This window comes from Salvia hispanica, chromosome 6 (genome assembly GCF_023119035.1).
Source record: "Salvia hispanica cultivar TCC Black 2014 chromosome 6, UniMelb_Shisp_WGS_1.0, whole genome shotgun sequence".
Lineage (NCBI taxonomy): Eukaryota > Viridiplantae > Streptophyta > Magnoliopsida > Lamiales > Lamiaceae > Salvia > Salvia hispanica.
The window spans coordinates 31,530,928-31,592,226 of record NC_062970.1 but is presented as its reverse complement, the minus strand read 5'-3'; the positions used below and the strand labels follow the sequence as shown (position 1 = coordinate 31,592,226).

At 37.0% G+C, this 61,299-nt stretch overlaps 8 protein-coding genes, 1 long non-coding RNA gene and 2 pseudogenes across 11 annotated transcripts in view; 2 read left to right on the top strand and 9 right to left on the bottom strand.

Annotated features, from left to right (window-relative positions):
• Positions 1–674: 674 nt before the first annotated feature.
• On the bottom strand, positions 675–5,407 carry LOC125191844. 3 transcript variants are annotated; one of them, XR_007171263.1, is made up of 6 exons: positions 5,050–5,407; positions 2,140–2,260; positions 1,632–1,809; positions 1,199–1,277; positions 979–1,107; positions 675–738 (listed from the first exon to the last, which is right to left on the bottom strand). It is a non-coding gene; the product is annotated as an uncharacterized LOC125191844 (long non-coding RNA). The 3 variants fall into 3 exon arrangements; XR_007171261.1 differs by lacking the exon at positions 675–738 and having other exon boundaries at positions 844–1,107; XR_007171262.1 differs by lacking the exons at positions 675–738; positions 1,632–1,809; positions 2,140–2,260 and having other exon boundaries at positions 844–1,107.
• A 2,177-nt stretch (positions 5,408–7,584) lies between these two features.
• LOC125191990 lies at positions 7,585–8,811 on the bottom strand (annotated as a pseudogene).
• A 1,900-nt stretch (positions 8,812–10,711) lies between these two features.
• On the bottom strand, positions 10,712–12,437 carry LOC125197410 (11S globulin seed storage protein Ana o 2.0101-like). Its single transcript, XM_048096148.1, has 3 exons — positions 12,063–12,437; positions 11,725–11,993; positions 10,712–11,649 (listed from the first exon to the last, which is right to left on the bottom strand). Exons 1-3 carry the CDS (start codon positions 12,397–12,399, stop codon positions 10,852–10,854), a joined length of 1,404 nt encoding a protein of 467 aa, XP_047952105.1. The 5' UTR covers positions 12,400–12,437; the 3' UTR covers positions 10,712–10,851.
• A 2,388-nt stretch (positions 12,438–14,825) lies between these two features.
• On the bottom strand, positions 14,826–16,622 carry LOC125196411 (cocosin 1-like). Its single transcript, XM_048094914.1, has 3 exons — positions 15,991–16,622; positions 15,482–15,919; positions 14,826–15,412 (listed from the first exon to the last, which is right to left on the bottom strand). The coding sequence occupies exons 1-3, from the start codon at positions 16,588–16,590 to the stop codon at positions 14,966–14,968; spliced, it is 1,485 nt and encodes a 494-aa protein (XP_047950871.1). The 5' UTR covers positions 16,591–16,622; the 3' UTR covers positions 14,826–14,965.
• Positions 16,623–18,757: 2,135 nt separating this feature from the next.
• LOC125197127 (glutathione transferase GST 23-like) lies at positions 18,758–19,663 on the bottom strand. The gene is made up of 2 exons (XM_048095833.1): positions 19,328–19,663; positions 18,758–19,239 (listed from the first exon to the last, which is right to left on the bottom strand). Exons 1-2 carry the CDS (start codon positions 19,646–19,648, stop codon positions 18,886–18,888), a joined length of 675 nt encoding a protein of 224 aa, XP_047951790.1. The 5' UTR covers positions 19,649–19,663; the 3' UTR covers positions 18,758–18,885.
• Positions 19,664–20,355: 692 nt separating this feature from the next.
• On the bottom strand, positions 20,356–21,348 carry LOC125193169 (glutathione transferase GST 23-like). The gene is made up of 2 exons (XM_048090921.1): positions 20,994–21,348; positions 20,356–20,867 (listed from the first exon to the last, which is right to left on the bottom strand). The coding sequence occupies exons 1-2, from the start codon at positions 21,312–21,314 to the stop codon at positions 20,514–20,516; spliced, it is 675 nt and encodes a 224-aa protein (XP_047946878.1). The 5' UTR covers positions 21,315–21,348; the 3' UTR covers positions 20,356–20,513.
• An 11,258-nt stretch (positions 21,349–32,606) lies between these two features.
• On the bottom strand, positions 32,607–34,349 carry LOC125191913. Its single transcript, XM_048089346.1, has 4 exons — positions 34,053–34,349; positions 33,883–33,970; positions 33,390–33,812; positions 32,607–33,316 (listed from the first exon to the last, which is right to left on the bottom strand). Exons 3-4 carry the CDS (start codon positions 33,753–33,755, stop codon positions 32,699–32,701), a joined length of 984 nt encoding a protein of 327 aa, XP_047945303.1. The 5' UTR covers positions 33,756–33,812; positions 33,883–33,970; positions 34,053–34,349; the 3' UTR covers positions 32,607–32,698.
• A 1,770-nt stretch (positions 34,350–36,119) lies between these two features.
• On the top strand, positions 36,120–37,011 carry LOC125193172 (annotated as a pseudogene).
• Positions 37,012–49,099: 12,088 nt separating this feature from the next.
• LOC125197520 (malate dehydrogenase-like) lies at positions 49,100–51,993 on the top strand. The gene is made up of 7 exons (XM_048096274.1): positions 49,100–49,245; positions 50,075–50,233; positions 50,369–50,544; positions 50,814–51,091; positions 51,170–51,305; positions 51,393–51,504; positions 51,675–51,993. The coding sequence occupies exons 1-7, from the start codon at positions 49,203–49,205 to the stop codon at positions 51,767–51,769; spliced, it is 999 nt and encodes a 332-aa protein (XP_047952231.1). The 5' UTR covers positions 49,100–49,202; the 3' UTR covers positions 51,770–51,993.
• A 2,404-nt stretch (positions 51,994–54,397) lies between these two features.
• On the bottom strand, positions 54,398–56,841 carry LOC125197521 (transcription factor MYB14-like). The gene is made up of 3 exons (XM_048096275.1): positions 56,528–56,841; positions 56,280–56,409; positions 54,398–55,166 (listed from the first exon to the last, which is right to left on the bottom strand). Exons 1-3 carry the CDS (start codon positions 56,658–56,660, stop codon positions 54,674–54,676), a joined length of 756 nt encoding a protein of 251 aa, XP_047952232.1. The 5' UTR covers positions 56,661–56,841; the 3' UTR covers positions 54,398–54,673.
• A 1,426-nt stretch (positions 56,842–58,267) lies between these two features.
• The window catches only part of LOC125194103 (chromatin modification-related protein eaf6-like), a 3,928-nt gene continuing 896 nt past the window's right edge, over positions 58,268–61,299 (bottom strand). Inside the window, exons 3-7 of the mRNA XM_048092144.1 lie at positions 61,277–61,299; positions 60,040–60,109; positions 59,167–59,194; positions 58,935–58,995; positions 58,268–58,772 (exon numbers count right to left, since the gene is read on the bottom strand). The exon at positions 61,277–61,299 is cut by the window's right edge and continues 78 nt beyond it. Coding sequence (XP_047948101.1) covers positions 58,670–58,772; positions 58,935–58,995; positions 59,167–59,194; positions 60,040–60,109; positions 61,277–61,299 — 285 coding nt within the window. The 3' untranslated portion in view covers positions 58,268–58,669. The remainder of the gene's footprint in view (positions 58,773–58,934; positions 58,996–59,166; positions 59,195–60,039; positions 60,110–61,276) is intronic.

Below are 61,299 nucleotides of genomic sequence, written 5' to 3'. Positions count from 1 at the left end.
TACTGATATAAAGTGAGATTTGTGGTAAAAATAACAAGATTGCCATTGATAGCTGTTTTGGTGGGAAAAAATTGCAGTATGTGAGGGAGTAGTTTAGGTAAATCCAGTTGGCTCAATTTAGAGCTATTAGAGGGGGAGAGGCCGAGAAGAGAGAGATAGAGGAGGCAGCTAATTAATACCTGATTTTTTTGTATGTATCAAGACATAATTTATAGAAGGAGCCTATATTTGTTAGGTTTGCAGTCTTTACTAAAGAAATTTATTCTATTACAACATGTATATCTATTTTATTCTTTCAAAGCTGCTGATCCATTAATCAATTTCCAATGCCCTTTATCCCTAAAAAAAATTATTGACGTATTAGTAATTATATTTAATATTACTTTCAACACTAAACACAAAGAATCTACAAGCAAATCTAGAAAAAAGTGTGACAGCCTATAAAATAAAGCTTTTTTGAATTAAGTAAAATATTCATTCAGTATGTATGACATATTATATCTACCAAAAATAATGAATATCCCCTAATTCAGTTATCAGCCCACGTAAATTTTCATTTGGCAATGCAAACATTTGATAGGCTGTCACACTTTTTTCTAAATAAAACAAGCATAAGATACAGATTTTTGCAGAACAAATAAGAAATCCGCTTTGTATAGTAATTTGGAGAAAAAGATACAACCCACTATATATTAGTAGTATCATCTTACCTTGGAAACATTATACTACAATTTATATCTGCAAAAAAAATTGTTGATATGTTAGTAATCAAGAGAGAGAGAGAGATTCATATTTCCAGCAGTTTCCAAGAGAGAGAGAAATTGTGTTAAATTCATATTTGCTATTGTTTCCAATGCAATTATCTAAAAGGTCTCTTATGTTATATTTTTATGGGGAAGATGCATCTTTCTAACCAGCATGCTAAAGATGGGAGTCCTATAAATACCCCCCTATCTTAACACTCTCACTATCACTTACTTCCTCTCTGAATCGAAATCATCAAACTCATTGGTAACCTTCTTGCAATTGCTTTTCCATATCTTATTCCATCCCTCTGTACCCCTTTGATCAATTTTCTTCATCTCATTCCTTCTACTTCTCTGCAATCTGCAACATTGTTTTAGTTGTTGTTTAATCTTTGAATCTGTTTATGTTGAAAGAGATATTAAAAGAACTCAACAATGCCTCAGTGTTGCACCTTGATTGATAATTTGCATCCTTCGATTACTTCTTCTGTGATAGAGTGCGTTGCATCCGTGTCTTTGATGTTGCAGTGCCTGGGAATAAGGAGGAAATCATTAGCTTAGATTGTAGATTGTATGCTTCATGATCGAGAGGTATAATTTAGTACTATAAGACAGATTCACAATCTATCTATCTATCTATCTGTTTCTATAAATCTGGAAATCTGCCACGTTTTAATGCACTTACTTTATCTAACATTTCAGAGTGTGAGAATACAAACAATATTTCCAAGGAATTTGATTGAGAAGCTTCGTCCTATTCTTTTCAACTAATTAACTCTGAAATCCAAATTGATAAATATCACCTATTTATTATGTAATCTGATATAGAAAGGGCATTAAGATAGTTACCGCCCAGGATTTGTGTAATATCTTTGGATGTGTTACCTTTTAATGTGCATCGTTTTCTGCACTTCTTATATCTTCAAGTGTAGACTTGAAGAGTCTCTCATGGATGAATCACTCATCTGCACTATTGCAATCTCTATGTTAATCTTTTCGTCTCTCTTTACCTTTTGTATTTTCTTCCTCTTATTTTGGAAATTTTGTTCACTCATTTTGTCACCTGTAAGGAATCAATAATCTTATTAGTGTGGATCAAACATGGAAACTTCTGTAATAACTCACTGAACTGTTTAAGTTCTCTATTTTGATTAGAATTTGACACAGATATGATTTTACAATCTTTGAAGCCTGCTATGTTTAATTTTTAAACATGCTCTGAAAAAACAATTGATTTATGTCTACTGTGAAGTTGTTAAACGTTTTTGAGTCAGGGGTTGTAAGTATGAATGCTTTTGAATTTTTTCTCAAATCTGTGTATGTTTTCACCAATTTGTGAAAGTTTGATGTAGAAAAATCATTGATCTATGGTTGGGAAAAGAAATTTAGTTACCTTTCGCAGTTTACGTCCGTCTGTTAGTTTACAAACCCATATAACATTCCACCGCTTTCATCGGTGCCGTTTCCTTTCATTTTTTTGCCTCATATCTGCTATTGTACAGATGAGAACAGATCTGCTATCGTGTAGAAAACAATGAGTGTTCTATTAGAACCGATCTGAAATCTAAATCAATTACAAATCGTTTAAAATTGTTGAATCAAGAAGCGGATTTTACCTTTATCTTACTAATCTAAAGTGTCAGTTTGGTGAAAAGACAATTTTATCCTTTTTGGAGGAAAATGAGAAGCTGACTTTGTAATTAAGTTTTTCTAATTTTTTACAAATGTTGGCATTATACATGTTGCAAAAAATGCTCAATTAAAGCAGAGGCTTCTCAAATGTTGGTGTAAGAGTAAATAGCTAAATTTATGGCTTATAATGGTTTTACGTATATAATAATGAACTTGATGTTGGTAAGATAAAACTAATACCTTAACTTATTTTGGTCTTTAATGAATGTTTTTTCTGCAAGTGTTAATCAAAGTTATAAATTATTAAAAGTCTCTATATTGTTCTGTTTAATATTTAATGAATGATTTTTTGAGTCTTTGTTTTTGTTTTGAGGTTTGCTTTTTTTAGTTTCTTAGTCCAGGCATATTAGTATTGAGGCACATGAAATCAACAAGAGTTTAAGCTTTAGCACTAATTCTAATCTGAACATCTCTTAATCCACTAAATGAACACAAAGTATACTAAACCAACAAAATCTTATCATACAATCATGTTTTAAGAAAAATTATTTGCAAGATGTATTCTATTTAGATGAAACCATACTCTCATACTATAGTCAGACAAGAATATGTAAATTGATTGACCTACACTTTTAGAACACTATGGTTTTAATTCCACAACCAGCTAAGCAATTTTCTTCTCATTTTGTAGATATATATTTTCAATTTAAGCAAATGAAGAAACTAAGAGATCTTCTACTATAAAGGAAGAGTTATTTTCTTTATGAAAGCTTAAATAATCAATGAGGTAAGCCATCTATACCTTACATTATCCATTTTGTCTGGAATATGTATTTAATCTTTAGCAAATGTACCTAAATGTACATGTGGAATACATGACGGTTACCACCTGATAAGGCTAATTTCATGCATCGGTTATATGTGAAAAAACGTTATAATTTGCTGGGTCTAACACGTTTCCTAAGCCAGGTGTGTGAAGAAAAATCGCTAGATCGAGGAAATGCTGAAGGAGATGGTCTAGCGAAGGAAAGGAACGAAGTGAGCAGGATTTAAAAGAAAAGAAGGCGTGACAAAGGAGTCAATAGCTGAGGGCAACAAAGTCTTATCTCTCGCTGGGCCCCACTCCAACGCCTATATATAGAAGAGCATGCAACGCACATCATCACTTTTTTTCACTCTCTTCTTAGCTCACACACATTACACACACTTGGGAATGGGAGATCTGGGGTAGTCGGGTACGAAGGGTTACTTTTCTTTAGAAGTTTCGCAGTTGCAACACCGTCCGAGTGTGGACGAAGATACAATTTCTCTTAATTTCAGTTGTTTACTCGTTTTGCTGTCGAACTTCACTTTTGGGAGTCGACTTGGTTGTTGATGATACTTATTATCTTTTCGCTTTGTTGATTTGCGTTTAGTTGTTAATTTTCAAGTTGATTTACGTAGATCTCTCTGCTGGAAGTTTATTTTTACAAGTATTATTTCAATCTCTGTTTTAATTTGATATTGTGGTGTTTGATATGGGAATTTGGTGATAGATCTGTGGTTTATTGACTGTTTGGAGGTTGTTGTTCGAATCTGAAGTGATGAAATGTTTCCGTTGGATGGAGTTCGTGTTGGACGCTTGGATCCGGAGTGGATTTAGCGTCTGAGGTTGGATTCGAGGCGAGAATAGGAAGTTGTTAGATGGATTTGAGTTTTCTTCTTGTTTTCTGTTTTGCTTCGTCTAGCGTCTGCAGATCTGTTCAGTTCTTCGTTCATTATGCATTGATTTGACTTAGAATTAGTTTGCTCTGTTTTGATTTCGTTCATGTTGATTTTCTTATGAGTTTTACGCAATTTGGTTGTAGAAGATGATGTCGCTGTTAGTTAGTACGAGAGTTAGTTATTTTGCCAGCTTTTCGTTCGTACTCTGCTTTTTCAGTCATGGTCCCCACAGTCAGTTTGTTTCCTAGGTCTAGGTAATTAAAGTAGTTTTCTTAAATCAAGTGTTGAGCAGTTAATTTCCTTTGCAACGTTCTCTTATAATTTCGCCTAGGTCTAGCTGTTAGCTTAGGAGTTTTAAAGATTCCCAAGTCAAGTTTAATTTATTTATTTTTTTCCTCAACCCAAAAAAAATGCGTGGCAGCAGCCAACACCAAAAACACACCCAAATCCTTGAACATGAGTATTACGCATCCTTCTCTGTGGGATCGATCCCTACTTCCCTATACTAGGTTTAGTAAAGTGGTTGAGGGTTTTTGAAAGAGGTGTTTTGTGTGTCCGACGACCAGGATTTCCTGCGACCAACGAGTTCCTAGACCGCGTGATCTAGTGGATTTGCTGGACCTAGGGAACCTGTTATTTCCTTTTGAACACACTGTAAACACACAACAAGGAGAACCTTTCACCACCTTTACCCAAATTAAATTTCTAATAAACATTGAAATTTAAAGGCTTGTCTTTCAAAAATTTGATATTTGGTCCTTTGCTTTCAGTCATTTCTGGATTCGAATCTGCTATTAAGTTTTCACTTTTGAGTTATGTGTATTCATAATTTCGCAGTTCCAATCTATAATTTACACATGCAGATCATAACAATCTAAATTTTTGAAGTTTATGTTGAAGTAGATAAATTCAGAAACTTTGAACAATTTAGCCATTCTAATCTTTGTAGTTTCAAATCGATTTTTACCTTGGAAGAAGTATTCTTCGAATTTTCTTTGGCTGTCGTTCGTGAGCTTGATCCGGCTCCAGATTTGTTTTTGATTTGCTTGGTTTAATGGTTTTTTTGGTTGATCAAGAAGTGTTGTAGCAAGTTCCTCCTTTTGAACTCCGATCTGCCCTGTTTGGTCACCATCGTTTTTGTCGCAGCAGACGCCGGCGGAGGAAGGTCCTTCGGTTAAATCCTTCAATCGGCTGTTGATAAAAGAGGAAACTTGATATAATTTCTTGATCATGTGCTACCTGTAGAATTTGGCTTCAAGAACGTGCGATGGGTGTGATTGGAGAAGAGGTGGAAGTGTGTCGAGGGTTTGTGTGTTGGTGGAGAAGACGATCTTCTCTTCCTTATTTTTTTAATTTTATATTTCCTCTTCTATAATTTTAGATAGAATATTATATTGTATTTATTTAGTGATCTATGATATTATATTGGTGTGGTTGCATAAATTGTTTTCCAAATCATGAATAAATAAATATTAGTATTATTTGTTTCTCATTTCTACTAATTCAAAAAATCACAAATGGAGTTTTATTTAACAATATTTGATGTTATTTGAAATATATATTGCTCTATATTGTTTATGTAGGTTTATATTTGAAAAAACCTTTTTTTGGTCAGAGTCAATTATATATTGTTCCTTAAAGAGTTACAAGTTGTGAATGATTGAATAGTTTAGTTTTCCTTTATTATTTGAAAATCTTATGTCATGTGCATGGTATTAGTAATATATGATTTATTTATTTTATTTTATTTGACTCCACTTAGTTGATAGTTTTAAGTTGTAGGTACTGTTTATTGAATATTAAATGTTTCATTTAGAATGAGTTGAGAGGAGTACATTTTTCTTTTTGTTATTGTTTATAATGTTATTAATAGTTTAAAATGTTATGAATATTTATTCTAATTAGTAGGGGTGATTTCACTACAAATGTTGTTTACAAACAAGTTTTTCAAAACTTACGGATATTTATGTTTTATTGATAACAATTGTTGAGTTATTTTTTTTCCATTTATCTTATTGTTTTCTTTTTGATATCTACTCACACATGTTTTATTTATTTGTTTATTACTAAAATCTAACTAACTCATACTCTTTTATCATTAGTCACACGTCTCTTCTTTGTCATTTATTTTATAGTATATTTTACTCCTCTTATATCAAAATTAAAATTATGTAAATCTTTATATTGTTTTGAATTCTTATTTTCTATAATTTCATTAGAAATTTGTATTCATTATTTGAAAATATTATGTCCCGTGCATAGCACGGGTGTTAACACTAGTATTTTAAAACAGAGAAAAAATATATACTACAATGCAAAAATTAAAATGAAATAGAAATAGAAATAGAAATAGAAAAGAATAAAGTCAAGATAGGAGTCTTTCACCAAGACAAAGTTTTGAATCTTATACAAAGTACTACTCCCTCCGTCCCAAGATCGTCCCAAGATAAGTGACTTGTATTCTTTTTTAGGGTGTCCCACTATAAATGACCTATTTCCATTTTTAGCAAAAAGTCATCTCTCTTACTTTATTCCCACCTACTTTATTCTCTCTTCTCTCTTCTACTTTTCCCTCTCTCATACTTTACTCTCTCCACTTTAACTTATTTAAATACCATTCCTTAAATCCCGTGCTTGAAAAGAAGTAGGTCACTTATCTTGGGACGGAGGGAGTACCGGTTAAATGGACTAGCTAGTGAAGGACCAAAGTTTTTATAGAGGCGGTTCCATTATTTAAGAAAGGGGGACCTACTGATTTTTACATGCTCATACCTATTACCCCAGGTTGGGCCGACAGTATGTTTGTTTTTTTCAATTAGACCTAATGATCAAATTTTATACATGTACATAAAAAATGAATGTGTTTTTTTGGAGAGAATAAACATGAGTATTGAGTAGTAAAACAGTATTGAATTGTTTAAATATCTTCATTCTTAAAAGTTGCATATGCTATGGAGTACATCGTTTTGTATGAACTGACTTCAAATACAAAAGAGATTATGTTTCCGTCTTCGCATACAATTTACGCAATTATGATCCTTGATCTATTGTAGTGTTTCGATTTGATGCTATTGTCAGTTATTCAAAAATAAGATTAAAATACAAGTCCAATTGGAGTTGGCTTAGTGATGGAATTTATATTAGTTCCAATCCAACCAACTGTTCTATAGAGGTTTACCCAACTCAGATTAGTAAAGAATATTACTCCTACTAAAATACAATACATATTTGGAGGGGTCAAAATTTGTTTGGTGGCGTAACAAGGCTCATTTTCTCACAGAGAAAAGTACCACCTGCGCATCAAAATTTAGTTCATCTAATAAAAAAGTAGTACTCCTACTAGATATTTCAAATTAATCTAGCATTATAAGTTCAGAATACAAGAAAAAGTTCTCCAAAATCATAATACTATTATTGAAGAAATGGCTTATTAGGGAAGAATCCAAGGTACAGGATTTGATTATATTTTTCTACATAAAGAAATAACAATCTTAATCTTAATATCTACTAACGAGGAAAGTTCACATTTCACTTGACTCCAAATCTTCAGCCACTCCAGAATCTACTTTGTCCAAAACTCAGTAGTTCCACAAACAATCTAAATCTATTTGCCCTGTTGAAATGATAGAAAAATCTTCACCAACATCGTACAGACCAACTCCAACTTCATACATAGAGACCGTGTTAGACATTTCACTATTATCATGTGAGAAATCAGCTGCAGCGTTTTGTTTCTTGAAATAGCTCTTTGTTCCACACAAACGGGGTAGAGTTGTCTGTTCTGGCTTTAAAACAGAATCCAGGCAATGGAAATTTTCGGTATATGGACTGGGTTGAGATGAAAAAATTGAAGTCGGATAAAGGGAATTTGTGTTTGAAGAAGAGGTATATTCTTCAACATATATATCTTGATTATTTTGTAGTAGATTGGAGAAGCAGGTCACATGAGCAGCGGCATTCATATGTCTCGTATTATCACCGGATGAAAAATCCACCAATGGAGGTAAATCAAGACGAGATTCAATGCTACTTAACATTTCTGATATGTGGACTTTCTTTCTTCCTAGAGTTTTGTTGAATACTTTGCAAACTACCCATTCATTCTGCAAGATTGAAGAAACAAATTGATCACTTGAACAAAGGAAACAGAGCAGAACAGGGGAAAACAGAGAAGAACAGGGGAGATTGTGAACCTTAGAGAACATATTGTAGTTCTTTCCTTGTAATCTGTATTCATGCATAACCCAATTGCTTTTAACTCCTCTAGGGGCTCTCCCTACATAGAAAACCAAAGTCTTTTTCATCCCGACCAAGACTTTTGCTCGGTAAATCTCCTTATCCCTCCCGGTGGCCTTCCAGTATCCAGCACTCGTAGCTCGATTAATCCTCAACCCAGTTGGGTACTTCCTGTCTTTCAAACAAAAAAAATGCCACTCTTTCTCCCCAATCTTCGCCTTCCCTGCCAATCCGAAACATATTTTGGGATTAGAATATGGATTAAACACTTATAGAATCAAGAAAATCTTATTATATATCCCTTACATGGCAAATCCCAAGGCTCAACCTTGTTTAAGTCAACCTCGCCAATAGCTTTTGTGGTGAAATTGAGGTCGAGTACCTTTGGGGATAAGTAATGAGACACGAGCTCTTCATCGGTCGGATGGAATCAGAAACCTGGGGGCAGTTTTAGTGGTTGATCACACAAATCATAATTATATAATCCTTCCATTCTTGAAACTACACAAACCGTTCAAGATAATTATGCAAACTTATCTCGTAACACAAGAGTGTATATGATCAAAAAGGGATGCTTGCATAAGATGGACAACTCTTTCGATAATTGTTTTATAGATGCATAAATAAGCTTAACTTTAATGAAGCTTTGACTAGAGAGTGTTAGAGTGTGGATGGTCTATTTTAAAAAATTTATAAAATGAGTGAAAATGTGAAGAAACATTGTTCCTATAGTAGCCATACAATGAGTGTGAACGTACTAACAAAGGTTCCTAATTGTAATTTACAGCTGCACCAAAGTTGACAACTTCATTGCTATTAGTAGTGGGTAACCTAGTAGTAAATGATAATGTAAAGACCATAAATCATAAATTTGACTTTCTCCGAGTTATTATCCGAGACTTGATATTTGGCATATCAGAAATTTAGGCTTTCATGTTCTTATTAAATGTCAACTTTGAACGTGGAATTGACTTTTGCTTAAAGTTATATATTGTCAACGAATTAGTGGGCAATGCAGTCATTTTCCATAATTAATCAGAAAAGATTATATGCCTCATTTATTTCTTGGTGGCTGTTAAGCACCTTAATTACTGATAACTACTTGTTCACCGTCTTCATTAAATCCTGGTTTAGAGTATCTCTATGTACACATTTTGAATAAAGATAAATTAACAAAAATTGTACTTCAAATTTAAATAAGATAATACTATCAAATTAGTTTGAATTAGTAGCTTCATTAATTATATATATCAATGACTAATTTAACCCTATTTGCATTTATAAGAGAAAAATTGTGCCATTACAGTATTTCCTTAATCATTTTGTTTTAGAAAATATGTAACTGATTTTATTCTTGAATATATTCACGGTTGTTCAAAAATTCAAAATACAATTTAGATAGAATAATCATTCATAGTATTTGAATGGAATAAATTTTTTTTAATTCATTTTTATTTAAACTATCACAATGGTATGAAGATAAATAAATTATTCTTTTTAATAATAAAGTAAAAATTGTGCAAAATAATCTTTTATTTGGAATTACTCTCGTATTATGCCATATATACCGATATTTTAAATTTTTCTAATTTTTAATTTTTCAAGCATTATAGTACATATTGGTAGATATTTCAAAGAGAAAAATTGTTCGTTTGTGAAAAAAAAACCCCAAACCCTAAAACCCTAAATTTCTTTAATATAGTATTTATTTTTAATAATATTTTTTTTATCTTTTATAAATACTATTTTGTTATTATATGATTATTCTTTGTTTTATATAGTGTAATATATATTGATAAGATTTCAAAACTGAAAATTTTATATAATTAAGAAACTACTCTCATTGAATGATATTACGTGGATGTATGACATTTCTAAAATATATTATTAATAATATAATAGGGGGTGGATGTATGACATTTCTAAAATATATTATTAATAATATAATAGGGGTTAGATGATGTGAGATTATTTGACTCGATACATATAATACAATCTTCTAATGTATAGCTCACAAATTGACAAAAAAATTGAAATTATATGATAAATCACTATAATTTCAATTTTTCACTGAAATAGTTTAATAATTTCATAACTATGAATTCAATTTTTCACTGAAATAGTTTAATAATTTCATAACTATTTTCATAGTGCCTAAATAAACTCCATAATAGGGACAAACATTTTATAGTCCAGCTTCGACTTCCATAACACATTAATGTCCATCAATTGACTTAACAAATATTTATTCTGAGTGAGAATATAAATAATTTTATATATTTTTCCATTTTATCCATTATAAACATAATCTAACATGTGGTCGTATAAATCTCTACTTATCTTCAGTTATCTGTTGTTGTAAGTATATGAATTTAATTTAAAATGGAGCTGAGTGAGGCAAAGTGATTTATCATTTATTAGAATCAAACATAATGATCCAGAACACTACTCCCACACATGGACAACATACATGTGCCCCATATCCACAAGGAGAGATGTTTCTTTTATTGTCTCAAAATTCCACAGGTCACATTTATGCATATCTCTGCGACGGGCTGAAGAGAGTGGACTCTTCCCTTCCGAACTTCAAGCTCTTAGCTTCGTCTCGGGAGATGCCGAAGGCGTTCATGAGAACTTCATTGGGCATGGCTCGGATGGCGGAGAGGCGGCCTGCGAGTTGGGCGTTCATGGCGTTGTCGTTGGTCTTGAAGGTGATCCACTCGAATCCGTTCTGGCTGGCCTTCTTCACCACAACGAAGTTCTGCGGGACTACCAGAAGCTGCCCCTCCTTCACCTCTCCGTCGAAAACCGACCTCCCTTGGGTTCCCACCACTTGGATCCTCGCACTTCCCTTAGTCACGTACAGGGCGGAGTGGGCGTTTGTGCACCATTGTGGCGCCACTATGGCATTCTTGTAGAGGATTCCTCTTTGAGCGCTGAGCTGCAAGTAGTTGAGGATGGGGAGAGACTGGCTGTTGACGTTGCTGATGCGGCCGCCGCGGGGGTTGTAGAGGTCGGCGCTGGTGGGGTGGTCGAGGTTCTTCTTGATTTTGTATGAGCAGAAAGTTTCCTCCAACCCATTGTAGGGCCTTCCTCGCCTCTGCGAATGCTCCTCTTCGCTCTCGTACTCGGGCAGAACCATCCTCAGCTTCTCTGCTCGGACAATGATGCCTCTTTCGTCTTCCTTGCCTTGCAGCCTCCTCATCAGCTCCGGCTCGGTGTTGAAAGCGTCCGCCAGAAGCTGCTCGTCGAACCCGTACAACATGTTTCTGTATTCTTTCCCTTGTTTCTGGCTCTCAATGGATTGTGGGTTTCCAGCAAGCACAAATTTCTGTACCAATTACATACCCCATCAATTTCAGTGATTTTTCAAAATTTTCCAATGTGTCTTAAATTTTATACTAACTCTGAATTTGAAGTCAAGCTGGTTGTTGTCATTGCCAATATCCAACATGGACACGTAAGTCAAGGGTGCGTCTCCGTCGTTGTAAACGAAGGTGGTGATGCCCTCGGGCAAGGCAATGACATCTCCGCGGCGGAACCTCCTGAGTTTCTGGTGGCGGTCGCCCCTCCGAACATCCTCTCCTTCCCGAGCGGAGTATCTCGAGCTTGCTCCAGCCTCCGACTCATAAGTCTCAGCACATCCCGGAATCACAGTCCCCAAAATACCGCTACCTAAACAATTTAAAACATTATTCGTAATTCAAAATCGAAAAATGTGGAAAGAAATGAGTGATTATCTACCTTGGACGATGAAGGTGAGACGAGGGGCGTTGGTGTAGAAGGGCAGGACGAGACCCTTGGGCTGCACCTGGTGGCGCACGAATTCGATGCCGGCACACTCGAATTCGGCGCTGGAAGTGTCCCAGTACTCGCTGAAGCCGGCCTCGGACTGGAATTTGAGGGTGGGTTCGCGGGCGGAGAGCTGCTGGATTTGGCATTGGGTCTTGGCGCGGAAGCGGTGCTGCTGCTGGCTCTGCATGCTCTGCCAGAACTGCTGCTGCATCATTTGAGCTGAGCAGCAGCCATGGAGGAGGAACAGGAAGCTTAGGCAGAGAGAGAGCGAGAGAGCTTTACCCATGGCTGTGATGTGATGTGATGAGAGATTGGAAGAGGTTGTTGGTTGTTGGTGTGAAGTGGCGATGGGAATTTATACAAGTAGGGAGTGAGGTGGGAGTTGACACGTTAGAGAGATGGTGATACACTTGGCTGATGCAAGTGTGCATGTCTGTTTTGTTTGTTATGCATGGCTGGTGACGTTGTCCACTTTTGGGTAATGTGGCATTCATATGTGGAGATGCTGATACAGATGCCTCTTCGATGTATCTGCATGTATAATGATTTTACTCTATCGGTCTGCCAATTAAAACTCGGCTCAGTGCATGATTTAAGAAATTATTTTATTTTGTAAATAAAATTAAGAAAATTGAATTAATAGAATATAGATCTATTTTTATATATTAATTTATTAATAGAATATGACTGTAAGAATTTAGTTGAATAATGGTATTACTTACTTAGAATGGAAAAAAAAAAAAGGCAAATGAAGCTTTAAACTGAGGACACCCAAAATGATATGTAAGAATTTAGTTGAATAATGGTATTACTTACTTAGAACGGAAAAAAAAGGCAAATGAAGCTTTAAACTGAGGACACCCAAAATGATATATAAAAATTGGAAATGGAGTAACTTTTTATACTCCCTCCGTCTATAAAAAATGACCACATTGTGAATGACACGGGTTTTAATGAGGAATTGGAAAAGTAAGAGAGGATGGAAAAAAATAGTAAGAAAGAAATAGTGTTAGTGGAATGTAAGGTTCATATTATTAGTAGTGTTTAATTGTGTTAGGTAGCATATACAAAGTCCTTTTTCAAACTTGGTTTGTTTTTCGTGGATAATAAAAAATGACAAATATGGTCTATTTTTCATGGACGGAGAGAATACAATGTATTCTTCTTTCAATTTCAATGCAACCCTAAAATTTAGAGCCAAGCAGAGTACATAGTACTTACTCATATTTTGTTGAAGTATAATACTCCCTCCGTCCCATAAAAATTGAGACAAAACTTTCGGGCACGGAGATTAAGAATTTATATTAAATAAATAAGAGAGATAAAAAAAGTAGGAAAGATAAGAGAGAGTAAAGTAAATGATGGAATAAAGTAAGAGTGATTAGATGTTTTTTCTTTTGTTAAAAAAGGAAATGACTCAACTTTGTTGGGACGGACTAAAAAGGAATACTACTCAACTTTTATGGGACGGAGGGAGTATATTGAAATTTTCATAATATTATTTCTTTTTCTAAGAATTATTAAACTGGTATAATATCATTAATTTACATCGGATTGTCAATTTCTCACTAATTCGACAATTTAAATAAAAAACATAATCAGACAATTGAACTTAATATTACATAAATTAAAATATATACTAGCTGTGGTGGTTAAATGTGGTGGCGATAGTAATATAAACCTAAGGTGATGGCGTAGTAAATTAGTAATAGACTAGTAATATAAGTAGTGTACATTAATAGGCTCATCGTAATATACTCTCTATTAAAATTGATTTTGTAATTTCTTTTGATGATGTCCCTTTTAAATTGATACTGTATTTTATTTTTAGCATATAAACAATAAATTTACTTTATTCCTATATTTTATTTAATTTCACATTATTTTCTTTCACTTAATTATCAAATATAAATTCATATCCAAAAGAAACATATCTCTATTAATGTGTAAATTCATATCCAAAATAAACATATCTCTATTAATGTGATGGAGAGATTAACAATAATATAAATAATGGTATTAATATGTTATTTCATTGGAAGATTTCGTGGTGGATTACTCTTTCTCTAAGTTATTCCCTCTTTTATTTTGTCATTTCTCAACTTTAACTACTCCCTCCGTCCCACGATAAGAGTCATACTTTTGTTTCTGCACTCGTTTTACAAAAATGTGATAGAGAGATTAACAATAATGACATTCGACCCAGTATTCCATTTCGGGTCATCCCACATAATTTGTCCCACTTTTACCATTTTTAGTAGTGGACCCCATATTCCACTAACTCATTCATACTCACATTTTATTATAAAACTAATACTTTAAAAGGAGGACCCACATCCTACCAATTTTTTCAACTCACTTTCCATTAAATTTTCAACTCACTTTCCATTAAATTTCTTAAAATCTGTGCCGGGTCAAAGTATCCCAAATTATCTGGAACGGAGGGAGTATGATTTTCATAAAATAAGTGCCCAAAAATAATGGGGACGGCAAAAGCGGGACAGAGGTTGTATACGCATATTTTATGGATATGTTATTTTTCATTGTAATATTTGAATTTTGATTTAAGATTCGTGGTGAATTATACGGGAGAAAAAATACTACTCCTACTCCATTAGGATTTTGGATCTTATTCCCTACAGTAATAAGGATTTCATCGACGTGTGTAGCAGAAAAATCCAAAAAGCGAAAGACCACAAAAAACAAGAAATCTACTCCATTAAAAGGATCTCTTAAATTTTATTCAGTGAAACAAAACGATACACATTCCATCCCTCTCGCAGTATTGAGGTGAAGCCCTCATTATTTAAAAAGGCTACGGTAACTTTGGTGGAATATCTAATTATGTTCGTTTACATCATAGACTTGATCACATCCAACGCGTAGTCAATCGGCCATGGGCGGCTTGGGTATCTCGATGAACGCCTGCTAGAAGTGGAGCTCATGATCCTCGATTCATCTCTCTTATACTTCAAATTCTTGGCTTCCTCCCTCGTGATGTCGTACGCGTTCATCAGCACCTCCTCCGGCATCGCTCTGAGCGCCGAGAGGCGCCCTGCCAGCGGGCTCACGATGGCGTTGTCGTTGGTCTTGAAGGAGATCCACTCGAGTCCCTCCTCGTCGCTCGCCTTCTTGATCACCACGAAGTTTTGTGGCACTATGATCATCTGCCCCTCACGCACCTCGCCGTCGAACACCGACCGCCCGTTGTGCCCCACCACTTGGAATCGGCCGCTCCCCCGCGTGATGTAGATTGCCGAGTGGGCGTTCACATTCCAGTGTGGCGCAATTATGGCGTTCTGCATTAATGTTTACTAATCAATTTGATACAAATATTAATGAAATGTGTTTAATTTAAATTTATGTACCCTGTGAAGGACGCCTTTCTCGGCGCTAAGGCGGAGCGAGTTGAGGATGGGGAGTTTGTGGCTGTTGACGGTGCTGATGCGGCCGCCGCGGGGGTTGTATATGTCGGCCCGGGAGGGCTCATCCAGGTTGAGCCTGAGCTTGGCGCTGCACAAGGTTTCCTCGAATCCATTGGAGATGCGTCGGCTCTCCCTCTCCTCTTCTTGGCCGGGGAACACAATGTTGAACTTGTCAGCTCGCACGATTTGGCCTCTGAAGTCATCCTCGCTCTTCAGTTTCCTGGCTGTCTCTCTGTCCACGTTGAAAATCTCTGCAAGAAGCTCCTCGTCGAATGGGTAGAAAACGTTGTTTCTTTCGGTTTCGCTCTCTCCCCTTGGCCGGCTGCGGTAGCTCTGTGAGCTCTGTGCTTCGCCTCGTGGCTTTCCGGCTAAGAAGAAGTTCTGCATATTCAATTAATTTAAATGAGAAGCCAAACAAGAAATTAAAATTGGTTTTTTAAACATAAACATACCCTGAATGTGTGATCGAGCTGGTTGATCTCACTGCCGGTGTCGAGCAATGCAACAGTCTCGAGCCTCTCTTCTCCGTTGTTGTAGAACCAGAGAGTGATCCCGGCCGGCAAGGCCAGGACATCACCTTGCCTGAACTGGCGGACCTTCTGGTGACGGTCCACGAAGCTTCTGCTGCTCTGATAGTGTTCGCCTTGTGGCATCTCGGTCTCGAAGGTCTCGGCGCACCCGGGGATCACGGCTCCGAGCAGCCCCTTTCCTCGGACGACGTAGAGGAGCTGAGGTGCATTGTTGTAGTGGGGCAGCAAGAGGCCTCTGGGCTGGATGAAATTCCTGACGGCGGCGACTCCGGCGCACTCGAACTGCTGGTTGTTGCGGTCCCAGAACTCGGTCCGGCCGGCCTCGGAGTCGAAGCGGAGGGTGGGCTCTTGGGCGGTGAGTCTCTCAACCCGGCAGTCGGTGCGGGCGCGGAGGCGGTGCTGCTGCGGGTTCTGAAACACCGGGTCTTGCTGTTGCTGTTGGTCGGCGATCAGAGCGGAGGAGGCATTGAGGAGAGCAGCGCAGAGGAAGGTTAGGAGAAGAAGAGAGGAAGTGGAAGCCATTGTTGTAGTGATGGGTGGATGAGATGTGAAGCGGAGAATAGATGAGGGAAATTTATAAAGGGGAGAAAGGGTTTATGGTTGGACACGTAAAGGATGGATGAATGACATTTGGCTAGTGGAGTGGTGCATGGAGTTTTGTTTGAATGTTGCATGCATGAGGAATATGCCCAACGCCTTACACCTAATGGATATTTGGGTGGCTATGTGGCGATTCTGCTGCCATTCACAAATTAAGACTGCGATTGATCATAATTAATGCTTAATTCAACTGAAATCCAAAGAACTCAATAAGAGTAGTATTGTTAGTTTTGTCATTTTACTTTTTTGACATGACTCAATTACTAAACTAAGGACTAGCTACGTGGTGATCACTAGTCAAGACCCAAAGTATGTAACTGTGGTGGCCACGATTTATATATGCACAATAAAAGGGGTCAATTAAGCTCACCGTTTTGCTTTCATTGGTTAATTTGGGTTAAAGGTCAGCTATAGTCGGTTTGTGGACTAATCAAGTTTGAGTTAATTGCATTATTGTTTCTATTAGATATAAATTTTCAATTATAACCCGTACCCGTAAGCATCAATGAGCTGATAAGTTTCAGCTACACCAATATACTAGTATTTTCATTCACTATTCAAAGATTTATTTATTTATTTTTTCTATTTTTAGTATGTGGCCCCACAATATTTACCCATTTTCACTTAATTTCCTTTACAAAATCAAACAATATTTTAAAATCCAGGCTAAGTCAAACTGACTAAATTTAGAGGGAGTAACTACTAAAAACTACACTAACGTACCTCTAAAAACTCTGAATCCATTTAATCCAATACAATCATAATTCTTGGTAAACTAATGATCATGCAAGTATCCCTCATCCCTGGAAAAACGCTAGTCCTACTAATTAGTACTACCTCTGTCCCTGAAAATTTGATACAGTTTACTATTTCGGTCCGTCCCTAAAAATTTGATACACTTCACTTTTATCATTTTTGGTAGTGGACCACATATTCCACTAACTCATTCCTACTCACATTTTATTATAAAACTAATACTTTAAAAGTAGGACCCACATCCCACCAACTTTTTCAACTCACTTTCCATTACATTTCTTAAAACCCGTGCCGGGTCAAAGTGTAGCAAATTTTGGAGGACGGAGGTAGTAATTTATGTTGGTATAAAGCATTTATGTGCAAGAAAACAATCTCCCACTAACTCATTCCTACTCACATTTTATTATAAAACTAATACTTTAAAAGTAGGACCCACATCCCACCAACTTTTTCAACTCACTTTCCATTACATTTCTTAAAACCCGTGTCGGGTCAAAGTGTAGCAAATTTTGGAGGACGGAGGTAGTAATTTATGTTGGTATAAAGCATTTATGTGCAAGAAAACAATCTCCTTAGAGCATCTCCAATGGCGGCTAGCCCACCGGCTAGTCAAATCGCAGCGCTAGCCGGTCGGCTAGCCGAACAACTGCGACCGGCGAGCGCTGAATCGGTTAGCCATTCGGCGAGCGCACGCCGATTTGAAGGCGTTGGCCGCCATTGCAAATGCCTGACGATCGGCGAGCGATCGGCCAGCGCAATTTATTATTATTATTATTATTATTATTATTATTATTATTATTATTATTTTTTAATTTTTGAAACATTATATATTCGCGATTTTCACGTCGTTTTCATTTGCACCATTTGTTTTAACGAGTTTTCTCTCTATCTAAATTTCTGTACAAGAGCAACATCAAGAGATGGACAACAACAACCAGTTTACTCCAGCGACGAGAGGGTCTCAGACTCCTACGGTACCCGTGGGGTCTGGATGGGGGCAGATGGGCGGGCAGTACAATATGGCGGGGGCTTGTGTGTGGAAGCCCGATTTTTTTTATTATGTAATTTTTTTTATTTAATGTAATTTTTTTTTAATTAATGTACCTTTTTTTTATTTAAATGAAATTAATGAATTTTCCCGTATATGTCTCATAAATTTATTTCCGTAATTTGTCATAAATTTAATTCCGTAAATTGAATTATTTTTATTGCGGCTAGCCTGTGGCTAGCCTATTTGCTTAAAATGATGATGTGGCAGATGAAATTTTATTGCTGGTGACATGGTAGGGCTAGTCTGTGGCTGGCCTAAAGCCATTGGAGATGCTTAGATAAATATTATTCAAAACCGGCAGAATATATATTATTGAAGGAACTACATATATACGTAAACATAAATAACTACCTTATGCAATACAAATTGACTAATGCATCGCAGTCTACTCCGAATGCAAATATATAGCTCTAGATCCTCTGCAAATGAACCTCACGTTGCCACTGGAAAAAAGTGAGCATCTCATCTTTCGACGGCAAATCACCGTTGATCGTCGGATGATCAACAAAATTACTCTTCCACGCTGCTAAATTCGGAAACTTGAGCGCATCCAAAATTGTGACGGCAGCAACTTCCTCCCAAACAGGCAACATGTAGGCAATGAATCCCATCATGAGATCAAGGTACCCAATCGTATCGCCTCCAAAGAAACGCCTTCCTCCTAGCTTTTCTTCCACTCTTTCAAGATGACCAATCGCATCTTTCACTGCTTTCTCCTGAATTTCATCCTTTGAGCACACAGTAAGCCACGCTGATTCAAGAACCTGCCAAAAATCAAATAACAACATGTTTAAGGCCTCGTACTAATAGAGTCGTAGGGGTTGTACTTAAATATTGGCACACTCTAAATACCTTTTGGTCTGCAAATTTAGACCAGAAGCGAGCTTGGGCTCTTTGGTAAGCATCAATTGGAAACAACGGGGCGTGGCTCCAAACCTCGTCTAAGTACTCGAGGATTATGGAGGATTCCGGCAGTGGATTACCGTCATGAACAAGAACAGGCACTTTTCCGGTGACAGGGTTGATTTGAGAGAGAAGAGGGCTTCTATTGAACATATCTTCTTCTATGTATTCAAACTCAATGCCCTTCAGTTTCATTCCCCATTTCACCCTATGCACGAATGGGCTAACCCAGAAGCCAACCAGCTGCACGCCCTTATTGCCTTTTTCCATTTTAATTATTCTTGTATTTGTTCTATTTTAAATACTACTCCTATAGTACTGCTACTATATTTATAGTTTGATAATGATTGACCTTAGTAGTCAATCTCGTGGATTAATTTGTGGTTTATTGGTGACTTTGCCAATTTGTGATTGAATTTTCAAACGTGGAAAATTCCTTGACGCGTCCCGTGTGGAAAAGAACATATATATAATCACGAATGACATCATTGTCATGAGAAATATTATCCACAACGAAAGGTAATCAAATTGGTTTGGGTTAGTTGAAGTTTTTTAATAAAGTATTTAATTTGGGTATAGTACTATATTGATTGTGTAGTAAATTGCTTATAATTATTGGTCAAAGTTGATCTTGTCTCATTATTTTGATGTGTTTATTTCAAAGATATATAACTATTTAGGTAATTAGGTGAAGTAGTATTAATTACTTCTACAAGTTTTGACGCCCATGCTTACTAGTTTTGACGCGCTTATGCATGACCTAATTTATTTTTTTCTTACTAACCTTTTACATTATCAATTAACCAATTGAAGTGAGGAACAATATTTATAAAGTTAAGAAACGAAGTATAGTTTATGTAATAAGGATTTAGACGACAATGAATAATATAACATTAAATCAGTTTAAAATTATAACAATACAAATATTTATGATAACTGCCACACTTTTGGATCTCTGTTACAAAAGAAAATCACCCTTGAGAAAAACCAATTTCTCTATATTGTATTCGACATAACCAGCAGGTACATTATTCCAAAAACTAGTACTAGTACGTAATTTATTTATTTTAATTGCACATAAATAACAATCTTATGCAAGAATAAAGCATCACTAAATACTCCGAATGCAATAGCTCTAGATCCTCTGCAAATGAACCTCACGTCGCCACTGGAAATAAGTGAACATCTCATCTTTCGATGGCAAATCACCCTTGATCGCCGGATGATCAACAAAATTACTCCTCCACGCCGCTAAATTCGGAAACTTGGATGCATCCAAAATTGTTAAGGCGGCAACTTCCTCCCAAACAGGCAACATGTAGGCGATGAATCCCATCATGAGATCAACGTGCCCAATCGTATCGCCTCCAAAGAAACGCCTTCCTCCTAGCTCTTCTTCCAGTGTTTCAACATGCCCAATCGCATCTTTCACTGCTTTATCCTGAATTTCTCCCTTTGAGCACATACTAAGCCATGCTGATTCAAGAACCTAACAAAAATCAAATAACAATATGATTATCATCTACAATTTCAGTTTTTTTTTTCTAACATGTTTAAGGCCTCGTACTAATAGAGTCGTAGGGGTTGTACATAAATATTGGCACACTCTAAATACCTTTTGGTCTGCAAATTTAGCCCAGAAGCGAGATCGAGCTCTTTGGTAAGCATCAATTGGCAACAAAGGGGCGTGGCTCCAAACCTCGTCTAAGTACTCGAGGATTATAGAGGATTCCGGCAGTGGATTTCCATTATGAATAAGAACAGGCACTTTTCCGGTGACAGGGTTAACTTCAGAGAGAAGGGGGCTTCTGTTGAATATATCTTCTTCAATGTATTCAAACTCGATGCCCTTCAGTTTCATTCCCCATTTCACCCTATGCACGAATGGGCTAACCCAGAAACCAACCAGCTGCACGCCCTTATTCCCTGTTTCCATTTTAATTATTCTTTTCTTCGTGCTTTATTAAGTAGTACCGGAGTACTATATTTATAGTTAGATAAAGATTAACCTTTGTAGTCAACAGTGGATTGATTTGTGATTTATTGCTGACTTTGACTCTTTGAGGCATTATAATATTTTCACTACTTGCCAAGTTGTGATTGATTTGTTAAACATGGAAAATTCCTTGAAGCGTCTGGTGAGGGGAAAGATCATATATATAGTCATGAGTGACATCATTGTCCATTATTTATATTCAAAATATTATCCACAAAGAGCAATGGAGTAATTAATGCATAACGGCAAAGGTGTTTGGTTCTAGTTGATTATTGCATAGACATTAAATTTATTTTCATATGCACATAAAAAAAAATAAGTTGGACGTTTTTTTATAAAGTATAGAAATACTTCCCCTGATATTATAGAAGTTTTAACGGGTTAGATTTTTTCCACGAACTTTTAACTTGATAAATAATATCATGAATTTTATCCAAATTTGTTATTTTTCATTAGCAAAAAAATTTAATCAAATAATATCATGATACAAATTTTTTTTTTATGATTTCTGGACAACAACTTCGAGCTTCAAGTTCTTCAATCTTTGAAGATAGTTTTTCATTTGAAGCACACCCTGCGAAATAGTTCTTTAATTCATTAATATAGTTGAATTTTTTTACTAGTGAGAAATAATAAACTCGGCTAAAGTGCGTGATATTATTTGTCAAATTGAAAGTTCGTGACAAAAAAAAAACAATCCTTTGAAAGTTTTATGCTATTAGAGGCCAATATCCCTATAATATACTCCCTACATCTCATAATAAAAAGGGACATTTTCCTTTTGTCTTTCTCATAAAAAAATTTGATTCTTTTAATCAGATTATGAAAAAAAAAGTAAGGTTTCTACTAATCTATCAGATTGACAATATATTTCTATTTATGGAAAGTTCTATCTATTACATCAATTTATTTACAACTTATACGGTTACACTAGTAGGGCTTGTCATTAAACACTAATAATAATTTGAATCTCACTATCTTTAACACTATTTTAACTACTTTTCTTTTCAAATCTCTTACTTTACCAATTATGCATTAATATTCACGTCGTCCCAAATGTTTCTATTTTATGGGACGAACAAAGTAGATTTAATTTGGGTATATTGATTCTTAATAAATTGCTTAGAGCATCCCCATCCGTGCTCTTAGCTAAGAGCACGGAGGTGGGCCCGGACCCACTTTTACTCCTTGTCCTTAGGTAAGAGCACAACACCCACATCCGTGCTCTTAGCTAAGGATAAGCTCAAGGGTCCCACCATTCTATTATTCAATTTAAATACTTCAATTACTAAAAAAATTTCTACATTGTAAAAATACATTAAAAAATAAAAATTATATAATTAAAATCCTAAAAAATTAAAATTACATAACTAAAATCCTAAAAATTAAAAATATATAATTAAAATCCTACAAATTAAAAATTACATAATTAAAGACTAAAAAATACCCACGTGGAAGACTAGTCCTCTATCCCCAATGTTCTCTTGAGGGTCTGTATCATTCCTACATGTGTTGCAAGTTGTTCGGGAGTCATGCTAGACGTATCGGTCGTATTGAGTTGACCCAAGAAGGCCCACAACGAGTTGTTCGGGGATGGAGGTGGCACAAAGGGATGCTATGCCGTTGGGCAATCAGAAGCTGCCACGTAAGGGTGCTCAGCGGCACGAACGTGCTCTTATTTAAGAGCAGCGCCGTACCGCTGGCACGGACGGACGGACACCCGCTGCGGATGCTCTTATAATTATGGGTGAAAGTTGATTTTGTCTCAAAAATTTGATGTGTTTATTTCAAGATGTCCGACTATTTAGGTCATTACTACTAGTATTAAGTGGTAGTCCAAATTATATTTTTAAGAATAAAATTTTCCACAAATAAAAAATTGGCAATAAAAATATTAATATCGGGTCCAAATTATACGTCTATTATCCAAATTATACATCCATTTTCAGTGGTGGATTCAAGATCTGAAAATGAACGTCGCGGTATTATACTATGCATATGCGAACAACACATGTTCTATAGTATTTAGTCTATTTACTTTTTATGCACCCCTTATTTATTTTAGAATATGTATTTAATGGACAGCGGGAGTATTTCCATATTCTAGTCTTGCTACATTATGTAAACTATTTTTATTACCAAATAAGTTTTTCAAAACCTTTATTATATCTTCCGTAAATTTATGATTATTACCACCATAAGTAGGGAGTGATTGGCAAATTTGACTATGCTTTCTTGGTTCGAACGATATTTTCCTCCACGATTGATATTCATTTCTAATATTGCTCGTTCATGTTCCTAGATATAGGTAAAATTGGGCACAAATCTGGGTTAATTATGGAGTTCATGTTTCCAGGTTTAATTTTGGAGAACCCGTTTTTCAAATATGGGCCCGCACTGTTGTGTTGACGTATGGAATGTGCCTAATTCATTTCTTTGGATTGAGGTAGTATTTGATTCCTGCATCGGAAGTTGGATCCAGATATGAAGGTAAAATACCATATGTACCCCTGCAAACTCCTAATATACCATTTTGATGAGGGCATTTTGGAAAGTTTGACCAACAAACTCCTAAATTATTTTCCAATAAAAAATAAAATTAGTGGGTCCCATAATTATATCTTGAAACATGAACACACGAATTAAGGAGCAAAAATATGGGGTAAACAGTGAAACCCGATGACTCAGATTCATATCTGCCAAATCCATACCAATGAACATGAACGATATACTAGAAGAACCAATTGAAATTATAATAGAGAATATTCTCTTCATCACACCATTAGCTATTCGCATCTTTTTGGGATGTCCATGTGATCAGATGGAGGAAGTACACATTTTGATAAAAAAACTAACTACTTAATTAAAAAAAAATATTAATCTAACTAAATAATCGAAACATTAGAATCTAAATTTTGAAAAGTTTGACACAATTACCACCAACCAAGAGACAATACAAAAATAAGTATTCAATTACAATTGACGACAGCTTAACAAAAATCACACCAAGAAGACATTTTCAATTTCCATTTCTTATTTCCATGTTTTCAATTTTGCAACAAAAATTCACCACACCAACTCAATTAAGGCGAACTCATCTGAGGCAACGGCGAGACTTGAGCGGCATGACAGAGACGTTGGAGAGGGTCAGAGTTAGCAAGATTCCAATTAGAAAATTAGTTTTAGGGGTCGGTTGTACTCTTCAAATTGAATTTGGGTCTGGCAATCTATTCCAATCAGTGCTTGGATTGGACTTGGTTAAAACTTTGAATCCTGATATGAATATTATTTAGTGTCATCTAATTTTCTTCCTAACTTTAGTATTTTATTTTATCTACTTTATTCACTTTTTACTTTATTTTTTCTATATTTTCTTTTCTTTCTTACTTTTTTATTTATTTATTAACACACTCAACATTTTTTCTTAAACTTGTGCCAAAATTTTTTGCAACAACTATAAGGGAATGGAGGAATTAGCATAGGATATTCTATTACTCCTACTAGTATGCAGACCTCTCAATCATACGAGTATTATCTTTTTTTATAAATTGCAGCAAAGTTGAGTCGGGTTGAATTTCGCATCTCTCCTCTTGATTTCAATCTTATCCAATCAAACACCGGCTAAATTCTATAAATGGGGTCTTCTACAATAATCGTTCCACCAATAGATAGGTTTTTTTTTGTTTCTGGAAATGGGTGATACGCATTCTTAGAATGCGTATTTGAAATACGCATTCTAAGAATGCGTATTTAAGCTCGGGTTTTTGTTCGCGAAAAAAAAAAAGAAAAACGGAGTTGAGAAACGCATTCTCAGAATGCGTTTCTCCCCTTCATAAAGTTAGTCCAGAACAGAATCGGGCAGAAGCATTCTGCCCTCTGCGCGAACTCCAGCCTCCTTGCCCGCGAATCCCTTCCAAGAATGCCACATTTTAGTCCAATTCTTGCATAAATTGCCCAAATTCCTCTAATTGTTTCTCCATCTAGGTAAGTTATGTCTTTCTTCTTAATTTAGCATTATATCCATAGTTTATGGTGAAAATTGTGATTTTAGGGTTTGTGGCTAAAAAAAAAATTTTAGGTTGTTGGTATAAATTGTATGTTCAATGTGTGTTATCAAATACTAAGATTTAGTAAGTAGTGTCTTTTGAATTGTTAATTTGTAAGATTTGGTATATAGTTTAATTTTAATTATTTAAATTTTGAGATAAAGTTGTGTATGTATTGCAGGATTATGGACACAGAATCTATTTGTGTCCTTTTATATTGGGATTGAAGAATAGTACAAATTGAAGGAATTGATTTGTCTTATGAGCCACCCGTGGCAAATGCATATCTTGTCTTAGAGGAGTTTGTTCCATATAATGAGTTGGTTAGCAGAATATGTGTAACATCTCGAATTCCCGAACCCTAATTTTAAAGCCCTAGAATTTATTTTGATGACGTGGAGACGTGAAATATTTATGAATGCATTTATTGCATGAGATGTTATGGCCGAGTCGAGTCTAGGGTTTGCATTGGAAGTTTGAAAAGTCAAACTTGATTGATGTGGCATGTGATTTATTAATTTATGAGATGAATTATTTGTTTAAGGGTGAGTGAGAATATTAGAGAAAATTTCCATAAATGCTAGCCACCCAATTCTTGAGAATTTCAACCCCCTTGATCTTTGGAGAATGAATTCTATTTTTCCGGATTTAATTTAATTCTTGGGATATTTATCCAAATTAAATCCAAGACCCAATTATTCCTTATATTGAAGAGAGAAAAATCGCCCCTTTGTTTCCTAGGTGATTTTCGAAAATCACCTATTGTGGGAAGGAAAGAAATATTTTATTTTAGTTCATCCCTTATTTGATTTCCTTCCATACCTAGAATTTAAATATTCTACCAAATCTTTCCATACCTCAAGAGATCTTGCCTTATCTTATTTTAGTTAATATTCAAGATCCATGCCTTATTTAAAAAGGCTACTACACGCCTATTTCAATCCCTAGTTGGGAGGATTCTTATTTTTATTTTGCTCCGTGATATTTTATTCTACTCCGTAAAATATACCAAAACCAAATCTTGGCTAATTGAGAGCCATATATTTCGAAAATTACCATGTTTGATACCCTAGAGCTTATTTTTGGTATTTCTTCTTCCCTACTCCATAATATTGTTTTATTTAATTGTGGAGAATAAATCTTATCAAATATTCTATTTATTTACCTAGAGATTTTATTGAGTTCTATAAATAAGAGAAACCCCTAACCCTAAGCCCCATAATTTTCGCCCCCTACCCCATTATTTTCGCCCCTCCCTCTTCTCCTCACTCTCTCAATTTTCTTCTACTTTACTCCATTAATCCTCCATCCTTTGTGAAGAATTGAAGTTTGATCCAAGAATTTTGAAGAACCGAGTCTAATACTTAATTTCTACCGTTCGTTTTTCTCTTAAGGTATTTTTATATCCATCTTCTTCGTTCTACTCGATTCCTCTTCTTTCTAACCGATTAATCGGTATTCTTGAACCCTCATGCATCTTGTTTGAGTGAAGGTGGGATAAAAAGGGATATGGAAATTATGTATGCATGTGGTGTGCGGGTGTGCGTGCGTGTGTGTGCGTGCGTGCGTGTTGTGTGTGTGTTGTGTTGTGTGGTGTGTGTGTTTGTTGGCTAAATACTCTTGTGTAACTTATGTTGATGTTAGATTTAGAGTTGAGATGTGAATGAAAGTCACATGATGAACATAATCTTTGTTTGGTAATTATAAGATAAATCGATGGAAACTGGGAAAGGGTAGAGACATGCATGAATTAGGAGTTGTATTAAATCTGATTTGTGATATGTGCCTATGTGATTAAAAAGGTGAAACCTCAGTTGCGAAGCCGGATAACAAAGGAAAGAACATACTTGAAACCTAAGCAGTCGAGGTGGGCTTTACTCTTAAAACTCTCTTTTATTTTATCAAAAGTATTGATTGGTGTTATAAGGGTGGTTTAACTGTTATGCCATGCCTATGTTCGTTTTATTGTGATATTGTGTGCCTGATGCCTAGTTTGTGAGTTCACTCCATTGGGCTATAGGGCTATGGATGTGATTATACGAATTCGGGTCTGAGTATGGGCCGCAAACCCTACCAGGCTGTGTACACGAGGGGATCGGGAGCCGTCCTTGCTAGTCGGCCGGTCTCGTGGGCGAAAAGTGTGGCCACACTTTCGTCGCACCATGGAAATATTGTGATTGTGATTGTGGAAATTTATGAGAAAATGGGAAGTTATTTTGACTGGCCAGTCTATGGAAAATATATTTTGTGATACTCGTGATATTCTCTTATAACTGCTTAAAACTCGAGTTCACTTGGTAAGGGTGGCATAACTTATAAATGTTTTGGCAATGAGCTCACTAAGTATTTCAAAATACTCAGCCCTGCATGTGTTTTCCTTATGTGCAGGTTGAACGATGACGAGCGGTGGCGGGTGTTGAGCATGATAATTAATTAAGATGGTTGTTTTGAACTTCAAGCGTAGTTGTGTCTTCATACATAGCTATTCTTTCTCTTGGTCGTTTTCGCTGAGTTTTTGATGCACTTATGGTTATTTTGAATATTTTGCACTCTCCTTTCATTTCAGAGGCCTTAGACTATCTTGTGGTTTTATCTTGGAAACTATGTCTTATTCCAGCTTCTAGGTGAAGTTGTTGTTCTAAATACTCTGATAGTTATTTGATAAGGCTAATTTCATGCATCGGTAATGTGCAAAAAAAATGTTATAAATTGCTGGGTCTAACACGTTTCCTAAGCCAGGTGTGTGAAGAAAATCGCTAGATCAAGGAAGTAAGGAAGGAGATGGTCTAGCGAAAGAAAAGGACGAAATGAGCAGGATTTATAAGGAAAATTGGCGTGACGGGGGAGTCTACAGCTGAGGGCAACAAAGTCATTATCAATACCTCGCTGGACCCACCTAAGCGCCTATAAATAGAGAGGAGCATGCAGCGTAAAAAAAGTTTTTTTCACTCTTCTTAGCTCATACATTTTACACACACCTGGGAAACATTCTGGAGGATAATCGTGATAGGGGGGGTACTTTCTAGAGATCTCGAGTTTGGTAACACCGTCCCAGTGAGGGCGAAGATACATTTGTTTTAATTTCAGCTGTTTTTGCTAGTTTCCACCGTCGAACTTCACTTTTGGGAGTCGACTTTGATGTTGATGATGTTTAACTGTTTATCGCTCATGGATCTGAGTTTAGCTGTTTAATTTCAAGTTACTTTTGCTTAGATCTCTCTACTGTTAGCGTAATTCTTAAATTGCTATGTCGATCTCTGTTTATTTCGTTATTGAGGTGTTTGATGTGGAATTGGGTGACAGATCTGTGGTTGATTGAGTGTTCGGAGCTTAAATTTGTAAATCTGACGTGATGGAGAATTTCTTCTGTTTGGAGTCCGTATCGGGCGCTTGGATCCGGAGTGGATTTAGCGTCTGAAGTTGGTTTTGGCGTGTGAAAGAAACAGTAGTGGATAGACTTGTTTTATTTCCTTGTTTTCTATTTCCCTTCGTCTAGGTATGCAGATCTGTAAGTTCTTCGTTATTTATGCATAGATTTGATTCCAAGTTAGTAGCTCTGTTTTTGATTTGCTTATGTGTTTTCTCAAGAAGTTTTATGCGAATTTGGTTGTAGAAGACGATGTCACTGTCAGTTAGTACTAGAGTTAGTTATTCTGCCACTTTCCAGTGGTACTCTGCTTATTCTTAGATGTGGTCCCATCGTAGAATTATTTCCTAGGTCTAGCTGTTAGGTTAAGTTTCTTTCTAATATTCCCAAGTCAAGTTAATTTTAATTTTTCCTCAACCCAAGAAAATGCGTGGCAGCAGCCAACACCAAAAATACTCCCAAATCCTTGATTACGATTCTTACGCATCCTTCTCTGTGGGATCGATCCCTACTTCCCTATACTATGTTTAGTAAAGTGGTTGAGGGTTTTTGAAGCGGGAAAGTACTTGTGTGTCCGACGACCGGGATTCCACGCAACCTACGAGTTCCTAGACCAAGTGATCTAGTGGACTTGCTGGATCTGGGGAACCTGCCTTATTTGAATTTCGCAAACACTGCACACACACCACACTTGTACTGTCACACCCAGAGATAAGCAGCTTCATTCTTTCAAATCCTTTGGTCAACACTCTTTTATTGAAAACCTAGCTTTCGTTCATTTCTTCGAGTCCGTTTGGTAGCAGTCGCCGCATTTATTGTACCCTAGGAAGGCGGGCTGTTACAATATGTGATTGCATTGGAATCAATGTGAGTGAGTATATGATTAGTTTGACATGGATACGTGCAATTCAAGTGGGTAATGGATATCACTTTGTGGGCGTTTGACTTTGCGATACATATATGAGGGATATGTTTGCAACAGCTATTCAATCAGGTCAAATTGAGTTATTTGTTGACTATCAAGCTAATTTAGCACAACAACGTACTCCACATACGGTCGTTGTCTATCAATCTAGAAGGGGACAACGACAAGTTCAAGATAGAGTACAATATGATGATGGGTCATCTGGACATAATGAAGTTAGTCACGATCCGGCTAATGTTGGGGATGATGGGCATGGTTTTGGGGATGATGGGCCTGGCTTTGGGGATGGTGGGTCTCGTTTTGGGGATGGGGGACTATCTCCCCATAATGAAGTTAGTGACGATTCTGAATCTGAAGACCTTGTGTCAGAAAAATCAACAACCCCACCTGAATTGAGTGAAGAATCAGAAGCAACCCAAGATGCATCCTACAATGAGACATTGAATGTGCCTCGTAGGTACGTCCCAGTAGTCCCGCCAAGTGAGCAGGAGTATGAGCATCCAGGGTTATCTTATTTTCGTACTCTACCGACGACAGAAGGTAATTACTATGAAAGTAACCATGATAATTCTGAATCTAGCAGTTGGTTTTGGGATGAGAAGAATCCTACACGGATTAGGTTAGGAACCAAATTTGATGCCAAGCTACAATTGAAGACTGCTATTACTTTGTGGAATTTGAAGTCATCCACAAAAGAATACTACGTGGTGAAAAGTAAACCAACAAAGTGGAATGTGGAATGCAAAACTCTGAAGCCACCCAAAGAGTCGGAGAGCACGAGCTCAAATAGGAGACGACACAATCAAACAGGTTGTATTTGGAAACTTTGAGCAACATTGAGGAAGCACGACCGCAAATGGGAAATCAGACAATGGACTGATAGACACACTTGTGTAGGTAATCCCAACTCCAGGGACTACGCCAACGTCTCATCAGATATGGTGGCTTTGTGTGTTAAGCATCATATTCTAAAGGACCCCGAGTATACGCCTAACTCCATTATTGAGGATGTGAAGCAAAAGTATCATGTTGAAATATCCTACAAGAAAGCATGGTATGCTCGGAGGAAGGCTATAGAGCTTGCTTTTGGTGGATGGGAGTCATCATTTGAATATTTGGGTAGTTATATGATTGAGTTGCAGAAGCGCACCCGTGGTACAATTGTTGAGTGGCATCATGATGAAAGACATAGTACCGAGACACGAAAGTTGTTCAAGTATGTATTTTGGGCATTTGGGCCGTGTGTGGAGGCTTTTCAGCTTTGCAAGCTAGTGCTAGCAGTTGACGGCACTCATTTGCGTGGAAGGCTCAAAGGTAAACTTCTTTGTGCTGTTGGATTTGATGTAAACAAGAAGTGTTTACCCGTTGCTTACGCAATTGTTGATAATGAAACAAGTGATAGTTGGAATTGGTTTATGAAGTTAATCAAACTTCATGTCATGAAGGGCGATAGAGATGTCTGCATCATATCTGATAGACACCCAGGAATGTTGAATGCAATGGAGTCTGATATATAGGAACAACCGCCACGAGGCATTCACCGATTTTGCTTAGTACATGTACGAAAAAATGTGTTACAGCATCACAAGGGTGTGAGGGTGAAGGGTCTAGTGTGGAAAATGGGGATAGCCACAAAGGTGAGAAAATATTTTAGGAAAAGACGCCACCTAGGGAATGTTAGTCCAGAGGCAGTTGAGTACCTTCGGCGGATTGATGCGAAGCAATGGACAATGGTATACGATAAAGGTCGTAGATGGGGTGAAGCAACGACGAACATGATGGAGGCATATAACAACGTCTTGAAAGGAGCCAGAGATCTACCTATTAGGGCTTGTATCGATTTGACATTCTAGAGAACAATTAAATGGTTCCAGACAAGATCAACAGAAGCGGCACAATGCCAAACTGATTTGAGCCCATGGGCGCATGACAAATTGAATGATAATGATGCAAGAGGCCGAAAACATGTGGTAAGACGAGTCAACATCCATGAGGGCAGATATGATGTCTTATCCGAGGCACGATCCAAAGGGAAGGGTGGAAACTCTTATGAGGTCAAGTATTTGAGAAAATGGTGTAGTTGTGGGAAATGGCAGATGTGGAGGTTGCCATGTTCTCACACTGCGGCAGTTGCCAGAGATCGAGGAGATAACATTTTACGCCTTGTGAGTAAGAACTATTTGAAGTCAAATTGGGTGAAATAGTATTCTTTTGGTTTTCGTTCACTTAGGCACCAGGACTATTGGGAGATACCACCATGGACATTGGAGTGTTCAGTAGGGCAATTTGTTCCTCGTTCTCGCGGTCGATATAGAAAAGCAAGAATACAGAACCAGATGGACGAAAATGAACCTGATCAACCCAGGCGACAGAGGAGTTGCAAGATCTGTAGACAAGTAGGGCATGACAGGCGTAACTACACAACGGGGCACACTGTGTGATTGTTTGTGGTTTTTAGCTGAACATTATTTACTACTATTTTGATTTGGTTAGTAGTTGAACATTATTTACTACTATTGGATGTTGTTGGTTTGTAGTTGAACATTATTTACTATTATTTGATGTTGTTGGTTTGTAGCTGAACATTATTTATTACTATTTTGATTTGGTTTGTAGTTGAACATTATTTACTACTATTTGATGTTGTTGGTTTGTAGCTAGACATTATTTATAATTGGACATTATTTGTTGACTAAATTGTAGTAATATTACTAATTGACTGTTTCATTTAAAAACATAAATGAGTTTTTTAAGTGTGAACAGAAAATAGTAGTACTAATATTCGCTTAAATTTTATGATTTTTAAGATTAATAACTCTTTCATTTTTCTAAGCATGTATGCTATGTAAATGTATGGAGTGTATAACAATATGAAATGTAGAAAAATGTAGAGATGAAATCAAATGTAGAAAAATGGACTAAAAATTAAACAAAATGTAGTTAAGTTGATTATCACAAATGTCTACGTCTAACAAACAACCACAAACTACTTGTAAGTACTAGGTGTAAACTTGTTTGCAGCTACCCCTTTGGATGTACGCGAGGATGTTCTCCTAGTAAAGAATTTTGTTGTATTCCGCGTCAATCCTCTAGTGGATAGTGAAGAACTAGAAGCTGACCCAGAAGCCACCCGAGACTCATGAAGAGCCTTTGTGCGTGACTCGCGCCAAGCTGCCTCCTCCTCCGCAGCAGCAGCATCCACTTCATCCTCATCCTCCTCCTGTGTTTGTAATCTTACTCCAAAATATTCATCAAGGTTAACATCAGAATAATGTTCGTCACCCATCATCTGTGTACTTGATCCAGCATGCCAAGAAGCACGCAGAGGGTCACTGCATCCTCCGCCCATCTGCGATAAACCTGCATCTCGTCTGTACCCTGGACCGCCAATACGGACACCTGGCCGTCCTTCGCGCCTAGCTTTGTGAATGATTGGTCTTGTAGTGTCAATCGCTGATCTTTGGGTAGGGACAAAATCAAGACGTCCAGCCTCCCCACATATTGTCATACAAGTCGACACCATGTTCAAAGCACGTTGGATGTCCTGATGATACGCCGTCTCAGATCCGCTAAGGTAATGATAGACATTGACCAACGTCTCCATCTGCACAGAACAAAGATATTATTCTACTGATAATGCACTATAACTATAAAAACGACAAAAAAAAATGTATTACCATCATCATATGTGTAGAGGCAGTCTCATGGATGCCTGGCTGGCCATGGATGCCGGGTCTAGTAATGTAAGTGACAGTGATTTTCCGAAACCAATCCATGTAGTCAGAATTCGAGGCATTTGGATACACCTGTTGTTCTATTTCTCCCCGGATCCTCCAATACTGAACGTAGTTAGCATGATGAGTTTCCCAGTTTGTGGATGACTTACCTCGCCTTGTACTTTCCCATCTCTCATAATTGTGGAATCGAGTCGCACTAGAAAAAATATGTTGGGGGTTTCCAAACTGTCGTGTAACTCGATGACCCAAATGAGGCTCCACAATATGATAGCAAATGAGGTAGTTGGTGCACACCCAAACATTCATCCCACGCGTGCACTCCTCTGGTAGAGGACGACGATCCAAATGCGGCTCCCAAACAAACTGAAAAAAAAAGGTTAATAAAACAAAAATATTCAAGATAGAAGATTAAGAAATATTTTAAAAGTGGCACCTGATTGTCATGCAAATGAGCCAATTGTTCCCTGTTATAACTTTGGACATGTAGCGGGGCTCTACCCAAATACAATCGCCCCCTCCAACTAATAATTCCAAAACAATACAAAAATATTATAAACATGCAATATAGATAACTTAATGACAAAGAATAAAGATGTAACTTACATTATTCCACATGGTGTCGTACCATCATACTCAACCCTATCAACAATCTCAGGTCGAATATTGGGTATCCTCTCCCAAGCCACATCTGTAGAAGGGTCAATGGGCCACCGATATCTTTCCTCTTTTGACACGAAGCTTCACAAAGGTAGTGATATAAAGTGGCAAGCGCTGCTGCACCCCAACTAAGTTGTGAACACCGATTCTCGTCATTTAGTAATAGAATGTGGTGGAAGGGAATTTTTCTCCCCGAAGTGTCTGGGATGATCAGACAACCTAGTAGGGGTAGCACAAAAACGTGAATGCTGCATGTAATAATGCTCCGGTAGATCGTCGTCAAGACCGTGTCTCACAACATCCTTCAGTGTAGTGGCATTAAATCCCCCCAACTTCAATTCAGCCTGACTAGGTTCTATACCCAAAAGTGACAAACACGTATAAACCCAGTACTCTCTCGTGTGGTTCACTTGTGGAAGGATAACTGGTTCACCATCGACCCTTAAACCCCAAAGCATCTCGATATCTTGAAGGGTCACTGTAGCTTCACCAACTGGAAGGTGAAACGTGTGTGTCTCGGGACGCCACCTCTCAATCAATGCCCCAATAAGTGAAGCGTCCAACATTTTTGGCTTTCCACAGCGGTACACGCCACCAAAACCCATCCGCTCTATATGCTCCAACACTCGGTCATGCATTGGAGATTGAAAATTTTTATTTTCCAACTTGCGTGGTTGGAAGGTGTCCGTATCATCCCAGAGATTATGCTTTCTGTTATGTGATGCGGTTGCAAGTAAAGTATGCTCGGGTCTTCGGGACCACAATACAAAGAATATTCCCCAGTTGATGATAATGCCATTTGCTATATATACATTAATTAAATTTTGTTAGCATTGAACATGCACAGAGACATACTACTAGGCAAATCTAAATTGAAATAAGTGAATTTATGCAAATCTAAACTATAAATTTGTTGACGGAACTTATAGGGTCAAAGGTAAACTCATTTAATCCATTGAATTTTTTCTCCCCAATTCAAACAATGAAACCCAAAGCTTGTTTTTTTACTCTTTCCAATTCCACCATTGTTCTATTTGCATTGCCTAATAAAGAATTAATGCATGATAATGTGTCACAATCTACATGCATTTAGTGAAGTACACAACAACAAACAAATTCACAAGAGGATTTTATCTTTTAAATATGTCAATTGTCAACAACCAAATTGTTGAATATGTTATCCTTTGCTAATTAATTAGTCTAAACGCAAAACTACACAGTTCAAACAACTTAATCATATTATATCAAATTTTTTTCACCACACCCACCTAACTAAACATTCTTATATATAACAGATTTTTCCTCTAAAGCAAATTTACACTGAAGAGAGAGTGGAAAAAACGACGGCAAAACCCAACTATCAAGTTTTCTCACTACAAGTTCAAAACCCAATTAAAGAATCAATTCATATATACAAAGATATACTACAAGTTCAATGCCCCAATAAGAATTTCAACCACATCGGTACATGCCACCAAATTTGCTATCATATTCTAAGAATGCACAATTTCTTGTTTTAATTCTTGCAAAAAAACCCAATTATATACAAACCCTAGGGCAAAGGGGAAACATAGATAGAGAGAGAGATATAAATACCGTGGGGGGAGGCGGAACGTCGGCGGCGGCGGCAGATCGACGCGTTCGGAACGGAGGGAGAGAAGCAGCGGCGCCTTCTGTTCTGGAATGCCCAATTATATTCAGGTGAAATACGCATTCTTAGAATGCGTTTTTAAGTTTGAATTTTGACTTTCTGTTTTGACCGCCGAAATCACTTAGTTGCGCATTCTTAGAATGCGCGTTTAAATATAAACGCGCATTCTAAGAATGCGCAACACCCATTCACAGAAATAAAAAAAAAAAAACCACCTATTGATGGAAGCATTTTTCCAGACAACCCTATTTATAGAATTTAGCCATCAAACACCTGTGCAGTGGATGTTTCCCAGATGCTTCTAACAATTGATTATATACACAACGGATTAGTCAAGATCTACATTTATATAGACTAACCCAATTCACGATTTATCATAAAAAATGGAAGAGAGTGATGGGAGAGTTGAGGTGGTAGGGTACTGGATAAGCGCATTTGTGCATAGAGTGAGGTGGTCACTGAAGCTCAAATACACTGAAGAAGATATCTTCAACCAAACCCCTCTCCTCTCCCACCTCAACCCTGTCCACGGTAAAGTCCCCGTTCTTATCCACAACGGAAGCCCCTTGCCTGAATCCGCCATCATCATCGAATACATCGACGACGTCCTTGCTGCCACAGGATCCAATTCTAAGAGCCCAAGCTCGATTCTGGGCTAAATTCATTGATCAAAAGGTGCGTGCTAGGCTAGCTACTAAAATTGGCAATTAAGTTCAAATATTGAATTTGATTTGATTTGATGATGCAGGTTACGACCTCAACAGCTCTTGCTCTGTATTCGGAGGGAGAGGATCAAGAGAGAGCAGTAAAGCTAGCGGTTGAATACTTGGAAAGGATTGAGGAAGAGCTGCAGCTGCAAGGGAAGGTATTTTTCGGCGGGGAGAAAATAGGATATGTGGATTTGGTGATGGGATTTGTTGCCTACATACTGCCTGTCTGGCAGGAAGTTGCATCCGTTGACATTCTTGATCCGTTCAGGTTTCCGGCTATCGCTGCCTGGGCGGTTAATTTTATGGATCATCCGGTGATCAAGGCTGAGTATAAGATGTTGAGTTTCTACAGCCGCCGTCGACAGGAAGTTCTTCCCCTTTGTGGCGCCCAAACTCCTCTCGGGAAAAAAGTGTGGAGCTTTCTCCTCAGTTAATGCGTCTCACAAATTTAAACATATCGAAAATAAATCAGGAGATCTCTTATGTTGCTGTGTTCATTTATGTATTTTAAAAAATGTGTGCTATGTGGAGTACTATTGTCACATACTCATTGATATTATGCAAGCAAGAGATAAAACCACTATTATTCCTAAAGATAAACCTTCAATCTTTAACATACTTTTCCGAATTCATCACGCCAAAGTAATTCTGTATCAATACGCCAATACTATTGCTTTAAGGAAATATTTATGCCTTTCTCATTTGCTTCAATACTCTTTTCCCTCGAATTGAAGCGATTCTCAAAACTAGGCATCACCATATATATAAGCTCAATTTAAGTATCCGTTTTGTTTCAATTTGGCCAAAAAGCTCACTTTATAGTTTAGTACATCATTTCATTTCATATCTATTTGGTGAATCAACAGAAATGAAAGAAAATATGGCTGATACGAGTGTTGCTGCTAAATCTCTCCATAAACCAAGCCCAAAACCGACGACACCAAAGATTAGTGTAGATGGTGAAACAAGAACATCGGCCAGAGTGGAAAATGGGGAGAGTAGCAGAAATCATGTTGCAGCTGATAAATGGAAAATTCCGCTGCTTCCTCAGTTTCAAGGCGTTGATGAAAGAGCTGATGAATTCATAGCTAAATTTCGTAATGATATGAAGCTTGAAAGAGAGCAATCCATCCGGGAATTTGAGGAGATGCTCAACAGAAGTGCTTAAACGTAACTAATGGTTTTTATTCAAAATTAAGATTTATTCATGTTGTGAGTAAATTAAATAAATGTTGTTTGTCAGCAGCACATATATTATCGACGATATCTTGCAATCTTCCGTTCTCAATTTCCACTTTGAATTTTAGAAAATCACTACCATAGTTTAAATATTTGGGTTAATGAAAAAGTTATTTTGCTTGATTTTTCCAAACAATGGTATTTTAATGGCTAATACAGAATGGTTATCTATTAAGGAGGAGGTATTCAATGTCCAGGTTTGAGTCTATTTCTGCCCAAATTGTGTTCAATATCAATGATTTGTTTCAGTCAAATCCAAGTTATATATGGGCACTGTTCATGCGAAAGGCTCCAGAAATAAAACAAGACAAATGCATGGTCTACAGAACTTAATCGCCCAATGCCAGTCTCTTTTTTTATGGAGTATATTAGTAATACATGCAAATATTATCAAAACTATCTTGATAATTTTAAATTACTATGTCTATAGGATAGAATTTATTATAAACGAAGTATTACAAATATATAAAAAAAATATTGGTCATATATCATAGTAGAAAATAAGATCCCAAAAATTAAAAGAATGTTGTCGAATTGTCAACATCAAATTGTCAACATCAAATGATAATAGTAGTATCTCGATTCCGAGTTCGATCGTTAATTAAGAAAGAATCAATGTGGTTAATAGTTAGAGAGAATTTTTCAAAAATATTATAATGTGACTCTTATTCGGCAGTTTCAATACATGACAATCCGTCGAATATAATTATCATTCTAGCGTCTCGTAAAAATTACAAACACATTATAAGTAAAAATTGAATATTTAATATTATTCTTATCATATGAGCATCTCCAATGCCGGCTAGCCGATTCGCGTCGCTATCCGGTCGGCTAGCCGAACCATTGCAGCAGGCCAGCCCGAAATCGGCGAAAAAGCCGGCGTGGGCTAGCCGATCGCGTGGCGGCCACCATTGTGGCGTGCCGATCGGCCAGCGCCGATATTTCGATTTTTTTTAAAACCTATATAAACGCGATTTTAGTTTCATTTTCATTTGCACCACTTGTTTTAACGATTTTTCTCTCTCTCCATCCCTAACCCGAAACATGCACTATTTTGCATATTATCATATTATATTGTCATTGCATATTAAATTGTCATTTTTACTACAGAGAGATTAAGTGTGTCGTAGAGGATATATTTATTGTTATGATGACTCAATATTATAGTTGAATAAGTAGATAGTTTTGGAACACGAGAATCTTTTTTAATAGATAAATATATATTCTATATAACTATAAATTTCTTTTATATATATTAAATAATTAATATAAAAGTGTATGCATGTATTGTAAAGTGTGCATGTGTAAATTGGATTACATAGTACTATTCATATACGTACTCTACATATATAAATAGTTATATATTTTGTTTTGGATAGACTAAGGTTATAATATTAAACAAATATGCATACGTACGTGGTATAGCAAATGAGTATTTTTATGTATTAGTTTGTAGCTCAAGTGTTTAAAAAAATTACACGTTTTCAGTTCTTCTATTATACGTGTCTTCCTTAGAAATATATATAACAAATAGAAGTGAGTCACCTAGTTTTGCAATTTGATGTATATTAGGACTATAGAATATATACTCTTTTTTCATAAGAATGGGAAAGGAGGAATTTGAGGAAGGTACGGTATATAGATATTAAAAGAACGAGAGTTAGGAGAAAAAAAATATGGAAATAGTAGGAGAAGAATATTTAGGGTTCAGAAGTAAGAACTATATATGAGAGTGGTAAATGAAGAGAAGAGATCGAGCTTTTGAGTAGTTTATCCATCGTGATCAGATGTGTATAAATCACACTTTTAATTTTATATATTTTATGTGATTGATTGCTATGTATTAAATTGGAGTGAATATTTGAATTATATGACGTGAGCTTGAAATGGTTATGTGTTATTTGATATTGATGGTGAAATGTGATGTGGATATGTGATTTGTGCAAAATATATGTTTACCTATAGTATTGGAATTAATTGATGGAATATATGGTTATGTAATTGGTGCAATGCATATGTTTGATGTATCATGATTCCAATTAAAGAGGATATGTGACACTCTTGCTCCGGATCTGATATACAATGGCAAAAGACCTACGGGTCATATATGGGTCAATACAAAGAGCATAGAGGGACCTTCATGGAAAGGTCAAATCAAAGAGGGGCCTTCGTGGAAAGGTCAAAATATGCAAAAAGGGGCCTTCGTGGAAAGGTCAAATCAAAGAGGACGCCTTCGTGGAAAGATCAAATAAATATAAGGGACTTACGGGTCGTATACAATGGAAATCCCGGGCAGATATCAGGCTTGATGTGTCACAGAATAATAAAAAGAATGGAGAGACATATGCATATGAATGTTAAATTGTTTATGATATTTATTACTTCCGGTGATACATGTTGGTAAATGAATGTATTTGATATTTGTATGTGGAATTAAAGGTAAGGTTTATATGCACTGAGTTGTGGCTCATATAAACCACTAATATTTTTCAGGAATAAGATATCAATGATGCGTGGGTTGATGTGAGTTACAGTTATTATAAGGGTCGGCGGCTGACGCGTTTTGGCAACCTTCTCCTCCTCATCTTTTTTGCATGTAGATAAATGTATAGTATATAGAGTGGTGAGAGGGTCCCACTACAATTTAGAATATTTTGAAATATGTACCATTTAAATGTTGGTTTTTCAAATTTTATAATATGTGTGTTTTATTTACTTGACGTGTGGATTATTTAGTTTTAATTTTGAATTTATTTATAGTAAGTGCATACGTCATAAGGGTTGGGGTGTGATATTCCCATTCCAGTAGGGCGGGCCGCGGTGAAGAAGAAGAAGACGAAGGGGAAGACCATGGCGGTCGGCGAGTCGTCGCCGCCCGCTGTTGACGATACCCCCGCCCGGAGGAAGTGGACGAAGGATGAGTACGCCGGGGTGGCCAAGGCGTGGTTGACGGTGTGCGACGATCCTGCTGGTTGCAAACAACCGGCCAGGTCACCGTCAACATGTGAGCGAGCGTCGGCCGATTTTCGGGGTTGTACGCCAACGCCCTCCGTCATGCAGACTAGTGGGCAGACTGAGGAAGACTGCCGGAGGATAGCGGAGAGTCGAGTTCCACCTTGGCGGGGAAGTTACAAGGAGTTCCACTGCACGAATGTTATGTGTCTTTGCCGAAGGATGCCGAAAGTTAGGGGGGCGGGGGTGTGGCCGGCCCAGGTGACGAAAGAAAGCGAGGGCTGAACTATTCGACGGCTTCGGCGGCAGCGGCGGCCGCGGATCCCCACGACCTCCCCTCGGATGCTGAGGAGTTACCGGCCCCTCCCATCCTTTGCTCGTCGCCACTCGCCGGTTGGACAAAAAGCGGGCGCAGCAACGGTGCAGCCGAGGGAGGATCCCACTATCGCCCCGAGGAGGTCATCTCGGCATTCCCCACCCCACCACGCGAGGCCACCTTCTTCTCACGCCTTCAGCGGGAAGCGGAATGGCACAAGGTCTTCCAAGATTGGAGGGCCGCCCGCGGACCCCACGGAGAAGATGTTTCTTCCCTCGATGCTCGAGAGCATTCGGGTTGATTTGGATGCCGCGAGGGGCACAGATGGGGGGTTCCGACGTGGGCTCGAGATACCACGGGTGGCGGGTGCGCGGCAGCGGCGGTGGCGACGCCGGACGGCGATGAGGAGTAAGAGAGTGGCGGGGCTCGTGTGTGGAAGCACTTTTTTTTAAAAAAAAATCATGTATTTTTTTAATGCTTTTGTACTTTTTTTTTAATGGAATGAATTAATTTTCCCGTATATGTGTCGTAAATTTAATTCCGTAATTTAATCGTAAATTTTAATTCAGTAAATGTAGTATTTTTTGAATTATTTTTATTGCGGTGGCGCATGGGCGGCCTCAAATCCCAGTAAGCGCGAGGTGGAGAATTGGCTGGCGCATTTGGGTGGAGATGCTCTGAAGCGTCACGATGAAAATAGGGCCCGGCGATCTTACCTGGCGCGTCGTCAAGCATTTAAAAATCGCTGTCACATCGGCATAGGCCCGGCCAATAAAAATAATTCAAAAAAACTACATTTACTGAATAAAATTTACGATTAAATTCGAATTAAATTTACGAGACATATACAAGAAAATTCATCCATTTCATTAAAAAAGGTACATAGAAAAAAAAAATACATGATTAAAAAAGGGCTTCCACCCCGAGCCCCGCCCTTCTCCCTCGTGCCGCCGCCAGCCGTCCTCCCGGCTCCCACCCGGGTTTTCAGCCCGTCGAACCCCCACGCGTGCTCGAGGACCCCAAATCCACCCGCTGTTCTCGAGCTCAGTAGAAGAAACCTCTCCGGGGTCGTGCGGCCTTCCCCGGAGACCGTGAAATCCGTTCCTCCGTTGCGGAGAATAAGGTGCAGGGGTGGGGCGGGCCGAGATGACCTCCTGGGCGATAGGGGATCCTCCCGGCCCGCGCGTTTTGGCCAACCGGGCGAGGCGACGAGTAGAGGATGGAGGGACGAAACTCCCGGCACCCGGGGGGAAGTCGTGGATCCCCGCGTTGCCCTATGGCCGGAATGTCACCTCTCGCTTCCACCGCCGGCCCCGCCTAAACTTATCGACCCGAACACTGCTTTCCCCAAGAGGAACCTTATATTTCCCCGGCAGGGAACGACTCCATCCTCGGCGTCCTGTGGGATAATCGCAGCGGAAATTGCAAAATTAAATAAATCCACAAAAGAATCTATTTAGGAGATTATGTGGATCGATTCAATTTCATGCTTGAACATGTAGAGATCCATTCACAAAGACGTGACTATACTTTAGATCCATTCAATGCTATACCACACCAGTGTCACTAGTCATTCTCAAGGTAAAGGTGATTTTCGGACGGACATTGCAACCTTTCGCGATAGGTAGCCAAAGCCTATCTAGGGTTGTGAAAAAAGTGTTACTTCTACAAGGTACCGGTTGGGCCACCTACTGTGATGACCTGTTCCACGCCCCAATCTTTAGAAGACTCAAACTGATTTTACTTTCCGGCGCTTTAATTATATAATTTAATATTTAATTAAATACGGTCAATACCCATTAAAGTAAAATACACAGTATGAAAAAAGCATTTATTATTCTCATTAAATGAAGAGTGTTTATAATATACAAGCAATTTATCAAATTCAAAATAAACTCGAAAAATGCTTTTAGTATATATGTTCCAACATCCTCCTCATTCTCGACCACTAGTCGGCTGCAGCGGAAGTGCGTTGGCGTACAACCACACGAAAATCGGCCCGGCTTGCGGCCCTAATCAGATTCCCACCCTTCCGGCGCTCCTCCCCGTTGTAGTCCTTCCCATGCGGGCAGTTCCTCCCTGTATGTTGCCCTAATCTTCGCCCACATGTTGACGGCTACGGCTGGTTGTTCGCAACCGGACGGATAAAATCCTCACCTCCAACCACCCCCTGGCCACCCCGGTGTTCTCATCCTCCGTCCACTTCCTCCGCGTGGGAGTGTCGTGATCAGCGAGGGTTGCGATGACTCGCCGACCACCTTGCCACTTCCCTTGCCGCTTCTTCTTCTTGGCGGGACCGCTGGAATAAGTCTCGGATGCAAGAGATCGATCCCGTGCCGTACAATGACAAAAGGTTATACGCCCGGTGAGCTGGCGTCTCCAGGGTCAAGCGTGTGAGACGAAGCCGTCAAAAAATCAAACGAGGGCGATGGATCGTGTCCCCCCCCCGGTGGCCCCTGCTTCCGGGATGCATACCGGGCTGCATCCCTCCCTGCCACATCATCCCCATCATCTGCTGCTGCATCTGGGGCATACCTCCCCACCCCGGCGCTGACTGCCCGCCGCTCGCCTGCACCCCGCCCGGCATCCCCCCCGGCGCTCCAGCCATCATCCCCATCAACTGTTGCCAAGGGACGTTAAACCCTGGGCCCATCTGGCCCCATCCAAATCTCACGGGTACCGTGGGAGTCTGAGATCCGCTCGTCGCCCGGTTGGACTCGTTGTTGTTGTCCATCGCTCGATATTGCTCTTGTACAGACGGAAATTTAGAGAGAGAGAAAACTCGTTAAAGCAACTATTGTGGATGCTCTAATTGAGACTATAACAAAATATTTCATCTATCCTATCACAATTGATGCGTTTCTTTTTAACACAAACACCAAAGAAAGAAGGGTTCTGTAAATTAAATAGAAGAGAATAAAGTAGATAAATGAGAAGCAATAGAGAATGAGATACAATAAAGTAGATAAACTTGAGAGATAATAAAATCACAAAATAATAAAATAGATAAATTAACTACACAAAAGATTAATTAAATAATTGAAAAAAGATTAAATTAAAAAAGATAATAGAGTGAGGAATATTAAATGATGCATATAAAGCGAGTGGAAAAGCTGTATATATCAGGGAAAAATTATATATTTGGAAGTGCAAAATATATAAATCTGAACTGAATGAAACTGAAATGAGGATATTCAAACAATGAAAAGATTGTATATCTGGCTGAAAATGAATCAGAGATCGGGAAAAAGGTGTATAACATGAACCACTCATGAAAGCAACCTTTCATCAACCGTGAAGCCATTTGAAACCATACAGGAATACATTAATTTGTATGCTTACGACTCAAACCACTCTCGAGTAGATTCCTTCATCTCCAACCACGTAACATCTTACTTTTGGTGGTTTATTTCAAGCCACAATAAATTTTAATAATTCATATCTGCCTATAAATATCCTCCTAACTACTATAAAGTCAGAGCGTGAGGATTGACCTAATTAGGTTCTATTTAAAATTCAAAGATTTTAAAATTTCATCTTGTTAAAAACTTACATATATACAGTTAACTTTGAAAATACTCTATGTTCCCCAAACTCAATTAATGTGTTACTCTTTTTTTTGTCAATTGAAAAATAATCTTTTGTTTCTTATTTGAGAAATAGAATTAAAATAGACTTGTGTTTTCAATTGTAAAGCAGTCAAACACGAAATACTTTCGTGGTATTATGTGTGGACAATAAAAAAAAATCTTTAAGAAACAAAAGAAGAAAACGGGGAGGCAAGCTATTGAGGAGACAAAGAAGAAAACATATAGTACTTGTAAATCTTTACATTTTTTTCTTTTTATAAAAATAAAAAGGCTCAAATCAGGAGTAGCGAGCATAAGCTCACATAGTGGCAAAATCAAGTACTACACAAAAACTAGGCCTGAAAAATTTAATCCGCGGGTTTCGGGTATTTCTGACCCAGTCCCAATATCCGATGGATTTTGGGTACCCGAAACCCGAAATTATGGGTTCAGGTATGGGTTTGGATAGTTAATGTTAGAATTTTTCGGGTTTAGGCCGAAACCCGTATTAGGGTACCCGACCAATACCCGACTAAACCCGATTAATTATGTATTTGTGATAAATATTTTTATTTAGTATAGGGCCTATGGCCCGTAGGGTAAATCTAGGGTAATTTTATTTAATCACATGTAGATTTAATACTTCTTTACATTCGTGTTCGGATCATGTTGCATTATTTATGTTCTTACTTGTTATCTTTTGAAAATAGCATATATTTAATTAGTTATTCTTTCTCTATTTTATTTACATATTCATTTAATGTCTTAAAAAATTATTTTAATCTCTTTTATGTTTCAAATTATACCAAAAAAAAAAATTATTTTAAAATTAAGTAGAGTCTATGTGTCTAATGTCTATGTCTATTTTATATAATATAGAATTATTGTCAATAAATAGTAAGTATTGTGTTATTTTTAATAATTTCTATTCTCATCACAATTTAATTTATATAAAAGAATAAATTTTAAATATAATAATTCCGGATTTATGGGTACCCGATTAGTTGGGTTCGGGTACCCGCATCGGGTATTAGGGTACCCGAATTCACATACGGGTCGGGTATTGGATATGATATTTTTTAGATGTCGGGTTCGGGTACCTGAATTTTCGGGTTTGGGTACCCGCGGGTAGTCGAATTTACACCCGTAACAAAAACTATCTGAGCTAGCAAACTTCCTTAGTGTCAACACCAAAAGGCAATAGTAAATCTTTACTTATATTTTCATTACCTTGATTCTTTTCGTGTAGTATTTTTTTGGTTGTACTGCTGTTGTCTTAATATATTTACATTTTTAGTAATACGCCTCTGAATTATTGGGTTATACTCCATGTTATCAGTATGTAATTTATTTTAGAGGTATTTAGTTATAAATTTCAAGATATTTGTCAAATGTTAGCTTTGCATACTAGCACTAAAATTCACCTATATATTATTAAATTATTGATTTAATCTAATTTCAAAATTAATAGTAAACTTTTTGCTACTATGTCCTAATATATCAAAATTCAATAAATAAATCATCAAATTATGTTAGTGCCAAAATCTTGATTAATTATAAAATCAGAAGAAATAAATAGTATAGTTGTAAAATAATTTATAGGCGAATGTTAAAGCTCGTATGTAAAACCATAATTTGAAAGTTTATGAATTTGTATGTAAATTACCCCATAATTATTTTAATAAAAATAAATACAGTACTATGTTGCCTACTTTCTTGAGCATCCTTTCTCTTTTACTTTAAGTTAGCATTATTTTTTATGTTTAAAACATTTGTTTTGATTTACCAATTCTTTTACTTTCTCTATTATTTTAAATAAATGAATAAAGTGTGGCTCAAATTTTAATTTTGATGTAAATTAAAATTAATAATGTTAATAATATTGAAGTAATATAAACATACAAAATAATACAAATGATATTAACGTGGACTAAAACGAGATATTATAGTGTTAACCTAAAATTAGGTACAACATTTATTTGTCCATACCTCCAAATGAAATAAATTTTGAGGTACCATAAAATTAATTTCTTGTTCTATTTTTAATTTTGAAGTACTATTGAAAATGGTCTAATGGTTGATTATTTATTAGATACACACAATATTACATATCATGAATAAACAAGTATTACAAAACATTTTTCTTTTATTTATTTAGATATACGAAACTGATCTAAAATGAACCAAAATTCAAATAAAAGACAAAAGGAAAGATTATAATATGGAGTGATTTGCAAGCTAACTTTACAGTCGAATTTTTGGGGAAACAACTTATATCATTCAAGGCCCCCCCTCCGTCCAAACCCGGGTATCCTCCCGAATCGAATAGGGCTTTTTTTCCGCATGCCAAATGGGGCAAACCAAACCCCTCCAGAGGTACCCCCTTTCCCTTCGCGGTGCCCCCCGTGTTTGGGGGCAGGGTTTTTGCCGGGCCACCAGCGGTTTTTCCTTCACTTTCGCAAAACAGGTTTTCAAATGATACCGTAATGATGTCTATGTTGGGAATATCCACCCGTGCGGACCCTCACCATCGCCCATCGACTGCGCACCAAATGCGCGTCAACATCCTTGCGCGACTCTGCAGGTCGCAAAGTAGGACTTCTTTGGCGGCCGATGCTGATCGTCTTCACAAAGAGGGGCCCGGTTGGGTATATCCCATCCGCAAATAGTATCCCATTTGTCTTGGTTGCCGTTGGCGGAAAAAGCGATAGCGGGACAAGCGCCATTACCGATCGTTGAACGAGGGGGGGCGCGGAGGACGTTGATGTCGTTGTTCGACCTCCCGATGTGGAGGTACTCGTCGAACATGTCGATCGGGCCTCCGTACGCCGGTTGCGATTAACGGGGCTTTGTACGCCACGTATTGGTGTGTGTCGGGTTTGCCGGCCGCATCCTCCACGATTCTCAAAACTCGTACCTTCTCTCTAACGCACCAACGATATGCATAAACGAGAGGACGATGCATCCTAAAACGCCGGCGGAATAAGGCATCCCCAAAACGCGGCTCTGGAGCAAAGTAGTCCTCATACAACCGCTGATGTGCAGCAATGTGGTCCCGGGGTACATGCCGTCGGCGATGGATCGGCCGAGGCACGGCCGCCGCCGCCTCTGCCGCCGCATTCGCCTCTCGCCGGATCCGTCGATCAATCGCCGCTTGCACAGCGAGATCCAATTCATCATCGCTAAAGCCATCACCATCACTAGCACCTCCGCCACTACCACCCGCACGACTACTCGCCATTACAGATAATTGAAAAAAGAGGTTAGAGAGAGAAACTTGTCAACACAAGTGGTGTGAATGAAATAACGTTGGAGGAGCCCTATTTATAGAGTTTAAAAATATATATATATATATATATATATATAAAGTCGGACGTCCGAGTGGGACGGGCGACCTTCGCCACAGTGGCGCCCGTCCCACTCGCCCGTCGACGGGAGGGGCGAGCCCATCGCAGGGGCACTCGAGACGGGCGTGGGCGCCCTTCCCGCCCACTATGGCGCCCGTCAGGTCGCCCGTCCCCGACGGGCGAACGGGAAGGGCGCCGTAGGAGACACCCTTAGTACTTACACCCACCTTTTCTCTCTCTAATTAAACATTTTAACTAATAATTCCTAAAACCCCGTGCCGACTAAGCAATGTGTCATCTTAGTCGGGACGGAGGGAGTACCAGTTTACATGTGAGAATCATGGGTGAAAATATGATTTCAACGATGATGTTTTGAGAAACTTTTTATAAAGCATACCCATTACTAAAAATTACTCCCTCTGTCCCACTAGAAATGAAACATTTTCCTTTTTGGATTGTTCCGTTAAAAATGAAACGTTTCTTAAAATAGAAATAACTTTATCTCTACTTTTCCCTCTCTCTACTTTACTCTCTCTTCTTTAACTCACAAAACAACACTACATAAAATCTTGTGCCGAAAAACAAACGTTTCATATTTATTGGAACGGAGAGAGTACTAGTTTTTCAATCAAGTTGGCACTTTCCGGTGGTTTCGAATTGGACTAATTAAAACGAATTAAGTCCCTGCGACTTTGATAATCATGCCAGTAAAATATGACAATCATATTCAACAAGCATCCATCTTTATTCTTTAGAGCTAACATCATAAAAATAAATAATGAAATACTGTTGACGTGTCCATAGCATGTCTCACGCATTATAAGTTGAAATTTATTCTACCAATATTGCAGATAACATTGTTTTCTTATCTAAGTTTCCCATTATATAAAAAAGATTATCAAGCATTATTCGATGCATTGGAATTGAGTCTTTTTCTTTTCATTATCACGAATGTACTACCATAGAAATTAGAAGCTCAATTTCATTATTACAAATGTACATGAAAATAAAAGTGACAAAGGACTTATAGTATTTTTGTGTTTTGCATATACGGAGTAAAAAAAAGCACAGGAATCTTATTTTCTTATCAAAATAAAATAAATTTTCTATGTTTGACACGAGTCCACTGTTCACCTCACAAGCCACCAGTAACTTGGCAACGACGTCGTATTGACTTCTTCTATTGCGTTTGTCTTAATTTTCCTCCGATATATAACCCCCCACTCTCACTCTTCATTATCAAACTCTACGCTACCTCGAAACACTCAAAAAGCTATCGTCGTTGCCATCGATTATTCAGATCTTAGATCTAATGGCAAAGGATCCAGTTCGCGTTCTCGTCACCGGCGCTGCTGGTAGGAACTCTTTCGATTTTACTATTCCACTACTTCTCCGATTTGTTCATGTTCATTTTATTTTGTGGATAATTTGATGCGTATACAGTTGGATCGGTGTTTTCATTAGATTTTTAATCGTCTGATTGTTAGTGCTTATATTATTTTGATTTGATGCTTTTTAAGCCTATTCTCCCGAGATCTATGATTGGCTTATACTTATCTGAGTTTTTGAGGCATATTAACATCTTCTCCTACCGTATTCCTCATGAATTAATTGGATGTTCAGGTGAAGTAATTCTTTTCGTTAGTAGTTTTGCGTAGTCTTTTCTGATTTGTTTGTGTACTTATTTTGTGTGTGCATAAATATAAACACAAACATGTAGTTGACTATGATAGACTAAACCTTGAGGTTTATGTAAACTTGATGCTTATTCTTTGGCCAGAGCTAGCTGAAGTGATTTGAGGCAATACTATGAAATATAAGGTGATCCTAGATTCCTAAATATATTTGCAAAGAGGATGGTTCTAATTTTTTGCCGGTCTGCTTTTATGCTATGTTCTTCCTTAGAAGATATATCAACTTTGATTGTTTGAAGTTTGAACGCATTATAATAAATTCGGATCTAGGAAGCATGCCTGCAAATCTATAGTCTTGCTTGACTGCTAAAATTTCAACCTTATCTGGCCACATTTTGTTTGGATGTAATATAACAGATGATATGTGTTTCATGATTGGCATTTTGTTTAGCATGATAGTTTTGGGGAATTGTATATATACCAGCTGTGCACTAAGTGCAAGAAATTTTATGGAGTAGTCAAATATTAATGCTATTTCATTGGCTTTCAGGGCAAATCGGATATGCTCTTGTTCCTATGATTGCTAGGGGAGTTATGTTGGGCGCAGACCAGCCTGTGATCCTCCACATGCTGGATATTCCACCAGCTGCTGAGGCACTTAATGGTGTTAAGATGGAATTGGTGGATGCAGCATTTCCGCTTCTTAAAGGTTGACTCTCTTGAGTCTTGATAGATCTTTGTACTTCTTATGTATATTTATATGGAGTATCTAATTCGAGTATTTAGTAGTGCTTCATCATTTCGGTTAAAAGTAAGGCTCCTAACCTTTATATACTCTGATCAGGTGTTGTTGCCACCACTGATGCCGTTGAAGCTTGCACTGGTGTGAATATTGCTGTGATGGTTGGTGGATTCCCAAGGAAAGAGGGTATGGAGAGGAAAGATGTTATGTCCAAGAATGTCTCCATCTATAAATCCCAGGCTTCTGCTCTTGAGAAGCATGCTGCTGCTAACTGCAAGGTGATTACTTGTCAGTGTCTTTAAAGTTAAAGTGACACATTACATTCCAGGAAAAATCTGCCAACCCAAAAACAATTATGGCTATTGGTAATATGCATCCCAGCATGTTTTCCTCTCAGGAAAAACTGAAACTTTTTTATGTTGAACTTTTAAAATTTTGAAGGGGCAATAATGCATCTGCTGGAAACAGTTTTAGAACATATTTAGTTGGATTGTAGTTTCAGTTGGAAGTTTCCAGTTCTAGCTTATAATTCTCGTCTCCGCTGCAGGTTTTGGTTGTTGCTAACCCAGCGAACACCAATGCGTTGATCCTAAAAGAATTTGCTCCATCTATTCCCGAGAAGAACATTACCTGTTTGACTAGATTGGACCATAACAGGGCTCTTGGGCAGATTTCAGAGAGATTGAATGTTCAAGTGTCTGATGTTAAAAATGTCATTATTTGGGGAAATCACTCCTCAACACAGTACCCTGATGTCACTCATGCTACTGTAAACACACCAGCTGGAGAGAAGCCTGTACGTGAACTCGTTGCAGATGACCAATGGTACTTATTTTACATTAAGTTTTTTTTTTTGTTCGTAGACTACTTAATTGACAGTGTACATTTTTGTCTTCTTCTTAGGTTGAACACAGAATTCATCACAACTGTCCAGCAGCGTGGAGCAGCTATTATCAAGGCGAGAAAGCTCTCTAGTGCACTCTCTGCTGCTAGTTCCGCGTGTGACCATATCCGTGACTGGGTGCTTGGAACTCCAGAGGTATGCATTGCTTTATAGTACTGATTATCATGTTAACCCAGCAAAAATTTGTTGTACTTAATTGTCATTTCATGTTTGGTCTTCTAGGGCACTTGGGTATCAATGGGTGTGTACTCTGATGGTTCATACAATGTTCCTTCTGGACTCATTTACTCCTTCCCGGTTACTTGCAAGAATGGAGAATGGTGTATCGTTCAGGGTGAGAATATGAGTGACGACTTTCATTTCAGTCTAGTTAATTTGTTGCAAAACTTCAAATACAAGTACTCTTACTTGTTTCTTTTTAGTTTTTTTCAGCAAAATAGATTGAAGGAACTATAACACGTTTTAAAAATTTGTTATGTTAACTAAACTTTACTTCATTTCTAGGTCTTTCCATTGATGAATTCTCGAGGAACAAGTTGGATTTGACTGCTAAAGAGCTCAGTGAGGAGAAAGATCTTGCATATTCTTGCCTGTCTTAGGTTTTCCCCATATTGCTCGATGGCAATGAATAGAAGTCCAGCAGTTTTGAATAATGCCATTGGATTATCATCAATGGTGAACCAACTTCACTGCAGTTGTTGAAGTACTTGTGTTTGAGAGAGATTTTGCATATTGTTACAGACTTTATTGCCATCGACAGATGTGTGTGTAACATGAAATAGTTCATTTGAGAAATTTCCAAAGGTTTCCAAGCTTTGTTTCAGCCACCACATGTGATTCTTTGAGAAAATTATGATGACATAATTAAACTGTGTAATCAACAAGTCGCTTGCATTTTCAAATGCGGTATACTTGATTGATTGGAGGAAGGGAATGGGTAATAATATGACCTTGGTCTCTGATCTTTCTTATGGGATATATATATAGAGATTTCAAAATAATGAGAATTAACAGCCAAATAAACTCCCAAGGCTGCATTGCTTTCAGATAGAATCACATTTTCACCATTTTCGTTGCACAACATTCTGGTCGTAAGGAGAGAGCATCACATTTTTCATTGTTTGAGTGGTGGCGACATCGTCGATGTTGCAGCCTTCAATGAAACCAACGCTTTTCCGTTTGGGGTTATGTTTAATAGCTGGGCTGATTTCACCATATATGGTTGGATATTGTAGTGTAATTGGATTAACTTGATTGATCAGTATTATCATAATGAGACATCATATAAGTGTCTAGAGGTGCGGAGTGCACGCTTACTTGAATTCATTATGATGTTAGGGGCGAAGCCCCTAACAGATGGACGGGGTCCGGGGTCAGCGCCCCCGGTAGCGGGGTCCAAGGGGCAGAGCCCCTGGCTGCGGTCAAATTTTTTATTTCCAACGAAGTTGCTGTAAGAAATTCAACCAGAAAATGTAATTTCTGAAAGTCAAAGGACTAGTTTGCAATTTCGGAAACATTTGAAAAAACAGTTAATTTCGGTTATGAAATTAACAGATGCGCTTGTTCATCTTGTTAAAAACTGATCAATTCTTGTTTTTTGGTTCTAAGTTTTTCTTTTCTCAAAAATCAACATAAGAAAGTTCTGATTTTCTCTGAATTGTATCCGATCAAATATTTTGGTAGAACCGCCGAAATTGATTTGATCTGAAAGTGATTTCATCACAACTTTCAGATTATCCATTCTGTTCAGTATTTTGAATCTCCTCTTAGAAACACCTTGTCCCTTGGTAAGCGCATGACCCCTATTTGTGTGGAAATGCTAGGGCAAATGCCATATTCGGGCGCCCACAATACAGAGAAGCGAAAAATCATTTTGATTCTTATCCAAATGTAAATTAAAAAAATAGTTTGTCTGTTCCTGTATTAGATGAGTACAAATACTTTCTTTCACTGTTCCTGTATTAGATGAGTACAAATACTTTCTTTCACTATTGGTGTTTTTCCAATAGAATTTTGGCTTGATCTCCCAATTACTTAGAAAAAGTGAGCCATCGGTTCATGTACTATTATTACTGCCTTGCCTAGACAATTAGACATCCAATCCGTAATCGCAATGATATATTCTATAACTGTTTCTGGTACATCTTCATATTAAAGAAGGATAAATATATATTTTAATAAACTAAGTGATTGTCTCTTCGAAGAACTCCGATAAAATTGTAGCAATACAAAGAAATTTAAAGAAAGACGTGACCTGAATTATCTACGTTAAAAATTGTTTCATTTTTGCATTGTTTAAGGATAGCAATTCTATTTTTCTACGGTATATACGTACATATAGGATAGGGACGGGTTACACTACAAACTTCTCTTATAATATAAACAGCGAATTAAGATCATCTCTAATGATACTCTAAAATCTAAAATGGAGTAGACAATTAGCTCGTACTCCAAATCCCATCCTATTTTGAGTTTGAGTAAAATATACTCCCTCTGTCCCATTAAAAATGCACCGTTTTTCTTTTTTGGTTGTCCCATTAAAAATGAAACGTTTCCTAAAATAGAAACAACTCTATCTCTATTTTTTCATCTCTCTTACTTTACCCTCTCTTCATTAACTCACGAAACAACACTACATAAAATCTCGTGCCGATTCTAAAATGTTGCATTTTAAGTGGGACGGAGGGAGTACTATATTATTTTTAGATTTACACTAAAACAAATCTAAAACACTTTTTAAAATTTTGAGTTTAGTGTATATGGTTGGGGATAATGTTATCTTGTTAGTAAAATATGATGAATAAAAATGTCATTTTTGCTTTTGTGTGATTCAAAATTAACAAAATTTTAAAATTCTGAAATATTACTAGTTTATAAATAGCTTATATTGTACTAGTATCGAATTCATACATTGATTATGACAAATGCAACAATATACTAGCGACATTTGTTTCCTTCTATATAATTCAAGTACAATTCACTAAAAAATTATTGTTTCTCTGAATAATTTGTGCGCGAGTGCACAAGAGACAAACTCTTAACAAATTTGAAAAAAGTCAAATTAAGATAATTAAAATTTTCTTAATCGTGATTGATGTGCTTCATTTAGCAAAAATACGTAATTATTAAGATAAGATAAGGAAACATGTTATTGGACACATTAGTACATACTACATGTGATATGAAAAATCAATATATGTTCACAAGCATAATAAAATCACACAAGATACAAACTGACGAAATAAATAAAATACGAGGCCTGATAACACATACAAAATGGTTAGGATCCGTCACCCTACCTCACTATTCCATTTCATGTAGTAGTAGAAATTTTCTAAGTCAAACCCTAATTTGCCATTCACTCACACACAACTATTTTTCAAATTATTTTATTCCTTTTGAACTCTACCCCCTCTTCCCATTATTGACCCACACGGTCAAAGATGCCAATATTAAAAAAAAAACACTAAAATTCTTAGCTCCTATTAAAAAAAAAATACAGCTCAAAATTCTGGTAAATCAGGCATGTCACCAGCTCTAGTGAAAAGATTGTACCAAAAGTCCATGCCGCCACCACCATCAACTTTTGAATCTTCAACACTTCCCAATTCCACCAATGGCAAATGTGCATCAACATCCTCCTTTGTTTCCCTAACATCTTCATTTGCCAATTCTTCCGACCAAAAACTTTCATCGATCGTCGGGAAATACTCAGACGAGTAATCGATTTCCTCCTTCACGACTATCTTCTCTGTCGACGAATCTGTGACGGACGACATTTCACTACAACAATGTTGTGGACTTGTAGTGGAAAGATTGTTTTTCCCAGATTCATTCTCTATGACAACATTGTTGTCACATTTTGAAATTTGAATAGTCTTGGAATCTTGAGAGGACTCATCATAGAGTTTTAGCTTTTTCTTCAGATGAGTGTGCCAAACATTTTTAATTTCATTGTCCGTTCGTCCCGGTAATCTTGCTGCAATTGCTGACCATCTAACAACCACAAATTAATAATATCAAAATTTATGACAAAAGTAGGATTTTTGCACGAGTTGGGCAATTGTTATTTAGATTTGTAGTAAACTAAAGGCAATTAGCATAATTAATGATAACGGACAAACATTAAATCTTGTGCCTAGACTTTAACTATTGAGGCACAGAATCCTAAGGAGATACATAGACAAAACATTAATGATTCTGTAGATCTAGAGACATTTAATTAATCTGGTAAATAATGGGAATCAACTTAAGCAATACTTGATTATTCCATCGCTAAATTCCAACATGCACGTATGTAGAGAATAGATCCACTAATTTTTTTCTTAAGACATGCATAAACTTCTCCTTAATTTTGTCATGTTGCGAAGGGTTTGATCTATTGTTTGTAATTTATTAATAAATAAAAAAATTGGTTCATATTCTATGTGCAAGTAGCATTTTGTTTGTAAGTGACATGCGAATGCAAGTTGCAAATATAAATTATATACAGTGGCGTAATGATTAACAAAATAAATATCTCATATGACCAATGGCTTGGAAAATATTATTAATAACGTTATTGATATATACTAGTCAAAATATTTGGCTTCTTTATTGTACTCTTCCTATGTGCCACTATCCAACTAAGAAAACACTTAAGAATTTTCACTAAAGATGTGTGACGTCCTCTATCACTCTATGTCAAATTGTCTTCCATGTATTAGTCTCTTACCGTTAACGTAATTATCATGTAAAATATTTCACTCTATTTATATATATGTATACAAAAAAAACTTTGAATTTATCAATTACATTAATGAGAATCTATATATTTGAAGTGCGATAATGTATTATACTTATTCTATATAGATGACATACATGAATAGTGGTGTGGTTCATATTGTAATTTAATTTATGATTTGATGAAACTTGGAGTGATTGAATTATTGCCTCGAAAAATGGCCTTAGTTGATGCATGTGACTTTCTTAAATAAAAATGATGAATCCGTGCAGTTAATTTGCTCTGTTATCAGTGCAAAATTTAAATTTGATAATCAGAGTCATAAAAAAATTAAGAGTAAATGATTTGTATAGGAAAAAAAAAGTTGATGGAGATTGAGATAATACCTGTTTCCAAGCATTTGGTGCAAGTTGATGATGGTTTGTTCCTCTTGTTTAGTGAAATTTCCCCTCTTTATGTCTGGCCTCAGATAGTTTATCCATCTCAGCCTGCAACTCTTCCCACATCTCAACAGCCCTGCAAAATTACATTCCGATTTTTAATAAAATGCTACTACTAATAGAAAAAAGAATGCAGAAAAACAAATTAAGAGAATTGATTATTTGGAAAGAAATTATAGATTTAGAATATGTACCAGATTGTTTTGGGAGTGCTCTCCAATTTCCATGGCCATGTTTCTGAATATAAGAGACTAAAATCTGATCTTCTTCAGGGCTCCAAGGCCCTTTCTTCAGTCCCATTTTCTCACAGCAAGGAGCTCTCACCATTCTTCCAAATAATCACTCCTTTTTCTTCACCTTCTTCTTATCCTTTTTTTTGTCTTCTAATTTGTTTTGTGTGAATGTTTTTTAGGATGTAGAAACAGACACAGCCTCTCTCTGTGTTAGAGCAAGGAATATATATATGAGAGTGTTGGAAATGACAAGGGTGGGTATTTATCCTCTCTTAAATTGACAGCATCTTTCTTGTTAACTGTTAAGTTTTCAATTAGTCCTTCCTGGTGGCAGTTTCCAGGAAATTGGATCTCTCTCTCTCTATCTAAATTAAAGTAATCAACACTTCAAACATGTAACAGTGGCTAAGACACTTAGTTTAAGTGGTTAATTAGCATTAAGAATTTTCATGGTGCATTAATGAGTTGAGAAATTAACACAAAGAAAGGTCCATGCACTACCATATTTTTATTCTACATCAACCCCACATGCACCCAAAGTCCTCGATTTGTTTTTTTGGGCATATCCATTATATTCTCCAATTTAGACTGAATTTTAACTTTGCATATTCCAATTATATGTTGTAGCCGACTAATGTCGGATCTAAAGTGCTTGCGCTATCACCCTTAACACTCCACACGAGTTGAAATTAGCAGGAAACATGAAAAAGCTAAAAAAATTAAGTTATGTGTAACTTTTCCAATAATAAATTGAAGTGGTAATTAAGAAAAGTTAGGATACAATCACTAAGTAACCATCGTAGATTATTCTAGAATTTATGGTGGTTTACAGTGAGATACACAACATTGTGTATACGTTTCGTGATGAGTTGGAATTATGAATTTATTATAAAATTCTTGGATCGTGGTAGAATACTCTATACATGGACAAAGGCCTAATTAACTTAGACGATGGATTTAATAAATGATAATTGCTTTATACTATCACTTTTTGTTAGATATTGGTAAGGTTCAATTCATGAATCAAAATACGACAGCATACCTATTTTTTGGCAATTCATGTATAATATAAATTCCTTATACATTACAAAAAATGTATGGTTAGGTCTTCGTACTTCCCTTAATTACAAAGTTCTGAAAACTTATTTCTTGTACTCATATTTATTAAAAATGAGTTGTATTTAATTTCATTTAAGTAATAGTATTAATTTTGATTTTGTAGCAATTCTGTCAGTCTGATATCCTTCCATTCCATAAGAACATATGCACAAATCTTTAGATATGAATTTTTGAAGATGCAGTGGTAGAGAAATGGTTACATTTAGAAGAATAGATAGAGGTTAGCAATAAAACGCTCTATTAACAGAAAAAGATTGTGTATCATTTGATCATGAACCCCTTGGCCTAATCATATTTCACACATGCTATATTTTGAATCAAGAGAATGATAAATACACACACACATTAGTGAGTGAGGGGGTCGAAGACTAAGAAGCGAGTTATTTATACCAAATATTCTTCCTACAAATAGATCCAATTCGATCAGACACTCACCATCTATTTTCATTGTTCCAATATATAACAACTCAAAAAACCATTGTTCGACTCGTTAACAACTAATTGGATCTGGTGTATCATAAAGGATTTGTCCTACTGCTTGTCCCCCACACAGACTCACTGCTAATAATCAAGAACCAGGAAAGAGCAAACAGTTATCTAGTAATAAATGTTAAGAGATAGAATGTCGTTATCCGAACTTAAATCTACAATTCACTGTAAAGGGTTAATGCAGGTCTATGTGATGATGAACTAACACGACGATTTTACAGCCAATAACATATCATAGCAAAGTTATGAGTCGGTACAAAACTCAAAATCCTCTAGATGGAATAGTACAAACAGTGATGCTTCGGGACCAACATATTCTTTCTATATTTTCTGCTTCATTACTTCTCTGGAAGTGTTTATGGATCCAAGAATACGGGACTCTCCATTTTTTACCTCATATGGCATAAGAGATTAGAGCAAAGCGAAATGGTATTGCCACAACTGCACTAGCTAGGTGAAAGAATACAGGTTCCGGATCGAGCAAAATCAAACGAGCTATCTCATATCAAGATCATCATCCTCATCAGGATCCAACTCGCTCGTGATCTTGACTTTCTTTACTTCCCTCTGACCTGTTCTCCCCTTTTTTGGCTTTCCCCTGAAGATAGCATTTTAATTATTCTTCATACTTGAATTAGAAATGACAAGTGAGGAAGACTGACTGGAAACAGCTATTCAGTAACGTCATTATTAATACGAATTTTATTGAGATGAACTCTTTCAGTAAGTTTGTTCAGTTATATATTCAAAGTACACTTACGGTCCAGTAGTTGCTACACCTCCAAGTCTTGGTCTACCTTGAACCATGTCTGATTTTCCATCTATGGAAAAATATAGTGAGAATATATAATGTAATTCAAAACAAAAACAGCAGTACAAGGAAGGGGCATTATGCAGACTGATCATCTATCAGCCAAATACCAATGCTGTACAAGAACATCATGTTGTCAGAAATTTAAAATGACCACAACAGAGCCTAAGGAAAGACTAACCCTCTTTGCCAACTCGAAGCTCCTCAGCCTGTACAAAACATATGGAGTATAAGCAAACAATGTTGAACTTAAAAAACTCATGCTAACTATAAGCAACTGCTATACTTTTTCTTATATTTACTTGGCAAACACTTGTGTATATCTGAATGTACAGTGCATCTTCCAACTAGGATTCATTAATCCCAATTAAGACTTGTAATCCCTGGTTAGGATTTATTATCCACAATTAGGATATATAGTTACAAGATGCACCGGATTGTGCCTATTTATTTTTTGTCTTCCTCCACCTATGACTTTGCATTTTAGTTATCTTGAAATAGAGGTATATCAACCATTATTCAGTGCCAAATAAATGGGACCATGCTTGAACACAAGATGTTGTCTTAGGGTCCCACTGTTATCCCCAGACCACTAGGACCCAAGCCTTGCAAGGATGTTAGTGTATCAATGATTAAGATGGACAAAGTACAGGATAAACTTCAGAATAACGGAAAATATAATTTAGGCAAAAGCATATGGAAACACTTCACATAGTTGCTTGGCATGATCATATTCATTCTCATATTAATTCTGTGAGCTCACTAGTTTCCTCACACACAGTCTAAGCTAAATGCATTTCCTACATTTGAGTTGCTGATGACAATGATGCACCCAAGTAAATTATAACATACAACTGGCGTCCTTCCAGAAGAAAATGCAATGGGAAGTGTGCACATATGATATTTGAGGATCTATGCTTGAGAGTTTTAAGTAGCTCAAACAAATTTGCCATTGTAAGCCATCCTCATTAAGTAGCATAAACAGCTGTAACTTGGAGAAGCATTACACCAAATAAAATCATAAGATTTGTGAACCTTATGAGATTGCACATACCGCTGGTGAGGTGACTGAGGACAATGAGAATACTCTATCTTCAAGCTGAAACTTTCTGGATCTCTTTAAGCTGGAATAATGAAGAGGCATTTTATGTTTCTAAAAATTTCAAACTAACAATATTTTTGGCAGATAACTATAGTAGATTTTTTTGAAACAAAACAAGAACACACCAGCAATTTATCAAGTCAACTTATTGATTATGCCAGAGCTAAGTGTGGTTTCAGTCATTTCTCTCTGTGCAGAAAGTAAAGGGAGAGTCTAGTATGAGAGCATAACAAAAACAATTGACTGTTTCTTTATTGAAGATAAAAGAACTTCTACCATTTGGCTATTTTTTCTGTATTTAAATGCAAAAAAGGCCTTCCAGAAAAGAGTAATTCAATCATACTGTGCAATTTCAGTGTCTAATTATTTCAAAACAGTATCGAAAGCTCAGCTGTAAGTGTAGATGTGCACAAGAGCATCTCAGATTTTGATAGTTTAGTTTAATTTAATAACCGAGGAATGTTAATACGTAGGAAAATTCTTAAACCCATACTACAAAGAGAACCCCCCTTCCTGCTTGTTTCAGTTGTTACCCTTGCTCGAACATTTGATTTACTTCGACTGCTTCTCATCCAGATGGACTCTGTGAGTGCAACTGGATGCTAAAACTAGACTAATACTTATTATGTGTAAGATTTTGACTGCTTTACCACCAAGGATGTCTGAAGCACTACACGATAAAATTGAACTTAAGTCAACTGTCTCACCTGATGCCGGTTAGTGTTTGACACGTATATCATGAAATAAGTTCAACCAAACCTTTGAACAACTCCCAAATAAGATATTCTCTAGCCCCTCCTCCTAACAAACCAATTATCTCAGAGAGTAAAATAAAAGAAACCAATCCCTTTCAGAACAAGAGCACTAAATATTCACTTCAGATGGCTAGTTCGGATATGGCTGTCAACCTTAGCTAGTTTTAGTTAACCTATTTACTAGGATTATTGAGGCTGTAAGTAAGTTTTGGGTTAACAAATCAATAGTAACTAAGGGCCAAAAAGTCATTTTATTAAAATTGGTTATGAATTAGACATGACTTTATTCTCGACGCAATATGCTGCAAAAAGCAGAGAATTTAGGTCCAACAAGATGTTAATAAAGAAATCACATTATAAATAAAGTTCACAGATAATGTGAATCTGCAGAAGATTAGTGAAAAGCTCAATGGACATGATATATAAGTTATTACTTGGATGCACTCTTGGATGAAGA

Excerpts from the sequence above, each read along its gene's own strand:
- LOC125197410 (XM_048096148.1), bottom strand. The coding sequence starts at position 12,399 with ATGGGTAAAGCTCTCTCGCTCTCTCTCTGCCTAAGCTTCCTGTTCCTC. Across the intron at positions 11,994-12,062 it reads TCTCACCTTCATCGTCCAAG|GTAGCGGTATTTTGGGGACT; the intron begins GTAGATAATCAC and ends TAAATTGTTTAG. Across the intron at positions 11,650-11,724 it reads AGCTTGACTTCAAATTCAGA|AAATTTGTGCTTGCTGGAAA; the intron begins GTTAGTATAAAA and ends TAATTGGTACAG.
- LOC125196411 (XM_048094914.1), bottom strand. The coding sequence starts at position 16,590 with ATGGCTTCCACTTCCTCTCTTCTTCTCCTAACCTTCCTCTGCGCTGCT. Across the intron at positions 15,920-15,990 it reads AGCTCGATCACACATTCAGG|AACTTCTTCTTAGCCGGAAA; the intron begins GTATGTTTATGT and ends TTGAATATGCAG. Across the intron at positions 15,413-15,481 it reads AGAAAGGCGTCCTTCACAGG|AACGCCATAATTGCGCCACA; the intron begins GTACATAAATTT and ends ACATTAATGCAG.
- LOC125197127 (XM_048095833.1), bottom strand. The coding sequence starts at position 19,648 with ATGGAAAAAGGCAATAAGGGCGTGCAGCTGGTTGGCTTCTGGGTTAGC. Across the intron at positions 19,240-19,327 it reads CTAAATTTGCAGACCAAAAG|GTTCTTGAATCAGCGTGGCT; the intron begins GTATTTAGAGTG and ends GATTTTTGGCAG.
- LOC125193169 (XM_048090921.1), bottom strand. The coding sequence starts at position 21,314 with ATGGAAACAGGGAATAAGGGCGTGCAGCTGGTTGGTTTCTGGGTTAGC. Across the intron at positions 20,868-20,993 it reads CTAAATTTGCAGACCAAAAG|GTTCTTGAATCAGCATGGCT; the intron begins GTATTTAGAGTG and ends GATTTTTGTTAG.
- LOC125191913 (XM_048089346.1), bottom strand. The coding sequence starts at position 33,755 with ATGAATGTTTGGGTGTGCACCAACTACCTCATTTGCTATCATATTGTG. Across the intron at positions 33,317-33,389 it reads CCTCTACACATATGATGATG|ATGGAGACGTTGGTCAATGT; the intron begins GTAATACATTTT and ends TGTTCTGTGCAG.
- LOC125197520 (XM_048096274.1), top strand. The coding sequence starts at position 49,203 with ATGGCAAAGGATCCAGTTCGCGTTCTCGTCACCGGCGCTGCTG. Across the intron at positions 50,545-50,813 it reads ATGCTGCTGCTAACTGCAAG|GTTTTGGTTGTTGCTAACCC; the intron begins GTGATTACTTGT and ends TCTCCGCTGCAG. Across the intron at positions 51,505-51,674 it reads AGAATGGTGTATCGTTCAGG|GTCTTTCCATTGATGAATTC; the intron begins GTGAGAATATGA and ends CTTCATTTCTAG.
- LOC125197521 (XM_048096275.1), bottom strand. The coding sequence starts at position 56,660 with ATGGTGAGAGCTCCTTGCTGTGAGAAAATGGGACTGAAGAAAGGGCCT. Across the intron at positions 56,410-56,527 it reads AGCACTCCCAAAACAATCTG|GGCTGTTGAGATGTGGGAAG; the intron begins GTACATATTCTA and ends GTAATTTTGCAG. Across the intron at positions 55,167-56,279 it reads CACCAAATGCTTGGAAACAG|ATGGTCAGCAATTGCAGCAA; the intron begins GTATTATCTCAA and ends TGTGGTTGTTAG.